Genomic DNA, 61,500 nt, shown 5'->3' with positions numbered 1-61,500 from the left:
CGTGCGGTGAGATTCGAACGCTGGTCGTTCGGGAAGAAATTCCAACGACCGACCAAATTTCTGAAGATGTAAATGCATTAATCTCCTTAATTGTTTTTATTTAAACTATATTGCGACTGAAAATCAATAATTTTTAATTACACAAAAAATATAACTAATTAATTTAAAATTAAAAAAATATTTAATATAAAATAAAAATTAACTAACTAATTAATTTTAAAATAAAAATTTAATTAAATAATTAATATAATTTTTAATAATTTTTTGTTAAATCATTAAAAATACTTTAAAATTTATTCATTTTTATTAAATTTTTTAAAGCCGCCGGAAAATTGAAAAAGCCGCCGGAAATTTCTGTGGGGATAAACCGCCGGTAAATCACCGGAAAGCCACCGGAAATGTGACCGCCGGCAAGCCGCCGGAAAATTCCACCGGAAATCAGTGATTTTCCTGTAGTGTTCCATCATACATCTCCAGATAACGGTCTTTCCATCATCCCTCAACAACTAAATGGTCATTCTGACCTCCGTCGCCAGACAACAGTCTTTCTGACTACTATTGCCAATCGTTTGCAGTCTTTTCAACCTCTGTCACCGACTATGATCCTTCCGACATTTTTTCTCCAGACTACGGTCTTTCTAACCTCCATCGCCCGCCGATTACGATCCTTCTGACCTCTATCGATAGACAACGGTCCTTACGATCTCTATCATCAGACTACTATCTTTTTGACATCTGTCACCTGCTGACTACTATCTTTTAAACCTCCGTCGCCAACTGAATACAGTTTTTCTGACCTCTGTCACCTAACAATGGTCTTTTCGATCTCTGTCGCGCTCCGACTACTATTTTTCCTACCTCCGTTTCCCGTCGACTATGGTCCTGCCGACCAAACAAATATGTCAATACTTATTGTTCAAATTCTTACCATATAGTGCACTTTATTTGATGTATATTTGCTACATCAAGTCAATACTCATTCATATTGGATCATGTCCTGTGTTTTCTCCCCCTTTTTAGGGTTTTCACGTAAAAATTCTAGTGTTTGTTATGAACATTACACTATCTCTTTATATCTGATTGTGTGCTGAATCTTCGTACAAAGCTAAGTTGCTAAACTTTGTATTTCTCTATCACCACGAATATTCCAGGATGTAATACACACACACACATGTTAGGGGATTCGAGCATGGATCAACAAGGAGAAAGTTATTCCATAAACCAACGAGCTGCAACTCGATCCGTAGTATTGAAAAACATAACTAGAAATGTCATGAAAAATTATTGGATGTGCAATGTATACATGTTGATGTAATCCATCAATGAGATGGAGTCTATAGTTATATACTATTATATATTATTTGGTTGTTCCGATCCCATCTATACATATGTAGCTATCCATATCTAATATTTTCTCTATCATCATTAATCATTCTAAGCATTTCCAAACTACCCATAGAAGAATTATTAAATTTTATGTTCTTTAGTTTCTTAGTTTCATATTTATCAATTATTTAGGTTAATTTGTAATTGAATTGGGTCAAATCAAGTAGTATGCTATCTAAATCAACAAGCTTTGATTTTGTTTATATATATTTAATAATCCAAGTAAATGTTATTAATTGAAAACACTCGTTCACTTATAGCCCTACTTTGAACCATCAATTCACTCCAAAAATTTCCATATATCTCCACAGTCATCAAATAATAATACATTTTATTCATGAAAACCACCTATTAATATGTGATTAAAGAGAAAATATTATATAAAATCATATATTTGGATTCATTAAACAGTCTTTTTGATGATTGAAATGTCTAACCTCCCTATCATAATAACTATATATGGCTTATTATAATATACTTTTATAATTTGAACATGAGCCTTATATCAAGAAAGACTAATGTATTACAACTTATCAGTATCTATTAATGCTCCCGCCTTTAATTAAGTTTCGTTTGAGATGATTTTTTTTTACTATTTTTAAAATAACTTTTTAGTGTAAAAAAATAAAAAAGTAGCATCCAAAAGCTATCTCAAATGAAGTCTTCGACTTCGTCGGCTTCGTTTGGGAACTTCGTTTAAGATAACTTTAATCTTATTAATTTTTAAAGTAGTTTTTTAGCATCAAAATTTTTCTAAGAAATTATTTTAAGAAATAGTAAGAAAGTCGTCCCAAACAGAATCTTAGTGAACTGCTTCATTGCAGTATATAAGTTTGATCTCAAAATTTTCTATATTAAGAGTATTACTTCTCTTAAATTAATCTTATGTACGTAGCTTCTTAATTTCAAATTTAAACAGCAGTGGACAGTAACCTAACGGTCCTCTTCTACCTAATATCTTTTAACTCTTTGCATCTTTGGTACCTTCTTTTAGGGAAAATTTTTGTTTAAGTCGTTAGGTGCAACAGTTCTTCAAAGATGTTTATTCATTTAAATATTTTTTTTTTTAATGATGAAAACAATTTCTTTGAATAACTTCTTAACGGATGCAGATCTGAAGGGAGGAGTACTTTTCTTTGTATCCAGCAGCTGCCTGAAATAGTGAAATTGATGGGCTACATAAGTTCTTCATTGATTGACTTCACTTGTTTGATTTGGTTGTATGAAAAAAAAAATTATAAGAATAATTTAATAGTCATTAAATTTATTTTAAAATTAGTGAAATATCAAATTAAATAATTTAAATTTAGGTTTCATTTTGGACAGCTTTCTAAAATAATTTTTTAATATAAAAATTTTTAATTTAAAAAAATTTTGTATTAAAAAGCTGCTTTAAAGAAGAACAAAAAACTGTCTCAAAGGAAGCCTTAGCTTTTTAATAATCTCAAAATAGATTTAGGCTTCATGTGGACAATTTTATTACTACTTCCTAAAGCAATTTTTAGTACAAAATTTTTTGTAATAAAAAACTACTGTCAAAAGCATTAAAAAAGTTGTCCTATACAAAGACTTAAGCTTCGTTTGGGACGGCTTTCTTACTACTTCGTAAAGCGGCTTTTTAGTACAAATTTTTAATTTTTTGTACTAAAAAGTCACTTTAAGAAGCAGAAAGAAAGCCGTCCCAAACGAGGCTTTAGACTTCGTTTGGGACAATTTCTTTGCTGGTTTCTAAAATGACTTTCTAGTACAAAAAATTCTTAAAAATCAGTCAAACAACAAAAAAGCTGTCACAAATGAAGCCTTAATGGATATAAAATTTATCATGATCCAAAAAATTTCCTAAAATTTAATGTAGAATATAATAATTTTATTCTCTTAAGAATGAAGTATTTTTTTCCGTAAAACTTGAATGCTTCCTTGAACAATTATAACTTATTGGTCAATCTTTTGAAGTTTCCTGCATAAGTAGTTGTGTCACAGTTCATTATTTATCATACAGTAACATGTTGGTGAACCACTCAACACTATTCATTGAACTAAAACTATTGCACGGAAACGAAAAATAAGTCTGAAATTTTTAATATAAATAAATGGCAAAATTATAAGATAAAATAATAATAAATAATTTTTAATAAATAATATAAGACGATATAATTTCTTCTTAGGAAAAAATATAATAATTTTAATCTTTAATATTTATTTATTTTTTGTTTGACGTTATATTTTTTTCATAAATTTATATTTTATATCATCAAGTCATCAACTGATAGTGGACATAAATAACACGTGAAACATGCATTGGACGTAAGAGAGTATTTTAGATATATTTTTATTTCTTAAAGTATACGTAATTTGCGTTGGACCGATAATATAATTAATATATAGTTTAGCCTACGAGTCGTGATAACAAAGTAACACCATTGGCATTGAAGCCATTATAAACATTTGAGAATTTTTATAGATGAGATTATTATTATTATTATTATTTTTAGCAAGACAAATTTATATTGAACCCAAAAAGAAGTACAAGAAGCAATGTAGCTAAAGACAAAATAAAAGAAAATATAAAAAGAACTAATCTGAATGGCTCAGTAATTGGCCGAGGCTCCCAGCTTCCCCGAAGTCAAGCACAGACCCTCCAATTTGGTGAAGATAGACACGAAGAAATCAAACCAACCGATCAAGCAGAAACAACCGAGCAAGAGACCAACACCAAAGGTTGCCATGAGCCAAGACGACGAGGAAATGAGCCCCATCCACATCATCGCCAGCACATTCACGGCCAACAAAAAATTCGATGCACCACCCAAAAAATCCAACTAGAGAGAGAAGAAAGCAACAAACACTGGAAACTACCTGCCCCATCTGCACCTCCCACGAGAACTGACTAAGGCAATCGGGCGATCTCAAACCAATTTAAAATCATGTCCATGATCAGAACCTCCACAATACTCCGAAGAGGAATCTGATTCAAATTCAGACGAACACTGAAGCTAATCAAGATGAATCCTCACATCCACCCCAGAATTATCGCCCACATGGTACATCAAAGCTTGTGGTTTGTTATATATGAGATTAATGTTTGGTTTTTGATGACTTTTTTTAATTATTTTTAAATTAGTTTTTTATATAAAAAATAAGATTTTTTTTATTAGAAAATTGGTTTAAGAAGTAGTTATAAAATTGTCCCAAACGAAATTTAAATTTACATTATTGCATCAAATGTCAAGAGAGAAGAGAACGGTTGTTGGAAGCTAGTGCGGGAGTTTTAACATATAAATTTAATAGTTTAGGGTTTATTAAAAGAAGACATACTTGAAAATTTAAATAAGAAATTACTTAAAAGATAAATCCTTTATCTCAATATATAAATTCTAATGAAATGAATATTATAAGAAAAAATAGATTGTGATGGCATTCATGTTTGACAACTCTGATGATTTCTTTGTATGACTATTATAATGTTCTTTCTACTTTAATGTTGATGATCGATAAGTTATTCTTATAAATAATAACTTAAATGGCCTATACTTTATTTCTTTTCATGCAAGCTCGAAAGTGTGGGCTAATATTAGAAGAATTAAAGAATTTTGAATCATTTTATGAGATGTAATTAGGGGTGTCAATATTTGACACGACACGAAAACCCGACCCGGACCCGACCCAAAAAATCCGGGTTGAACCCGACCCGTTTGAAAAACGGGTCAGGTTCGGGTTCACAGATTCAACCCGTTTGACAAAACGGGTCGGGTTCGGGTTGACCCGACGGGTTGCCGGGTCAACCCGCCAACCCGTTTAATTTAAAAAAATTTCGAAATCCCGCCCGCCCCGCTGCCCAGCCCCGCTGCCCGCCCCGCTGCCCGCCCCGAATAATGGATAAATAAGTGGTTGAGGAATTTATCTTTATATATATATATATATATATATTATCTTTATATATATAGATTAAGACAATATTAAATTTTTTTTCTCTAAATAATTAATTGTACTTTAAAAATTAAATATTTATATTATTATAAAATTTTACCTAAATATTATTGTTAATGCAATCTTATAAAACTCTTATGTAAAAATATCATGATATAAATATATCATAATAAAATTTTAAAATTTTAAATTTAATACTATATATAATATTATAAATCATATTAGATATTAGACCCTATTTGGGACAACCACAACTTCTTATAAAATTAATTGTGAAATTATTATGAAAAAAATAACTTAAATATTCTGATTGTAAAAAACAATTTTCAACTATAAAAATTTTTGAATAGCAATGAAAAAATTATAGCAAAAAAAAATGATTATTATCTAGAATATGAAGCAAAGAAAAAGATATCTCAAACAGACATTTAATCTTAATATAAATTAAAAAATTTTAATATCCATTCTATATATTTTATATTAGATTATTCTGATACAATTTTTAAAAGACAATTGCAAACCATCAAAGTAAATTTTTGAATAATAATAGAAAAAAGGGAAAGATTTTTAGATGAAGGTAACATAAAAAGTTTATTATACAATTAATCAGTATTGTTCAATATTTTTCATTACATTAATATTCATGCATAATAATACCTAGCAAAATGCTACTCAAATACAAAATAAAAAATTTCTCATGGCAGAGAATTTGAAGGGAAAGATAAATAAATACATCGTAATTTGTACAATTTTTTTTCTTTTTCCTATATGTTTAGATTATGAACAATCTCTTTATTTATAATTATTTAATTTGCTTATGAACTCTCTCTCCTTTTCTATAAATGAGAATAAAAAAATAAAAAAAAAGAATTTAAAAGAGAGAGAGAGAGAGAGAGAGAGAGAGAGAGAGAGAGGATCCAAAACCACAGAGAAAAGTGCATTTTTTCTTCAGCAGAATTCAGTAAGTAGGAGATTTCCTTCAAGAACTTGAATTACAAAAACAAAATTATAAACTGTTTGTAATGAAATAATAGTGATTATTGCATGCTGGTGTCCAACAATAGAGAAGTTACAAAAAATGGCCACCTGATGTTCTAATAAATGCACAAGAGCTAAACAGCCTCCTCTGCCCAGCCACCCCTATGCTCTAACAGAAAAATAGATAAAAAATAAAGCCTCCAATAAACAGGAATAATATATGAAAAAAATTAGCTCAGGGTATTCTAATCAAAATTTATTCACAATGAGTTTCAAAATATTTATATTTTTTTTGAGATGACCGATGGAGAAATTATTAGGTGCTGAGTCCGGACGTACAGATACGTCCGGATTCCAATAAAATGTTGACACGTGGAGTGTACTCGTGGATATTCAATTGGATTTATTTTTTACTTTATATATTTAATGTGTCAGCGGAACTTTAAGCCAAGCACAGGTAAAGCGCAGTCAAAAAGCAATAAAAAACGCAATAAAAGAGCTGTCAAAGCACAACTAAAGTGCAACTAAAGCGCAGATAAAACACAAAAAAAAGTACAACCAAAGTGCACCCCACGTGTCAAATTTAAGTGGATGTCCGGACGTACCTCTACGTACGGACTCAGCACCTAATAATTTCCCTTACTGGTGAGGGTAATACATCGATCAATCAATTTTAGTATTGCACTCATCTTAAAATAAATCTAAATATTTGAAAACTCACCTTAACTAGATTCTGACCAAGATATCCTCCCATATATTTTTTTCCCAAATATACACAAGAGCCACTCATTAGATTCTCATTCCGTTCACATAAATCCTTTAGGCTAATAAACCATCTTCCAAAGAGTTTCTCACCTTTAAAGCTTGAACAAAAGACCAGAATTCCACAGAACATTCTCTCCTTCACCACAGCGGTGATGAACTTCTTTCATTCTCTCAACTGATCTGCAAATGCCACTGCAGCTCCAGTCAAATGAGGCAACACAAATGTTACCCGCCTGGGCCTTCCACTCACAGTCTAAAGGATAGCAATCAATCTATTAGCTTTAGCCACCATACATCAGAAGCTGAAGTATACAGTTTTTGTATGAGAACTTAATCCAAAGTATTCAACGTACCTGGTGGGGTTCCACAACATAGCTTGCGATCATCAATATGTTTCACATTCAATCCAATGAACCAAGCTCCCAATGAGACATCCTCATTTGCATACTTGTGCAGTACATGCCTGTGATAATAAGATCCACAATAGTATTTCGTTAACATATAAAACATGAATGACCACATGGACGGATCCAACTTAAGGCCACCCTGAAAAAATAAAAAAATTCTTTATTATATGATTCTTTAGGTAATTTGTCCCCCTCCATATATTTTTTTAATCTTTATTATAAGGGTTTTTATGCAATTGCCCCCTTAAAAGCTTTAAAATAATATGGTCTTTAAGCAATTGCTCCAACATAATTAAACACATTGTGTAGAGATGTTATTGCTAGCGAACGATGAACTAAATATAAAGAGAAATAGTAAAGAGAATGCAGGTCGAATCCCGCTAGGGGGCGCTGCCTTTTTAAACCCCCGACATATCTGCGAAGCATACAACAATGAACAAATAGGGGTCGACGGGCAGCGCCCTCAGAACAAATATTGGTTGTAAGGATATTTATGGAAAAAAAAAAAAACTCTACAATTTAACTTATAAGTTTGCCCCCTTGAAAATTAAGGCCGGATCCACCCCTGCATGAACAACACACATGAACTGAAATATTGTTGATTTGCAGGGAGCTTTTTCAAGTTGCATGTACTGATTGCTTACTGATTAATCGATATGTAAGTAGCCAGGTCTCTTGAAATTGCATATAGTTGGCCAGTAGCATGACGAAAATACTTATTTCCATAGGTTCCGAACTTCCAATACTCAGGTTCATGATATCTAACGCCCCTGCTTCATAACCAATCGTGAATCTTAACTGAAGAAAAATGCAACTGTGAGAGCCAAGATATCAATTTGATGCTCACTTCTGGACTATAACAGGACCGGACTTCATGCATCCAATGTATACCCCAGGCTTTGACCTGTGTCTGGCAAGGGTAGTTCCAAGGGTTGCTGCAATAACAAGTTGTGATTCATTGTATTGATGGGTGAAGAAGATTGCAATAAAAATAATAATAATAATAATAATAATAAAAAGGTAAAGAAGATTGCAAGTTCTCGTATGTGGAGATTATCAAAAAGCGATGAATTTTTATGCGCCGAGTATATCATAGTATATATCATCGTCAATTTTAGTTGATCCCAACTATTTGTAGTCTTAGGTGAGGTGTTAAATTTAAAATGTGCAAGTCTTTTTGCACCACATCAAGCCAGAATAGCATTATCATTATAGCCATCAGATATGCATATCCAACCAATTTAAGTAGGGGTGTCAAAATCTGACCCGATATGGACCCGACCTGAAAAAAATTCAGGTTCGAGTTTTCGACCCGAACGGTTTGGGGTTCGAGTTTTCAACCCCATCCTTTCAAGACTTCATCATCCTTTCAAAATATGACCCAACCCGAAACCCGAACCACATACCCATTTTGACACCCCTAAATTTAAGCCTATTTATTACCTTATTTTTGTAGATGTCCTCACAACTTGAACTATCATTATGGATTAAAAATGAGATGCACATAAACGAAGAAGACTTTGTTGTGTTTAGTTAGTTAATTTTTTGCAATGCTTGTGTTTAGTTTATGTTCATTAATGTTTGATATTTCCTTATTTGTGTTTTGCAAGAACAAAACATATATATGAAAGAGGGGATTTTCATTATTTCAAATAAAAAAGATAGGAAAGAATGAAATTCAAGATCTCACCATACAAAGAAAACACTATTTTAACACCATATACAACTACTACGTACATCATGATTTAATTTTAGCAAAATTGTAACCTTAAAATGTATACAAATTTAATATTTAATAAGATATCTTAACGAGATTTTAACAAGATAAATAAAAAGGAATAAAGCTTTCTAAATATTGTGTTCATGTTAGACAACTTAGGCAGAGTCAAAATTTGTGACTGTATGGCATAGCACATTGTCCTATATAATAGTTAGTTCTCATCTTCTAGTTATTATATTGATCTGATATTATTTGTCACACCTTAAACTCTCATCCTTTGAGATATTATTCACATTGGCCCAACAAGCCTAGCAATTTCATTCTATTGGTGGAATTTTCTAAAAAGACATCCATCCCATGAGTGCTCTAGCGAAAGCTCACTTTACTTTAGTGTTCCTACATAAATTTCAATCATCATACTAAAAAATACCTTATTATTAAGTGTTTCTCTTCATTGTACTTAAGATATATTATAAAGTTAAAATTCCCATTCTAAAGCACTCATTGAGAAATAGCACCAAGAGGTAAAAGCGGTGAGGCCTATTAAGTTAAAGTTAAAAAATATCTCAATGAATAAATGTTTAATTTCTGATAATGTGAATCCTACCAACTCTCTACTTCATACATTCTAATTATACTACACATCCATCAAAGCATTTTCATGTCTACCACACATAATTTGATTGCTAGTAATATTACTGCCAACTTAAACCCATGCAGTACTATTGTGTAGTTTCTAAAATCTATGTTTAAATATCCAAGATATTATCCCCACACAATTGGAATAAGTATAATGATGATGACAATCTCAAATGATATTCTCTTAACAAAGTATTTCTGTGGCATTTATCCAGTTTAGCTATTCAAATTTAACTTTTAAAAGTATGACGATTTTGTGTAATAGAATTTTAATTTTGTGCCCATCAAAATTTTTTATCTCAAAATAGCAAAAACCAAGTTAGTTGATCATAACCATCTTCTATAATTACCACCAAAAAATGCAAAAAAGATACAGATGTCATGTTATTCATTGAATGAACGCTGTTGTGACATCTAGAAACATGTTTATCATTCAAACAACTTATAATAATAGGTATGGCTTATTGTACATAATACATGTCCAAAATAACCTCAACATATCTCTCATGCTTATATTCTCTTTTGGTGTAAGTTCAATTGATTCTCATGCTACTAGAATATATGCACTCATAATTTAAAAAAAGAGCTATATGAAGATCAATTTATTTCTCTTTATACTTATCTACTAATTAATTTAATTAAAAAAAATCTTCATAAGAGATATTGGTATTAATCTTCTGCTAAACTAACATGATTTATCTTATCCACTGATTCTATTATTTTCTCTCAAGATTTTCTTATAGGACTCCATAAATTTTGATTCCAAAATAGTTACCACTATCTTAAATAGCTCGAAGTTCTTAAAGAGTATAATTAAAATGTTTCTTATCTAATCATTTAGTATCCTCTTAGTATTTAGGATTTTATTTAAAAGCTTGGTCAATCATCCTATTAATTTTTCTTAATTCTCTAAATCTCAATGAGGATCTCAAATGCACCTAAAGCTTTGCCTTTTTGCATATTCATCAAGCAAACTCAGCTCATTATTTTGATCAATCTATAGATGACGTTGGCAAAGAAGAAGGGCCCAAAATCATGATTTTTTTTTTTAACTTAAAATTTGGATTACTTAGCAAACAATACAAACATGATTTATAATCTATTCTGTTTGCCAGTTAGCAACTAAAAATGCAAGTTACCACAAACAGGCAGAATCAAACTCAAAGAGACTTGAAAAAAAAAAACTACTAAGAATACAACTACACAGCTTGCAAGATTTTCACATTCAATGGATCGAGTCTTTAATCAAACAGAAAGAATTAGCAAATCACAACATTCATGGCAGATTAGGATTTATATAATTAATAATGTCAGTATTTACCTATATTTACGTGTATATCATCATCAACCTTCACATAGAATTCAGCGTCCCACAGATTGACAGCAGTGGCAAAATATGACTTTGTCTTTCCCGACAACTCCAGATATCCTTCATTATGATCCTGCGGACCACTATGAAGTGTAATCAACACGACTAGAATTAATGTGACAGAAAACTTATCGACCGTTATATTTCTAGCCAATGAAAACCACCCAAATTGACAATCAAGAAGCAATTTGTATGAAAGATGAAATGATAAGTATCTACCAATCTTAGGAAATCCTCATGTTTCCTTTCTTCAGCTTCAATAGCTTTGTTCAGAATACCACCAGATGTTGCACTGTTTTAGTTACAAGAATAACAGTCAGACATCAGAGAATTGAAAAGGACTACATCTTTACTAAGGTGTCATCTAGTCCAATTATATATGTGCTTATATATAGACAAGGAAAGAGAATAATAAATAAAAATATAATAAATGGCAATATCCTCAATAATGAAAAAATATTAAAATAATAAATAATGAAGATTCTTACTACAAATAATATAGGTCATTTGATAATTTATACACTCAACTACAAACTCAAGATCACATAGAAGACATCTACTTGACTTTGGAAATAATAGTGACTATAGAAAAGTAGAAATATAAAAAACTATTCTGAATTTTATTGCTTCATTCTCTATACATATTTGAGATGTTATGGGCTCCTCCAAGGATATTAGATATGAAAAAAGGTAAATACCATTTACACAAAATAAATAAATAATCAAAAGGAGTGCTAACGCCTAGGCGAAGAGAGAGCACATGAATTGCAGTACAAGGGTTAAGAGGGAGAGAAGATCCAATGGGTAAGCTCCTCAAGCTGTACGTTTCTTTGAGGTGCAATGTTTTGTTGGCAGCCAGCCAGTTAGCACAGAGACAGAGACTTGATTTAGCCTCCTGTTGTTCTTGCTAGAGTGTACACAGTTTTGCGGACCATTTCTGAGGCCAGCTCTTTGGAGGTATGAGATTCATTTTTGTCATGATAGTACATGTACGCCTGGGTTCACTTACACGTTCAGGGTGTTTTTTCCTGTCTAGAGACTCCAACATACTTCTTACAGAGAGGGTACCTCATAGTTCTTCAGCTTTTCCAGGCGTCTTCCACTTTTGAGTTAGAGAGAATCCGCCTCTTTTTCTTCGCCCCACAGCTAGTTACAGATTGATTTTCCCTAATACACCAGCCAAATGTTGTCGGTTTACCACCTCACCAGAGAGGTACTGTTGTTGTGGATGGGGTCGATCACAGAGGGATGCGTACTTTATTATAGAAGAATTTTTTAGTTGCTAAGTACTTTATCAGCATGCGTCCGGGCTGGTTGTGCTACAGGGCAGGCACTGTAGTGACTTTGAAGGGCTACCAGCCCAACAGGGTAGTTAGGCAGTTTGGATTCTCTCAGGCCACAGCTTACGACGGACGACCACCGGTCCTTGGGGTCCCAAACACACAACGCAGGGATACAATTCCACTAGAGACTCGCCTCTACATTGCAGCTCTTACTTGGTTACACTTACTGAGGCTCGGGACAATATCCAATTTTGTTTTGGCTCAGCCGTCTACTCAAACGAGCGTTAGTTACACATGGATGTCTTGGGTACGATAGTCTTTTGGTCCTGCCTTGGAGCACGGTGCGAGAAGGTACGAGCACCGAGTACGGGATTTCGGGTTATCGAGGGGACAGAGGTCCCATCGGGTCTTTTCAGAGGCTGCTGGTGATAAAGGTATATTTCCACCATTCTCCTCTTTTCTTTCTTGTCAGCATTTAATTTTGATAAATATTTAATTATTTTATGCATGTCTTCTTTTTTTTTTTATTATATGCAGGGACACGCACTGAGGCTTGTACCACTACTGGGGCCATTGTTCCTTCTCCTGCTCGAGTTCCGGATGTGGCACCTGCGCCACCTCAGGCTAAGTCTTTCCAGTCAACTCATCGGCAGGCCGGTTCCCAGCTTGCTACTTCTTCCAGGAGGTCCTTAGATGCACGCCCTTCTCCCAGGGACCTTGGGGAGAGTGCACAGGAGCCGAGGATGTCAGACTTCACGGGATACAGTACACCCGGACCCTTCTACGACTTCTCTTTTCCGGTGGACCCCTACGGGTCATTCTGTCCAGGCAAGTCTTCTAGTATCAATGCCACTTTACTTTCAGAGTTATTTGGAGGGCCTTTGTACACACTGTCAACTTTAAAACTGGTGCCTATGGAGTCCTCCCTCTTTTTTGAGAGCCACCCGACTGACTTTACGGGCCCTTCTTCTGTCCCTGCTAGTTACCCGGCCGACTTTGTGGGCCCTTCTACAGGTACATGTTTGTTATAAGTCAATTTATTTTAAATACATTATTATAATATTTCTCTCCATATTAATTGCTTATAATCCTTTGTGTAATGTCTGAGTGATGCAACTACACTTCGGAGATTCATTGTCACGTTCATGTACCTCTGACCCTCAGGACCACTGAGAGGTTCACCTACTTGGTACAGCTTCTGAGGGATTTAGCCTCCAGCATTGACCCAAGGTCTTGGCTCGAGTTTACTTCTTCTACCGACCAACTCCTTTGTGTACTTGCCAAATTTAGGGTAAGCACCACTGAGCTACTTTTTGGGAGGCAGTGTACCGCGATGCAGAGTCTTGTATCTGGCAACTGAGATGTCTCTTGATTACTCGGGCTACGGTTACACTTCTACAGTTAGAGGAGATAGTTGTTAGTCGCAAGGCGAGGGCTGACGACATCCACGACCGGCTGGACCATAGTGCAAAGGCTTTGAGGAGACACCGTTAGAGTTCTTCCGACATGGCTTAAGAGATAGATGGGCTGACAGGACGTGTGTAGGATCTCTGGAGGGACATCAGGAAGGTGGTGACTCAAGAGCTTAACGTACGAGAGAGACATGATAGACGAGACCGTCTCACTAGGAGGGAGGAGCAGCATCACCAGTCTTTACAGCAAAATCTACCTCCATCACTCCCTGCTGTAAAGGCCGGTGACATTGCTCCTCTTTCCTAGTGAGACCGCCTCGTCTATCATGTCTCTCCCGTATGTGAAGCATTCGGGACACCACCTACCTTATGTCCCTTCAGAGATCCTACACACGTGCTGTCAGTCCATCTATCTCCTGAGCTATGTCAGAAGAACTCTAACGGTGTCTCCTCAAAACCTTTGCACTATGATCCAGTCAATCGTGGACGTCGTCAGCCCTCGCCCTACGACTGGCAACTATCTCCTCTAACTGTAGAAGTGTAATCACGGCCCGAGTAATCGAGAGAGATCTCAGTCGCTAGATGCAACTCTGCCTCGCAGTACACTACCTCCAAAAAAAGTAGCTCAGTGGTGCTCACCTCAAATTTGACAAGTACACCAAGGAGATGGTAGGCAGAAGAAGTAAACTCGAGCCAAAACCCTGGAGACCTTAGGTTAACGTTGGAGACTAAATCCCTCAGGAGTTGTACCAAGTAGCTGCACTTCTCAGTGGTTCTGAGGGTCGGAGGTAGAGGAACGTGGCAGTGAATCTCCGAAGTATAGTCGCATCTCTCAGGCACTGCACAAAAGATTATAAGCAATTAATATGGAGATAAATATTATAATAATTCATTTAAATAAATTGACTTATAACAAACACGTACCTGTGCAAGGGCCCGCATAGTCGGTCAGGCAACTGGCATGAACGGAAGAAGGGCCCGCAAAGTCAGTTTGGTGGCTCTCAAAAAAGAGGGAGGACACCGTAGGCACTAGGTCTAAAGTTTGACAGTGTGTACAAAGGCCCTCCAAAGAACTCTTAAAATAAAGTGGCATTGGTACCAGAAGACTCGCCTGAACACAATGACCCGTAGGGGTCCATCGGAAAAGAGAAGTCGTAGAAGGGTCCTGATATACTGTACCCTGTGAAGTCTGACCTCCTTGACTCTTGTGCACTCTCCCCAAGGTCCCTGGGAGAAGGGAGAGCGTCTACGGACCTCCTAGAAGAAGTAGCACGCTAGAAACTGGCCTGCCGACAAGAGGACCCGGAAGACTCTGCCTGAGGTGGCGTAGGTGCCACATCCGAAACTCGAGCAGGAGAAGGAACAACGGCCCTAATAGTATTACAAGCCTTAGTGTTTGTCCCTACACGCAACAACAAAAAAAAGAAGACATGCATCAAACAATTAAATATTTATCAAATTTAAATGCTGATAAAAAAAAAAGAGAAGGGTGAAAAAGTATCTTTATCACCAGTAGCCTCTGAAAAAACCCGACGGGGCCTTTATCCCCTCGGTAACCCAAGCTCCCGTACTCGGCGCTCGTACCTCCTCGCACCATGCTCCAAGGCAAGACCAAAAGACTGTCATACTCAAGACAGCTGTGTGTAACTAATGCTCGTATGAGTAGACGGCTAAGTCAAAATAAAATTAGATCTTGTCCAGAGGCTCAGCAAGTGTAACCAAGAGCTGCAACGTAGAGGCGGGTCTCTAGTGGAACTGTGTTCATGCGTCGTGTGTTTGAGACCCCAGGGACAGGTGGTCGTCCGTCGTAAGTTGTGGCCTAAGAGAGTCTAAACTGCCTAGCCACCCTTTTGGGCCGGTAGCCCACCAAAGTCACTACAGTGCCTGCCCTGTAGCACAACCAACCTGAACGCATGTTGATAAAATACTCAGCAAATGAAAAATTTCTCTATAATAAAGTATGACTCCCTCTGTAGTCGACCCCATCTACAACAACAGTACCACTCTAGTGAGGTGGTAAACCGATAACATCTGGCTGGTGAACTAAGTAAAATCGATCTGTAACTAATTATGGGGCGAAGAAAAAGAGGAGGATCCTCTCTGACACAAAAGTGGAAGATGCTTAAGAAAATTGAAAAACTGTGGGGTACCCTCTCTGTAAGAAGTAAGCTGAAGTCTCTAGACAAGAAAAAGCAACCCGGACGTGTAAATAAACCAAGGCGTACAGGTACTACCATGGCAAAATTGAATCTCGTACCTCCAAAGAGCTGGCCTCAGAAATGGTCTGAAATACTCTGTACACTCTAGCAAGAACTGCAGAAGCTAGAGCAAGTCTCTGTCCCTATGCTAACTAGCTGACTGCCAATAAAACACTGCACCTCAAAGAGCCTGTCTGTAGTGGGAGTACGAAGGTGCCGAGCCAGAAAGCCAAGAAACCCATCAAAAGTAGACCCTCGTCGATCCCCGCCAAACCTAGGGAAGTGTAACCAGCTGAAGAAAAAGGCTCGGCGATCCAAGTGTCGAGTCCCGTGCCCACTCTAAAGGCGAAGACTGTAGCTGATGTTGGCTAAGCAAGCTAGATTGTTCAACTGGCTCAACTCTCTACGGCATGCACTAAAATGTCGTAGGTGCCCCAGCCAACCTGTGCCACAGAACTATCCAACGGGTGGTACTCCCCGTACTGTAACCTGAAACTGGAGACCCACCTGTCTGGATCCTCAAAAGCAACAAAGTCCTCAGAGAGCTCTAGAAGTAAGGGGGAACAGGCAAAGAAACTGTGGAAGAGGTCTCGCCTCTGCAGCATGTCCTGGTGCTGCTCCAGTTTGTCCCGAACATCAACACTCCCCTAGGGGTCATGCCTATCAATGGCCTCCCAAATGGCATCCTCGCTAGGCTCGTCTGGTGGTAGGTCGTCTGGTCTCTGCCAACGAAACATTCCCTGCACAGGAAAAACAAACAAAATATTTTAGAAAGCGGTCACAAAAGTCATAAATGCGCAAAAAAAAAACTACCACGAGACCATCAACTAAGTCACAACAAATGTGGTACGCTCTAGATGCGTACCACATTTATTGGGGGGCATTTGTTGACCCCTAGTACTATCCCAAAAATCATAAATTTGATAAAGATGATTCAGTTCGAATGTGAATTGCATTAAATTTTATTCAGCCTACTAGTTTTTAAGAAAAAATTATGGGGATATTGAAGGAAGGTGCAGTCAGTTTTCAAGCACGAATATTTAAGAGTTAAGGATGGTATTAAGTCATCTTCTATAATTCCTATGACTCTTCGACATTTGCCTGTTCAAACTACAAAGCTTGATACCTAAGAAGGATTGGGGAGTTTAAACATGCATATTCTCTTCTCTCGTCCGATAAGTGTTCTAATCAGGATCTTTGAGGTACACTTGCTAAAGCATCTCAAACATCGAGAAGTTCATGATTATCACACATTTAATAATAGTTTGAAAATGATGATCGAGGAAGCTAGGATTAATCAAGCTTGTATTTTATCTACACGTGAGATCGGGAACCTAAAGCCTCTTCCAGAAGAATGGTTATAGAATTAGGGAGCCGAAGAACATGAATAATCTTTGCAAATAAGGAATCGATTGCCTTGAAAATATTAAAAATGTCGAGGAGGCCTGCAATGCCAAATTATGTGTCGAGGGGTGGAATTTCATTAATACGGGATTCTGCTAAGTGCGTGCTCGACAATCTTCAACCACACAATAATTTAAAGCTATTGCAGATATTTTTATTCATGGGTGTCAAGTCTGCAATATCGATGAAAGATATAAATCTGATCTCAAATCTAGAGAGCATTCGACTGGAAGAGTGATTGGAGTAGCAAACTCTCCCACCTTTTGGGCAAATTCCCTTCCTCAAAGTCTCCAAAACTTTTTTAGATGCCGAAAGTGAGAGGGCTCGAAAGTAAATTAAAGGGGAAATAATAAATGGTGCGCCTTTCCATTGCTAGAGACGTTACATATATTCAAATTAGAAACATTAGATGATTGGTTAGAGGCAAGAATAATTATTGGAGACGGATGCTTGTTTACTCGCTCAATTGAATTGGACCTATCTCACTACTCGAAGTCGAAAGAATCGTCATCTTTACCCCTTAAGCTTAAGAAGTTGGACATAGATAAAATCAAGTGGAGGAATTTTAATCTTTGCAATAATTCAGATTTTATTCCCCTCGAGATGCTAACGGCCTTTGATTGTCTAAACATTTCTTAGCTTCATCTAGCTGACAAAATGGAAAGACTTGTGGCACTAAGATACTCAATAATTATGAATTACCCCAATCCAATCTCTCTCGAAAGAGATCGAGAAATGGAGATCATTAACGATGGCCATCTGGTGATCAATAGTCCCATTATAAATAATCCATTAATATTATTAATGGGTATAGAATATATATATATATATATCAACTCTTTGGAAAGATTGATTATCATGGAGCATGGTGACAAAGTTTGATATCACTATCATTATTATTATTATTATTATTATTATTATTATTTAAAAAAAAATCCAAGTCAAATGAAGCTTCAAATCAAATTAAATGCTAACCTCGTTCAAGTTGAAAGCAGTGCCAGAAATCACTTAAATCCCAACTACACTGCCGAATCCTTTGTAAATCAACTGCTGGCCTCAATCCGCACCAATCTCTTCATTAAAATGAGAGGAGTTTTTTTTTTTGGCTGGCTGTCTCCAGAAACGGGCAAATTATTGGGTCAGGTGACCGAACGCAGAGATGGGTCCGGATATTAATAAAATATTATTTTAAAATTAGCGCAACTAAAGCGCAACCAAAGCGCAACTAAAGCGCAAGTCAAAAAGCGCAACTAAAGCGCAGCCAAAGCGCAACTAAAGCGCAACCAAAGCGCAACTAAAGCGCAAGCTAACGCGGCAAATTTTTATTGGATGTCCGAACTTATTTTTCGCCTCCGGTCACCTGACCCAATAATTTGCCCCAGAAACGAGAACCTCATACAACTCCTTCGATCTTCTGAGCTCCGATTTTCGCAAACCTCATGCCCCCAACAACTCAGCTAGCTACCTAACTGAAAGCTCCACACATGCTGAATTTCTGTCTGAATCCACGACCAAAACTCCTCTACTCGCAAAAGAGAAATCTATTTCTTCTCTACGTTGTCAGCTTAGTTAGAGCCCCTACCGTCTCTTCCTTATATGCTGAACCAGGTCTAACTGCTTGCAAACCGTCCAACTTAGGCCTGCTGTGCAGGTTCTTTCTCTAGTTTAGGCGAAGCTTTCCCATACCAGGCCAGCCGCAAACTCCCCAACCTTTCCAATTTTCCTGGCGGAATAACCTGCAACTGCCTCTAACACACACATCCACCACTTCAATCTTTTATGTTCGTGCCACAGCTTCTACCTCTTCTATTCTGATATGCCTTCTCTTCTCTACATTTAAACACTTTCAAATCGACCTCCAACAAACTCTTTATTTTAGTTCTCTGTCGCAAGCTTCCAAAGCTACAGTCAAAAGCTCCCGTGAGCTACAGTTCCATCAACAGTATTCTTGCACGTGATCTTTTTTTGTTGGGACATTTAGGCCATTTAAGGCAAACTCACACACACAACGCATACACATGGACTCGAACCTTGGACCTCTTAGTTGGAAGCCTAAGCTTTCAACCAATAGGCCAAGAAGAGTTGTGTCTTGCACGTGATCTTCAATTGCCCATTTTCTTCTTCTGAATTCCCGTCACCTCCACACTAAAGGCCAAACGAAGGGTACAGTACAATTACTCCACTTTAATCTAATATTATAGTTAACTGCTTATATTAACATAATATTGAGGTGGATGTCCTTAACAACATATAGTAGCATTGTCATGCAGTTAAGCTATTTATTTAATCGAATTAAATGTCATTTACTGTTGTAGGTTTAAGTTCTCCAATTCTATTTATTGTTATATATGTATGTTTATTGTTAGATTTATTTGTTAATATATTATCCATATATATATACTTGTAAAAAAAAGAGAGTTTAAAAAAAAAAAAAGAGAAAATGAGAGAAGTAAAAAAAAGGAAAAAAAAGAGTAATAATAATAATAATAATAATAATAAAAGAGAAAGAGAGGTTTTTGTTCATCTCATCGTCGTCGCCAACCATCGCAAATGTATGAATATCTAACTTAGATTCTCATTTCGGCGTTCGCGGCGCACCGGCAAACTGCCCATACATGCTTTTCTTAGCGTGGTGGGAAGGAAATCCGGTGCGGCGCCTACGACGAGGCGGGCAATCATCTAATATCTCTTTCGGCGTTCGTGGCACACTGGAAAACCGTCTATACACGCTTTTTTCTAGCGTGAAAAGATGGAAACTCGGTGTGACGCCTACGACTAGAATGAGATATTCATAAGCCGGTGCGACGCCTACGGCGAGAATGAGATATTCATAAGTACCCGCTTGCAGGAAAATGACTGTGTTTCTTTTGAAACAGGTGCACGAGACCCATACACGCCTTTCTCTGGTGTGGTGGGGGTTAAAGATTTCATGGCCGCAGTATCCTCGTCTGAGGGCACCTACCGTACACGCTTTTCTTTAGCATGGAGGGAGACCCAGTTTTTTGTAGTTTTCCCTTAAACAGGGGAGACGCCGAGAGGTTGCCGAAATTTCGAGTGAACACAAAACTATATTTGGACTTGTATTTGGACACAATGATTTATAAAAATACTCGAACCTAACCAAATTGAAATTGAATATGAACTTGAACCTACATTTGATTTGAAAATCAAATGATATGAACAAAGATTTGAACATTTGAACAAAGTGCAAGAAGACTTGAGTTGGATTGACACAGGGGACTATGATTGAATTTGGACTCGGACTGAACAAGGACTCAAATCTAATTTGAACTTGAACTATAGGGAACCAGACACAGAATTGGAAAATGCACAATATAAATTAAAATACAAATCCATTGGACTTCTAAGTGATAAATGCATAAATGATTTTGATTATCCAAATGAACATTTGTGGAGCCAAAGACTTGTAAAATATCATTTACTTAATGACATCATTGGAATATTTCAAAGTTATTATTTCAATTTGAATGTGATTCTAACTAAAGAATATCATTCATTCAAATCTCATGTAAGTAATCAAGGATCCATGCATACATTCATTCCTAATTTTTGACATGACTTTTTGAACAATGACTATTAACTCGTAAGAGTCATTTCAATTGAGATGAAAATGTTAATGAATTGGGATATCAAGTTCATTACAAATCATATGTAAGAGCAAATAACTTACAAGTATAACTTGTTTGCAAGAGATGGGAAGATTATGAAGGATATGTTTGATCACAAAGCCATGGCACGAGCTCTTTGGGACATGATAATGAACTCGCGACATTGGATTTAACTCATCCTCAGTCAATGATCAATATGAGCATGTGCAGTTTGATCATAAGTGAAGATAAACAAACGTTACAAACTATGTGAAGGCAACAGTAATGTATTATGATGTATGTATCTATTGTCCAAACAAGCACATTACTCTCCTACATGTGAAGAGGGAGAATGGGCTGCAGATGCAAGTTCTTATGAGCTATTGCAAAAGCTTATCATATGTACAACACGTTGTCTACAAGTAAATACAGAACAAATGCAGCAAATGTTGCAATACCTTGTGAATAACAAATCAACACACTCAAGCAAGAAAATTAAAGCTGATGATAATTTTCCATGGCATCCACGTAGAAAGATGTAGTAATCCCTACTACATTCACTAACAAAACGCCGTAAAGGAGAACGGGAAACCCAAGGCAACACTTAGCTCATTTTAGAGCCAGCTGTTGCAACGCCGGAGGTAGTGACGCCCTTCTCCTTCTTTCTCTCCTGCCTGGTGGGGTCATTCCAAGAAGTCGACATTCTTTTCCATTCAATCTTTCCTCCAGCCCAGCTACACATTTACCTATAAACCTTACTCTGATACTGCTAATTGCTACAGTAACAGTCAAATGAGCATTTTCTGTAATGAATATTATAAAGAATTATTTATACAATTGTATGGCAGACTCCTGAATGAATGATTGTTTACTTTATTGCAAATGATATATTTAATAATATTGACAATGAATTGATTGTACAACGATTTCAAAAAAGGAAGACTCGACAGGAAAAATTATAGATAATATGTAAGTTTTTTGCTTTATCATATATTTTATCTTTTTATGATGAAACTAACAATTTCTAAAAAAAAATAAAATAGGCAATGTCCAGTCAAGCCTAGATGAAAAAGATTGAGTGTTTTTTTATTTTACTTTAATGATTTATGCCCCCCCCCCCCCCCCCCCCACCCCCCCCCCCCCCTCAAAAAATTTTGGCTCCGCCCCTAGAATTGCGTGGCTTTAAAATTTTCAAGAACTTCTTGATGACATCACAAGACATTCGGCTGGTGAAAAGAAATGAAGTCATTGAAATCTCTTCACTGAAAGCATGGGAAGGCCTGCACGTGACCCCCTCCAAAAAAAAAATTGGTGCAACCCGTGTCAGCTTTCATATTATTTATTCCAGGCTTTTCCCATTTCAAGTCTTCAATCCATCTTCTATCCGGACCATGCAATGCTTCAGCCGTAGAGAAAGAAAAACTAATGAGGTAAAATATTGAAAGAGAGGCAGGAATGACTTTTCATTATGGACGGAATGATGAAAAGAGAATTTGACGAAGAGTTGTAGGGCTATTTAATTAATTATTATTTAATATATTTAACTATTTAAATATGATTTTATTAAAAAATTTATTGTTAACTAACTATTCATTATCTAATAATAATTATTAAATATTAAATTAAAATCCAATTATTTAATTATTTTGCACTATTAATGATCTAATTAATTACATGTGAAGGGCACATTTTTCTTTTCCTCGCACTTTTTGCGCAATGGAAATGCTGCGGCCGCACACTCATGACTTAGTACGAGAGATCTCCTCTAAAGGATTTGGCTAAAGTTAAATGGTTCGTTTTTCCCTTTACTCATCTCTCACAACTAACGAGTTATGACCTCGAGCATGTCTTTCATTTTCCCTTTCGCTCCTCTCTCACCCCCAAACGAAAAATTGTCTGTGACAGATGTTTATATCTTCTAAGCTCTAAGGGTCATGTTATTTGCATTCTTAATTTTGATCTTATAGCTCCTCTTGGCTCCGATAATTATAAGGAAAATATAACTATTTTAATTTAGACCCCCCTAAACAAAATTTCTGCTCCGCCACTGACTGAAAATGTGACCACTTTCAGCCTTTTAACAAATTTTTTTTTCTTTTGATAGAAACTTCATTTTGTCCCTAAGGAAAATAGAATCTTTCCTTCTCTTCCTGGTAAATTTCTTACCACTTTTTAATTTTTCTTTCCGTGCAGCAACAAGATACTTTGGTGATATAATTTATTTCAATGAGATTAGGGATAAACAGTATCAATTTCTGCAACTTCTCCTATTTCCTAGCAATTCTCATTGTTCATCCTTCCTGGTTTATTGTACTATAGTATCATTAACTCACAAAGTGATAACTCAAGCAATCTATGATTACATATTAACTCAATTACACGCTACCATGCAATTCCAATTCAAAAAAATCCCAGCAAAGTTTAAAGCAAGCAATGTACGTTGGCATGGAGAAAGTTTAAGAAATATGTCTATGCACACGCTATTCCTTTTACGTTTATCTATCATGATTTCAACGTATATATAGAAAAGTGTAAAATGTGGATGCCCGTATAAGGGTATTTTGTAAGTCTTCATCCAAGCTCATTTTATGAAAGCATAAGGATAGAGATTGAAGAGCTTATATAATGCAGATGGAAAAGAAATAAGATTGAAATGATTTGTTGTACCAAACAAACAGATATAACCAATAAGAAGAAAATGAGTTGCTAAATAGATTTCTTGGATAGTTCTAGAATAATTTTACTGAAAATTTCGCATATATTGAAACTATATGACGCTGCATACCTATGGCCTATAACAAAGCGGATGATAATGCCCTTTTCTTCAAGTTTCTTTCTTTTATCACCTTCAATAGTAATATTGTGAAAGGTAAATGTCAACGGCTATTTTTTTTTTTCATAACAAAAAAAATTCTGCAAGAGAATACCATGAAATTCCGGTAAGAGATCATACCCTGAGGCATCCAAGTAGCACGAATTGAATCTCTTCGTTTGCGGCTGTTAAAAGCAGTATTAATTCCTACAACCATTAAATATTTATGTTTACCACCAGTGGCTGCAGCCTTTAGGTCATCTGATAATGGAACTTCATCAAGAATAGACTCCCTTTTTGCCCTTGCTGCTGCTAATTCAATTTCTAAGCTTAATATGGTTTTATCTAATGTGCTGCAGAAATAAAAAACCATGAGATTTTGGTTCCACCTTATTGCAGAAAATTTCAAGTAAAGATTAGAAGATTATTCCATTTGACTTACTGTATAGCATAATTCATTTTTGAAGCGTTGCCTAGCATTTCCTTAAGATCCCTATTTTTGTTGATCTGAAGCTACTCATGAAAAATATCAATTAGATACTATTGTCTAATCGTCAACACACTTTCTTTAGTTTACTAAAAGTGTCATGCCGTCTAGGGGTGTCAATATTTGACACGACCCGAAAACCTGACTCAAACCCGACCCGAAAATTTCGGGTAAGAGTCCGGAAAATCAACCCGTTTGCGAAAACGGGTCAGGTTCGGGTTGACTCGAATAGTGCCAGGTTAATTTCGGGTTTGACACGAACCCGACCCGGACCCGAAATTGACACCCCTAATGCAGTCTAAACACAGTTGTTATGCCCAAGCATAAGAAGCTTTAAATGAATGTATCACAACTCACAGATATTGCACTATCTTCTGCAAATTTGAAGCATGCTATGTTCTAATTGCAGGTAATCCTTGAATTAGTTAAAACAGAGAGTATGAGTTAACTCACACTATTTGAATGGCAACCTCCAGCTAACTTTGCCTTATCATCTTCAATTCTAGTTGGAGTGATTGTATCTTGTGCTTCAGGCAATGACCAGAATCTGCAAGCAGTTTTAATGATAAGCACCAGAAGAAGAATATAGATATATAAATATACACCCCTTTAAGAAATAAGTTGAAAAACATTAATATAATGATGCATTAAGGAGGCAAGTGCCATTTTAAGCTGATAATCATGAAGGAACAATTAAGCAGGTGTATAGAGTGCTAAGATGTCAATATTTGAACTTAATGTTAAAAATGTTGGAGGATCTATACGAGAAATGTTTGGTTATTAATGGCGGCAAGTGCTATTGGAGCTAATAATTTTAAAGGCACAATTAATCAAGTATATACAAGGCTAAGATGTCAAAATATGAATTTAAGGTTCAAAATGTTGGAGGACCTGTAGGAGGAATATGTTGATTTGGAAATCTTTCCAAATCTAGAATAGCCTTGATTTAGAAGGCTTTGACGTCTCATTATGTAATTGATTAGGAGTTGATTATTTCTCTAATTAAGTTGATTTGATTGGAGATTTAATTGATGCATTAATTAGGGGATTTGATTATTGCATAAATTTGGAGATTTAATTAGCATGATTGAGAGATCTAATTGGTGTCATTAGATTTTACCATATTATAACATTAATTAAAGTTTCCTTTATAATTTTGTTTCAAATCTTTAAATAGGACTTGAGGGCTATTGTATTGTATGTGAGAGAGAGCTTGAGAGCTTATTGTAATCCCTATTGTTCTCTAATATAGTGAAATCATCATCTAGACCTGTCAATATTGGACCCGACCCGAAAACCCGATCCGAAACCGACCCGAAAATTTCGGACTTGGGTTGACCCGAACCCGAAGCGGGTCGGGTTCGGGTCTGGAAAACCGACCCGTTTGCAAAATCGGGTCGGGTTCGGGTTGACCCGGAAACCCGAGAATAACCCGAATTGACCCGAAATAACACATAAACCCGAACCCGAGTGCCCCAGCTGCCCCAAGACCGCCTGCCCGGCTGCCCGTCCACGTCGCGTCGCTTCACTCCTTCACGTCCCGAGGCCTGCTTTCTTCGCGTCCCGAGGCGGCGAGGCCTGCGTGACTTGCGTCATTTCCGAACTCCCGCGTTAGCCATCACCGCATCGAGCGGCTCGAACTCCCGCGTCGGCGTTAATTGGAGCCTGCCGGCGTCGATTCGAGCCATCTCCCGCCGTTCCGAACTCCCGCGTCGGCGTCAATTGGAGCTTGCCAGCGTCAGGTTGACGAGGTCACCCGCTCACCGCATCACCTCATATGCCGATTTCTACCCCGTTAGGCCATCACCGCATCGAGCCGCGAACTCCCGCGTGTGACCCGCTGCACGCGCGGCGAGGGTGATTTGGCGAAATTTTTGAATGCAGGCGCGGGACGGCGGGATTTGGCTGAAATAGTTGGGGTCGGGTTGACCCGAACCCGAAGCGGGTCGGGTTCGGGTCCAGAAAATCAACCCGTTTGAAAAAACGGGTCGGGTCAACCCGAACCCGAATCATACCGGGTCAATTTCGGGTTGACCCGAACCCGACCCGTAACCCGAAATTGATAGGTCTATCATCATCCCCTCCCCGTTGGACGGAACCACGTAAATCACCGTGTTCATTGTGTTGTTTTTTGTGTGATTTATGGTTTCATTTTTCACTGTGTTTATTGCACAACAATTGGTATAAGAGCCGAATTTCGATGGGATTTCCAACGACGGTTTGAAGAACGAAAGCAAATCTCTGAGACGTGATCTTATCATATCGAACAAGCAAAGGCTGCTGATTTTTGTTATGAATTGTTGCTGAACCGGATTGGTGCAATTTTGGTGTCGTAAGGCAGTTGCAATTTGGTAGAGGCTTTAAAATCTAGTGGAGTGATGAATACATCCACCTTGACGATGGAGAAGACGTCGATTCATCAGTTGGTTACACATCCCATAAAAATTAATGTGACGAAATTTAACGATAAAGGAAACTTTGGTATGTGACGATGTGATGTGATGGATGTGATGTGCTCTTTGAATCTAAAGGAAGTTCTAGAGAGCAATGAACGTCCTATAGAGATTTCAGAGAGAGAATGACTGAAGATGAGTTGGAGTGTGCTTGTGGCTTGATCATAAATTATTTATCTCAAGAGATCAAGTATGAGGTGATATGGAGACTTTCGCAGTTAAATTGTGGAAGATTTTAGAAAATAAGAACCTGTCGAAGAGCGTGGAGAATCGTCTCCATATGAAATGCCGGCTCTACAGGTTTCAAATGAAACACGGGGTTACAATTAATGAACATCTAAATGACTTCACAAATATGTTGGCGTATCTTTTGAATTTGGATGAAGATGTTGGAGATGAAGACAAGGCGCTCCTTCTGTTGAATTCGCTCTCGGATGAGTATGAAAACTTCACAATGTCACTCATTCATAGGAAGGAGGTTTTGAACTATGGTGAGGTGACTATTGTGCCGCTGAATCATGAGTTTTGGTGTCGGGATAAGGAATCTGCAAAGATAAATTCAGCTGAGGCTCTCACACTTCAACGAAGAATATCTAAAAAGTAGAAGAATAAAAAGAGCGACAGCAGCAAGCAGGGCAAGTATCATGGGTGCAGTTTTGATAAGAATCATTGTGATTTCTATTTAGATACTGGTATTTGAAGAAATATTACCCAAAGTTGAAGGAGAATTGAAATAGAGTTTCCACTGAGGCTAAGGCAAATCTTAGCATGGAAGAGCGTGACGAAGATTCAGATGTAGCACTATCTATAGTTTCTCAGAGTTTGTATTCAGATGGTTCATGCTGGATTCCGGATACTAGTGCTACCTATCACATGTCCCACAAAAGAGTGGTTATGTACCTACAAGGGTCTTGATAGTGGTGTTGTGGCTATGGACAATGATCAGGCATGTCATATAGTTGGTGTAGAGAGTATCATCATTAAAATGAATGATGGTACTATGAGAGAGCTGACTGATATGAGAAACATTCCAGATATTAAGAAGAATTTTCTTTCTGTTGGGACTTTAGAGACCAATAGCTATAAGGTATTCATTGAAGCAGAAGTTTTGAACATATATCATGAAGCATTGTTTTTTCTGAAAGGAGTTTGTCACCACAATCTTTACTATCTTAAGGGAAAAATAGCGATTGGAATAGCTGTTGTTGCTGATGATTCTTTTGATGCTACTACATTGTGGTATATGCAGCTAGCTCATGCTAGAGAGGCTTCTCTTATGGATATGGTGAAGCAAGGATTTATCAAAGAAGCAAGCACATGCAAGCTCAATCTCTATGAACATTGTGTATCTGGCAAGAAGATAAGTTTATCCTTTGGTACTACCATCAACAGTACAAAGGGTATTTTGGAGTATGTTCACATAGATGTTTAAGGCATGACAAAGACAGCAACATTTGGTGGGCAACGATACTTTGTCTCTTTTATTGATGATTACTCCATAAATATTTGGGTGTACACCATGAGTGGTAAGAGCAAGGTACTGGAAATTTTCAGAATCTGGAAGAAGTGGATTGAGACTTAGACTGACAAAATAATCCGCTGTATCATATCAAATAATGAGGGCGAATACACTTCAGATGGGTTCTTGCAAGAGTGTCAGAGATTTATGATAGAGCATCACTTCACTGTTAGAGAGACATCACAACAGAACGGGGTGGCAGAAAGGTTGAATCAAACTTTGGTGGATAAAGTTCGGTGTATGTTATCCAATGTTGAGTTGGTTAGAGCCTATTGGGCTGAGGCGATAAACTATACCTATCACTTGGTGAACCATCTATCTTTTGCAGTTATTGAGAAAAAGACCCCAAAGGAGATGTGGTTAGGGCATCCTGCTAGATTATGAGCATTTGAGAGTATTTGGGTGTCGAGCTTACTATTATGTTCACAATGATAAACTGAAACCATGTGCAAAGAAAATGATCTTTATTGGCTTCAGACGTGGAGTCAATAGCTTCAAATTCTATGATCCAATAAAGAAAAAGATTGGCATTAGCAGGGATGTTACATTTGACAAGGTGAGCATGCTAAAACCTCAGGACTCTAAAAAGGTAGAGAATTCTATTGGGATCATAGTACACTACATAAGTTGGAGTTTAATACAACTCCATTTATTCCACAAAAGCCAATCATTTCTACCCAAATACCTGAATCAGCTGCAGATCAGGAGATAGAAGATGATGTTGAGAATGAGATTCCTGTTCGAGAATCTATTGCGAGGAACAGGACCAGATGCCATAATGTCCCAAAACTAGCTTAGTTGAGGGATCATTTTAAATTTTCACTTTCAGTCATAGAGGTTAAAGTTCCTAGTCACTATAAAAAAGCAGTATACAGTCTTGGTAATGATCTTTGAAAGAAGGCTATGGATGAAGAGATGAAGTCTCTTTAGAAAAATGCTACTTTAAGGTTGGTGAAGCTTTCTACATGAAGAAAAGTCATTGGTTGCAAGTGGGTGTGTGCAAAGAAAAAAAGATCTCATACAGAGCATATGTGCAGTATCATGTTAGGTTGGTGGCAAAAGGCTCTTCATAATGGGAAGGGGTTGCTTTTGATGAGGTGTTCTCCTCAGTAGTTAAGCATCCCTCGACCTGCATTCGCTTGGCACATGTAGCACAATATGGTCTAATTTCTGAATTCTTTCACAGAGAATTTGTAACATCAGTTTTTGCTCCAGGTTCGTCCGGACGAAGTGGATTGTCCGGGACGATCGGTACAGGTTGTTCAGGGAAAACAGTTTTGGCTGCATGGTTCGTCGGGACGAAAGTTGGTTCGTCTGGACGAAAATTCTCCTGTGAGATCCTGTCTGTGTCAGGGAAAATCTGAAATGAGCTCTGAAATCTGTTTCTGAATACAAGTTTCGGAACCGATGATAAGTTCTGTTCTGGTGCTATAAGCACATCTGTTCTGGTGCCTTGAGCACAAAGGGAGGCATAAGGGGCCAGAATCCGAGAGATTCTGTCAGTGTCTGGGAAGGGAGGCATAAGGGGCCAGAATCCGTTGAGATTCTGTCAGTGTCAGGGAATCTGTTCTGTCTTTTGATCTGTTCTGAAATGATATGATTTTTGATTTCCGTATGATATAAGTTGATCTGATTTGTATGATTATGATTCTGATCCGATTCTGACACGCTTCTGTTCTGTTTTGATCTGTTCTGATACGATCCGATGCTGATTTTCCGTACGATTCTGTCTGTTCTGATATGAATGCTGATCTGATATGATTTAATCTGATTTCCGATTTTGGTACGTTCTGTCAGTTCTGATGTGATGTATTTCTGTTTTATTCTGATTTGATTTGATTTGTACGATTCTGTTCCGATTTCTGTTTAGATTTCTGTCTGATGTGTTTGATGTGGACTCTGAGGATTTTGATTGGAGGTTTGTTGTCTTGCTGAGCTGTTGTAGCTCATCCTTGTTTTCTGCGTGGTTTTCAGGTTCTGGGAAGGGGAAGGAAGTCCAGGAATAGAAGTTCAGAGTCTGATTCCGTATAGGTATTTTTGCACTTTTGATTTTTGTACAGTCATGGCTTTTCTGTTCTGTCTTTCTTTCTGTCTGAAAGCCATGAGCTGTATTTGTATATGATTTTTTTGAGGAAGAAAAAGATAGATGATCTGTTCCGCTGATTTGATGTTTATAGTAGCTCTGTGTGCGTCTGTTTTTGTCTGTATGTTTGGAAGAAAGTTCTGAAACAAATTCCAAAGCCAGATCCTGGAATCAGTTCAGTCAGTCTGAATGTTCAGGCCTCACGACCCGATGCGAGCGGGACCCGTCCCGGTCGGGTTGGGTCATGACAGAATTGCAGGAGAAGATCTATATATTACAACCGTCTAGATATGAATCCTCAAAAGACTTGGTTTGCACATTGGACAAGTCTTTAGTTGGAGTAGTGAGAAGGTTCACCTACTGTAGAAGTTTGGTGAATATTAGAGCTCACAATTGATTGCCTACTTATTTTGAAGAACTATTGATGTAGAACTAAATATGATTTAAATGATTGCAATAAGAAGTTGCACGCTTTTGAGTAAGAGCAATAAGAATAAAAACTTTAGCCGCTTAACGATAATAGAAAATAAAAGAGGGGGGATTCCGCTTAGGCCAAATCACATGCTAATAGTTAAGATCACCAAAACAATTAGAATTTCAACATAAGCAAATTTAGGAGATTTTCAATAACATCCCTAGATTAACAATGAAAGTAGATGCATAGAAAGTCATAACTCATTCCCTACATTTACAAAGTTTTGGCAGATAGTTTTACACTATTCCTTATGCTTGATTCACAACCTACAAGAGAAGAAGGTTAGGGGGGAAATTGAAGAGGAGGAAAAGTTCACCCTTGTCGAGGCACGGTGGTGATTTTCCACTGAACGGTGGAAAGCTGCTCTTCGATGGCGTCGGATAGGGTGAAGATGATACGCTCCAAGTACTCATCGGCGGAATTGTTTACTTCTGGATTGACGTCGAAGACAGTCGACCAGAGGATCTCGGCGACCGGAGGATGTCGACGAAGCCTTGTTCGTGTAGACGAAGCCAGATACAAGTTCAGGATAGGCCATGCATCGATTTCGTAGTGTTGAAGTGTTGTAGAAGACGTCCTCTGCTATCTTTAAGGATTCCCCTTGAGAGAAAGAAGTTTCTCTCAAGAATCCAAGCGGAAGAAAGGGTGAGAGGGTGGCCAGCCAAAGAAGGAGCTTGGGGAAAAAGTATGTTCAGATTTTAGAGGAGGGAGGATGGAGGGAAATTAAGAAATTATTTTTCTAGTTAATCCTTTATATTGGAAAGGATTTAAGGGTGATTTGGAAAGAGGGAGGGGGCGGGTAAGAAAGAAGGATAGGCTTTGAATTCTTTCCAAAGAGAGGATAGTATTCAAGTGGGGCAAGGAGGGGACCGACAGCATAGGGAGAGGGATTGGGGAAATAAGCAAGGATTTTATTACTTAAATGAGATTCTCAAATTAAGGAATAGGATTTAATTCCAATCTAATTAAAATTTAATTTGGATTTGATTTTAGAAACTTTCCTAAAATAGGATTCTATTTTAGGAAATGTTTCAAAATTCAAATTTGATTTTAATAATTGAAATTGAAAAGCTTTCCCAAAAAAGGTTAAGTAAGAAAGGAAAGTAATGATGAGGAATTTGAAAATTTGGAGGCAAGGAGGAAGGGAGAGGCCGGCGGTTAGGCTAGGGTTTGGGTGGGGTTTGGGTAGCTTGGGGATAGGGGATGGAATGTAAGCAAGTAGGACGGGTGGGATGGGAGCTTGACCAAGAGGGGAGATGGGGTTAGGATGGCTAGGGGTGGAGGGACTTGGATGGGCCGTGGGGTGGAAGGGAAGGGAGGGAGAAAGAGGAGGAAGAACTAAGAAGAAAATAACTACGAACCCAGACTCTTCCAAGGTTGGTGGGTGATCCACTTCCCTCTCCTAGGGATCTCTCTCCAAAGACTCTCAAACTCTCACAAGAACTCAATTTGTAGGAATTTGATGATAATTCACTCATCAACTTCAAAGAAACATAAGAGGGCTATATATAGCCTCATACAATGAAAGGAAAAATAAAAGACGACATAGCCCCTACGGCTTACATGACAAAACCTTTAAGTAAGGGTACAATGGGAAATGCTACTAAAACAAATACATAAAGCAAATAAATAAAATAAATACATATGAAGACTCAAAAATATATCGGCCCAATCGTGGCCATAGATCGACATCCACGTCTCTGATATACTTTCCATGATCTGATGCCCTCATCAACTATGCTCAACTTTATCGCTTGGGAGGGGGGTACCTAGGCAACCATTTGGGTGTTGTCATTCTGATATTGGAGCCTAGTTTGTTATCTTTTTATTTTCAAGTGAAAGATAAGGTGGAGATTGTTGATTTGGAAATCTTTCCAAATCTAGATTAATCTTGATTTAGAAGGCTTTGATGGGTCATTATGTAATTGATTAGTGAGTTGTATTACCCTAATTAAGTTGATTTGATTGGAGATTTGATTGATGCATTAATTAGGGGATCTGATTATGCATAAATTGGGAGAATTAATTAGCATGATTGAGATATCTAATTGGCGTGATTAGCTTTTGTCATATCATAGCATTAATTAAAGTTTCCTTTATAATTTTGTTTCAAATCCTTAAGTAGGACTTGAGGGCTATTGTATTTTATGCAAGAGAGAACTTGAGAGCTTATTGTAATCCCTATTGTTTTCCAATATAGTAAAATCATCATCCCCTCCCCGTGAACGTAGGCATCTTTGCCAAACCACGTAAATCGTCGTGTTTTTTTTATGTTGTTTTTGTTGTGTGATTTATGGTTTGATTTTCCACCATTTTTATTGCACAACAGAATATTTGGTTATTAATGGTGGGTAGTGCTATTTTAAGCTAGTAATCTTGAAGGCACAATCAAGCAATTCTACATAAAGCTAAGATGAACAAAAAGGTTCAAAATGTTGAGGATCTGTAGGAGGAATATTTGATTCCGGATATTTTGGGAAATTTTTTGCCTAAGATGGCATTCCTAAGATTCAAGACAATTATTTCAGTTTTGCAAGAATTCTTTGTCAAACAAAGATAGTTTCCTATAATTGTCAAATTGGTGCCTTGCAAAACATTAAAAAGTACGTATTGCAATTCAGCAGAATTGTTAGGTAGTTCAAGAACTGTACATCATGAACAAACTTTTGCTCGGGATCTTGTTTTTCTCAAATAAAATTAAAAATAAACAATAAGAAGAAGAATAGGACATTACTGTAGACTTCTTAAGGAAATAACTTCAGTATTCATCAAATCAGCAAACACGATATGATCCTCAGAAAAACTTTCAAATCCCCATAGTTGTCTGCCTGTCAATATTCTGTATTTATCTAAACAGTTTATGAACTTGTTGTTGCTACCAACGAATTTATCTACAAATTTATTGCATCAATAAGAACCTGGCAACACAAAAGCAGGGACTCCTTTAATCTGCCAAAACAACTTGATTTCAAATCTATTTTGACTCAAGATTACATTTTCGGTTCATTTGGTTGCTGAGGTTAAAGATCTAATTTTGAAAAACAGTGAAGTTTGCTAAATTCATAATTTGTTTAGATTCAAACTCCACAAAGATTGTTGAAACTCTCTGATTTCATTTACATCAAAAATCACATTAGCAAAAACACAATAAACATTGAAATCCGGTAAATTAATTGCTCTTCAACAGAAGCAGCTGCACTAAAGAACAGAAAATACCTATTTGTGAAGAAAAGCCCAGCGCAGAAGCTTAAGATGCAAAGCATGAGCGTCCACTTAGTGGAAACCACACCTTTGCCCTTCCCATTCATAGCCACTCTCCTCTCCTCTCCTCGTCAATCCCTCACTCATAGAACCACTAAACTATTCTCATATCAAATACGAACCCCAAGCTCCTCATAAAACTTCAATCGCCTCTTCTCTCTCTCTCTACCTGTGAGCATCAGCACTGCAATAAGAAAAGGCCACATGACCATTCTCACCCTTTCTCTCTCTACTACCTCCCACTCTCTCTCTTCAAGAAGGCTATGACTTTATTACAGAAATTGTAGATTGATGTACGCATCACAACTACTTCTAAATGGGCATGGAAGCCACATTCACGCGGCCATGGCTTTAGCAATTGCGTGATGCCCCTCGCCCTCTATGTCTACAGTAAAAACCAAAGAAGGTGAGAGTGACTTGGTTGGTTAACAAAATTTAATTTTCTTGGATGTTGGGTCCAGTCATTCCATGCCAATATTTCCATTTTCCAGCATACAATTGAGAATTTGAGATAAGAATGAATTATTTTGTGCGGTCATCTCAATGCAAACAGAGGTGCATCAGAACGCATCACATCATTTTTTGTTGTGTATGGATGCTGCATAGCAATGTATACTGGGTGACGTAGCGCATTTTGGTTTACTTCCGGACAGTCCGGTTACCGCATAGAATAATTTCTCTTTAGATAAGAGAGAATTTTTAAATAAATTTAACAATTATGTATTTAAACTTTTAAAATTTTAAACATTTTAAGTATTTTATATTAATATTTTATAAATATGATGATTCACATACTTATGAGTCGAGTTGGAGTTAATTTTTTAGCTCACTCAGCTCAACTTATGAGTTATTTATCAAGTCAGAATTCAAATCAACTCAGCGGTTGATTTCTATATTTGTAATAATCGATTTCTCTGTGTTTTTTAAAGGATTTCAGCAATGACAATACTCATGTTGTCATTAACCAACCTTTTGATCCATTTAAGAGTAACTTGGTGTATTTGTATATTCACATATTTATACTCATGTGAGTAACTCGTAGGTGGTCAAGCAGGTCCATTTTTTATGGGAGCATCCAAGAGGAACATTCGCCTAAAACAAACCTCGTATTGGCGCTTTTATTTGGTTCGGTTGACCGGATGCAAGAAACATCCGGTCCTAGACAAAAAAACGCCTGTACCGAGGTGTACCGAGTTTTTTTGAAAAAACTCGGTACACCTCGGTACAGGCGTTGTTTTGCCTAGACCGGATGTTCCTCTGTATCCGGTCGGAGGACGTAATAACGGCTCCTCGTATTGAGGAGTAGTTGCGGAATTGGACTATAGAAAATTAGTTTTTCAACTTGGCGGAGCATGCAGTACATGAGAGCTTGTTTACGGAGGATTGGATAAAGGATGTCTTTCCCTAATGAGATCGGCCAAAAGATTCGTCCAAGTAAGACTTCACCTTAAGAAATGTTTGCCCAATCAAAACTTAGCTTTCTTAGCAAGACTTCAATCTACTAGCGGTCATGCTCATTTAAGAGACTTGTCACCTATTCTTTATGACTCGCTCGAGACACTTTTTTTTTTAAAACTCACATAAGGAACTCGCTATGAGGCATCTTGAGCCACATCAGAGGTATAAAGCCGTGTATACATCTCGAACTAATTCATATGTCTATGTAAATCTATACTTATCATATCATACATTACGGTTTTCTTATTGTTTCTTAAAACAGCTTTTTAGTATAAAATTTTAAATTTTTGTACTAGAAAACTAATTTAAGAAGCAATAAGAAAGTCAACTCAAACAAAACTTAAGTTTGTCAATATAGTTAAGTGTCATCTACGAACAAATTTAAATTTAATAATATTTGCTTTCACTTCTTTTTTTTTTAAGAGAGTGAATATCTTTCAAGATTTTAAGTTCTGGTACCATGTTTTGTGATAATCATCATGTTTATTATTGGCAATAAACCTGATATGCAAGAGCTATAGCTTGTCCGAGATCAGTGCTTTTTATTCGCTTGCTAGCGTATGATGTAAGATTCATATGCTTCATAATTGTTTTCATCTTAATGAAGTCTAGGAATTGAGCTTACCTAGAGCTGAACTTGAACTTCTCAGCTCCAATGGAGACCCAACTAACAAAAAGCATCCACCAAAGCGCTGTGCGGATATGGACACCGTCAGGTGGCGAATCACAGCGCGTCACATAACTCCTTTGTTGTGTACCGCAAATGTGTACCATTTGATGTGACACACTTTGATTCATCTCCGAATAATCCGATGTCCGCACAAAATAATTTCTTAAAAAGTTCAATGTTATTGTTATTATTTTTTATAAAACATAAATATTTTAGTTTTGTTCTTTATTTTTTAAAAGATAGAAACGTAAAATTTATTATTTTAATTATGTTTGAATTATGATAAAAGATAAAAATATAAAATTGAATATATCAATAATTCCTTTGCAAAACTGATTTTATTATCAACTCATTCCTTACAATTAATATTTAGGGGGCTAATTTCTGGGGTATTATTACCTTGTCTTGTATTTAAGAAATTTTAATTTTAAATTTTTAGTTTCGCATAAAGTAGTTACGATTGTTCAAAAAAAAAAACAGTTATAATATTTAAATTATAACTAAATTTTGTATTTTCCTACTAAAAATCAGAAGATTTATATACGTACACCTAAAAATTTCTATTTATTTATATAACATCCTAATATCGAAATCAATTTAAAATTTATATTACATTTTAGATAAATTAATGTTAATAATATTTTTATAGTACATAAATATTTAGATTTTACTTTTGCATAAGTTAATATAAATATTTAAATATTATATTTTTAATTATAAAAAAAATTACTATAAGCTAAAAATCCCCCAATATTAAAATAAAATTTAATAACTAACTAAATTATATCTTAAAATTCTAACAATGAGGCTTATGAACTTAATTATCTTACGTTCTAATATTAACGCTAACATAATCTGCTTGGTTGGACGAGTTGCTTCAAAAAATGCTTTTTATCCTCAAAACGTAGATCAAACTCATATGATGAGTAAAAGATATTTAAATTATAATTCCATATAAAAATCGAAAGTATTTTTAAACGCCAAAACAGTTAAAAACACTATAAAACTAAGAGAGGCATACCCACCAACTAACAGGAATTTTGGTATGATAAGAACCTAAATTAGGATCAACACGGATTCAAAACAGGTCAAGTTCAGGTTCAACAATTCGATTCTTTTTAAAAATCGGGGTTGACTTTGAGTTGGCCCTTTGACCCAAAATTAACCTGTTTTTGACCTGAATTCCAACCAAAGATCAGTTATCGCCATTATTCGCCTTGATCTTAAAAGCTTTTCACTCAAAAAACCAAATGAATTCACCAAAGCTACTTGCGAAGCCTAAAGCATAGTCGTTGGAGAATTCTTGAGGATTCATTAATTCTAAGTGAAGTCACTATTACGCCGGCCCAGGAGGGGCTGGCTGGACCGGTCCAACCTGGATCGGTCCGGGTCTACTCGCGACGGAACCGAACGAAGCAGGCAGAACCGAGCGGAGGGAGCAAAGCCGACGGGGGCCAGGCAAGAATTTTGGGAGGGAAATTTTGAATGCGAGGGAATGTTTAGACATTTTGTAAAACTCCTTTATGGTTAATTAGGAGGTTAGGAGGAAAAGGGGGATTATCTTGATTTTGAATTTCTTGGGAGAACTAAGTTTGTTCTTGGGCTCTTGGCTTTGCCGGAGATCGTGGAGAGTGCTTCCTTCCTCTCGAATGAAGGAAGATTATATCTTGCAAGTGCTTTTATCTACTATTGAAATAAAAGTGTTTGCTTTGTTTTCCTACGAATTTCCATTGAGTTTTTTCTCCGTTTTCCACTGTTTGGGCTGTGTTCTTGCTACGGACAACAGTTTCTTTGCTTAGGTACTTGATTTGGGTTAGGTTTACTTGTGCAAACGAGTATTTCCTATCAGCCACCAGCAACTTTACTTGAATTCATCATATACTTGGAATTTATCAGGTATTCTTCATGTAACTAGGAAAGATACAAGCAAGCTATCCTATATTCCTATATAATTTTAGGATAAGCACTTGTTAAACCTTTGATATAGAACTTGTATAACTTAAAATGTAGCAAATCTTGTCGCACTATGCGTTAACACAAATCTATAAATAGGGGATCAAAGGAAGATCCTGACACATTAATCTTTTACTGGTTGTCAATCTAGTAAAATCCTAAAGTTTCAAACTTTAAGCTCCCTTTCTCTCTCATCTTTTCTCTTATTATTATTTATCTATTTTTTGTTAACAAATAAATCTGAATCTAACATCCTTTCAGATAAACAAATTTTGATCTAATATCCTTTGGTAGAATAAGTGTGGATAAATGCATAAGACCATAAGTCAAGCAACATAACGAAAGACGATGGGAGGGAAGAGATCAATTCCAATGTAGAATTAAGACCTCTTCCACTGGCAGATATTTGAACAAGATGGAGGAAAAATTAACATGAATTACTTGAGAAGTTTTGGAGGGAGAAAGCTGACACATACTCAAATGTTCGATGGCGAAGAAACAAAAGCTTGGACCAAGAAAGCTGCAACAAAAAATCATCACAAACTGGGTAAGAGCTATTCAAGTAACACTCTGCTTTCACAAAGAATGGTAGAATTAAAAGAAGGCCAAGAGGTTGGTGATTGTGTTGATATTAAAATTTTTATAGAATTACATCTAACAAAAAAGATTTACACTTAAACCCACTTGCAACTATAACAACAAAAACAAAAACAACATCAAACCTTTCGCCCACTATGTGAGATCAACTATATGAATCTTTTTTTTTTCCATTATGTCCCATTAACAATCAAATTCTCATTTAAATCTAATAAAGAAAGGTCACTTCTAGTATTTTCTAACAATGTCTTTTAGGTCTACCTTTATCTTTTTCATAAGCCAAGTCTAAGAAATTTACTTTCTTAGCCGGGTCATCGGAAGGCTATTGTTTTATATAACCAAACCATCTAAGACGACTCTCTACAATCTTATCTTCCACTGGAGTTACTCGAACCTTTTCACGTATATGCTCATTTCGTATCTTATCTCTAAGAGTAAAGCCACTCATCCACATGAGCATCCTCATCTCTGCAAAATTTAACTTAATATTATGCTTCTCTTTTAATGGCCAACATTCTGTGCCATAAATTATAAAAGTTTTATCCCATTAAATTTGGAGAATACTCTTTTCTCTTTTGAGAACTTAATTCAACCATTGCAAGTTATTCACATATCTAAGAGAATATTCAATCCTACAATGCCTCATAGCTATCTCATCAACCAAAAAATTTATGCTAGTATGATGACAAATGGAAGTGATTACATGGACCCTTTTTTCTATAGATATTGCATTAAGTATGTTCACACCTTTAAAGCCTAGACAACTCACTTCATTTTGTTTTGCATTCATTTCAAATATCAATACTAATAATACTGCAAAGTAGTCTAAAGAATAAGCAAAAGCCATCTTGTTGGCATCGTTCATATCATCATAACCACTACAATTGATGTAACTAGAATCTTCATCAAGGTGCAAAATCTTACATGAAATGCAAATATTAGATTGGAAAGAGACCAATCATCAAACAATATACATAGATTTCAAGTAGAGGAAATAGGTCAGCAACCAAGATGCTTTAAAACAAAACAACAACAAGCTTTATCCCACTATGTGAGTCGGCTACATGAATCTTTTTTTCTCCATTGTGTCCTTTTAAGGATCAAATTCTCATCTAAAAAACCCATTTCAAATATTTCTAACCAAGTCTTTTTAGGCCTACCTCTACCTTTCTTAATATAAGTGAAATCCAATACATCTAATTTCCTAACCGATTCATCAGATTAAAACAAGTTGAAAGCTTCGCAGATTTCACACATTAACACAAGGTAAACACAAGTCCATTAAACAGGAATTCCATTCATAAACTTATAAGCAATGCATATGTTTAAAAAGCTAAAAAAATGTTCATTCAATGACAGTCTATAACATCATTCAAAAAATAACATAATAACTTTTGGCACACCCTCAAGAAACCATACAATATCAATGTGTGGAATAAAAGCTTCATCTTCTCAAGAACATTTTGCAGATCTTCATTGAACATGTGCATCAAGAAACATAACTTCCTTAACTTGTTAAATTTAAGCTTGTTTTTCTCAATAACTTTTGGTACCTCTTAAATGAACTTGATTGACTTGAATGAACAGCACTTGGCTGGTTTGGTTGGATTGAATAGTTAACATTTGGTCAAGTTGAGCGAACTTAATTTAGTTGGCTTGGTTGGCTCAGATAATTTGCACATATTTGGCTTGGTTGGCTAGAGGGAATTGCACTTAGTTGGCTTCAATGGACAACACTGGCATAGTTTGGTTAGATTAAATGGTGAACACTTGGTACCTAATAATCCATAAAGGCAGGCATGAGGTGAACAAATCCCATTAAAAGTCATATTTATATCTTGCTATTATACTTACCAAATCATTCTTCTAAAATGAAAAATCATACTACTCATTCACCACAAAATACTCCTTCAATGATTCTCAAGTCTCCTTTATCAAGTCAAATGCAATCCATCCCTACAATCGAATGGTAACCCATCAATCCATCTCTAATGTTAAAATCAATGATACACATCTGGATCATGTGATGAGTGAGGCGTTTGCAACTCTTCTGATTACTCCAAATGAGACTCATCAGTGTCTATCGCTTATCTTTAGATCTTTATAAAAATCTACCCTGTTTTTTTTTTCACTTTTGAGAATTCTTAGCCTGTGGCTTTTGATGGTGGATCGTCCCGAGTATCTATTGCTTATATTATTTCAACGCCAAAATTTCCAAGACAAAATTAACTTTTGTTTCCTATTTTGACAGTATTTGAAATATAATTCAACATAACCATCTACAGAAAAAGCATTTTAATAAGTCTTTGAAGAATCCTTAATCTAAATCTTCAGATTTAAAATCCACCGCATCCTCGTCATAGCTTAAGATTTTGTGTTGAAGCATTGGATTTATGGTATATTCTCAATAGAGAAAAAAGAAATGCAATTCATTGTACCATTTCTAGTTGGAAAACAGGACAAAATGCACAGCGTCGAGGAGCCATTGAATACTGAAAACAGATAGTTGAAAATCTCTATAAATTGAGAAAAAATCAAGGAGACAACGCAGACATGCATCAGTCGATAAATTTTGAATCCCCACAGTTAAAATCGGTTCAAAGTGAAGAAAATAAAAAATAACATCATCTGCACGTCTTTCGTTATCATCCGAAACAGGAGAGAAACAAAAATATGAAAAAGAAAATACAGGAGGGGGCCTGTAGAAATGGCATGTGGTCGAGTCAACAATCGAATCGCCAACCAGAAATCTAAAGGGCGACTGAAACGATATCTCGACTTATTACTTTACCTCCGCTTCGGATCCAGAGAGTTACATCGTATCCCTCTTTGCTCGCAAAGAAACGGAGGAGAAAGATTGAATACCAAAAATTGCGAAAATTAACAATACAACAAGAAGATAAAAAAGAAGAAGAAGAAGAAAATCGACGAGCGAACACAGTGAAGCGGGCATCGAGAAGAAGAATACATCGGCCGTCGCTGGATTTAGGGCTTAAGGCAGTGTACACTGTACGTCGTTTATAGAGGAGGCTACTTGCACGTGATGCGCACGTGCATGCTGTCTTGTCGTTCCTCTAATTAAGAAGATTACTTGTGCTTAGTGTTAATTAGCCAAGGAAAAAAAATGTTGATCAGGAAGTTCTCAAGCAATGAATCTACTTTTAAATTAATTTTGAAATAATAAAAGAGGATATGTATAACACTCAAAATTCTCATTCATATATTTAATATTTAAAAATAACTATTTACATTAAATAATTCTTTATTAACAATGTTATTCAAAATTACTTTGATCTCGTGAGGCACGAGAAATTTGTGATAGGATCTCATTAGCATAAAAAGTGTAAATAAAGTTCCGTATGTACTATGTATTAAGAAGCAATTAAAAAATCGTCCAAACGAAGTCTTACTTACACTTTCGATGCATTTTGTACTGAAACTCTGTTTTAAGAAGTAATAAAAAAGTCGTCTCAAATGAAGCCTAATACCAATGACATATGAAGGAGAAGTCATGATATGAGCTTCCTGGTGAGGGCATTGATTGGATGCGATGCCTAAAATGAAATAAGATTTCATGAGATATGTTAGGAAAGCACAGATGATGGAATCTCGCCATAGGAACTCGTTGTCAAAGCTATTATTAGCGAGACGAGATGTGTGAAGAAGTTAGGATAACTAGATAAGAGCTTGTTCGCAAAGGCACCAAAGGAATCATGGAGGACAACGAGACCGGTGGCACTTGAAGGGTGATATGACCAAGTGTGTTAATAGAAAGAGTCGGTCTAAATGCTCTTCTTATGTTTTTTGAAGTTTTAAATATTTTTGAGCAAATAATTTTTAGGCGATAATTATATACATTATAAAATTTTGAGTGCTATATATTAAATCCTTCATGAATAAAATATAAATTATGAGTGATTGGACATCTATTTCTAAATAGTATACTTATTTTAATATTGATTTAAAATTTATTAAATTTATCACAAAACTATGAAATCTATCTAATCTAATTATTTTGGAAAAAAAACTTGACATGGTATTCTAATTAAATTTGTAATTATTATGAATCTTAAACTTATTGAATTTATTTTGAGATAAATATAATATTAATTTAAATTAATTATTCATATAATACATGCATCTCAAAATAAATTCAAAGCTTTGATATTCATTGACCAAATTTTAATTAGAATATTATGACCCAAAAATTTCAATTATTAATGAACCATCTCTTATGACCAATAAAAAAACAATCAAATAAATGCCAATCTAATTAGAGCTCATTTAATTGTAAATAAAAACTACAATTTAAAATTAGTGAAATGGATCAGCCAATCTTTCTTCCTACTAATACTTTTTTTAATTATGCTTATTTATGAATTCTTTTTAAAATATTGGTTTTAATTTAGGAGAATTTACATGCATGACAGTAAATAAAATTCAACTTTCATATTTAACATTTAAACTTGGTCATTTTCTGTAAAAACACTTAAAACTTTAAATATTAACAAAAATATCAATAAATCACATTTAAATTCACTACCTAATAAAAAAATTCTTTAATCCTTAAAGGGGTATTTATAAGAATTTGATGAGGGTATGTTGATCCTTCAGTGAACTTGATGATATAGTATATGATAAGTTGATGCATACTATCAAATAGATTATTATGGACCCACCATAAGATTAAGATTAAGAATTTGAAAATCAAAGGCTATGATAGCCCCATCACAAGATTAAGATTATGAGTAATGATGAAATCAAGGACAAATAGCATCATCAATAGTCATTTATAATAAATTGCCTTGGTACTAAAAGTACTAAAATTTTAATGAAAACTAAAGATTAAAAATCATAATTTTGCATTTTAAAATTTAAATCTTCAACATTTAACTTTCTCTCTCTCCATATTATTAAATTTTAATTTACTCTTCCCTCATATTAAATTAATTTTGCCTTATATGAAGCCATTAGAGTCTACCACTATTTATTGGGAGCAGTGTTAGAGTGGTTCCACTCCACTTCCTTACTTGCTCTTTGTAGCTTTATTTTATTTTATTTCCTTTTTCTTAGTATTTCACTCATTTTTATGACTTTTAAAATTTGAATATTAGAATTTGATGCAATAATTTAAATATTATTTGAATGAATGAAATGGGAAGTATTTATATTTCAAGATTGCATAGTAAAATCTCTAGGGTTGAGAGCTTGTGACCTGCCCTTCCTCTTTTGGGTTCTTTATGCATATGGTGGAAGATCTTGATCTAGATATCATTCTTTTACTTGCTTATCTCTCTCCAATTCTTTCTTAATATATTCATTTTCCTATCATCATCTTAAAGTATTTCTCCACAACTTAATGTCATAAGAAAATTTCTAAACCTCTATTAAAGCATACAACAATATTTACAATTCTTGTCCTACTTTTGGTTGCCCCTCCTCCATCACCCCTAAAATACTTTGGATATCCACCATATGTTTCAAATCTATCATCCACAAACTCCCTGAATATTTTATGGCCTTTTTACTCTTTCAATGTACTATTAAGCTCCTTCACTAACTTGATGTTTTCATACGAGTCAAATTTGTTCAAATTAGGTCACCTTGACCTAGTCATTGATTTTCCCCATCATTGAGAATATGAACCTCTTAAAATTTCATTACACACTCCAAATCACATCTAAATTCACTACCCTAACATTCTCAAGTTTCTCCATTCCTTGAATCTCCTCTTCCATAAGAAATCTTAAGTCCAAATACTTGAGATTCTTAGGAATAGCCATGACATAACAACTTGCCTATTCTCTTCCTTTTAACCACCAACTAAAATAAAATTATTTCAACCACTCAATAGTATCCATCGCAACCTTATCTCCCCAATAAAATAGGTGAAAGCCTTGGATCACCCATTTAAAAGCTAGGTCATAGTTGTGATGATACAAGGCTAGGCCATAAGTCATCTTAAAAAATAATTTTTTAGATTACTAATTAGATGATAATAAGTATTTTTGATCTATTGAAAATTAAAATGGAGAATTGATGAGACATGTCATTATTAGCAATCATGTTTAAAGCTTTACTATTGACGTCTAGGATATTTTGGATTGGATAATTTGGCGAACCTCATTTAATTAAAAAGCAATGCCTTATATGACAAAAAAAATTATGTTGGATTATTAGCTTATTAGCATTATGATGAATTCAAACAACAACAAATGTTTCGTTTGAGACATCTTTCGTAGTGTTTTTTAAAACGGCTTTCTAGTACAAAAATTTCAAATTCAAGAAATTTTTGTACAAAAGATATGTTTTAGAAAGCAAGAAGAAAGCCGTCCCAAATTAAGCCAAAACCAAAACCACCAATATCTTGTACTTTCTTTGTTCCATAATTATGATTTTATTAAAAACCTTGATGCATACAACTAAACGATCGAAATGTAATGCAGTTTTTAAATTTGTATCAGTTGACCTTTGGTCAGGAGCACAACTATGGGCAAATTCCAAAAGCAACTTGAAATCATTCACAAGTACATGAGGTTGGCTTAGAGCAAGATCTAGTCCTTAAAAGGAACTTTTATTAGGTTCGGTGTAAGGACGTAGATGAACGTTCGGTCGGAGACAAAATCCCGCCAAAAAACTCAATATTTGCTCGGTATTACAAGGTATTATTTGATAATAACGAGGAATACCGCTCTGTGAAGATCAATACCGAGTTATACCGAGCTATACCGAGTTGTACCAATTTTTTTCTAGGAAAAACTCGGTAAAACTTTTGTATAACTCGGTATTGCTCGGTATAGCTCGGTATAACTCGGTATTGGGTCTTCATGTGATGGTATTCCTCGTTATTGTTTGGTATTGCTTGGCATTTCTCGTTTTTTGGCGTGATTTGGCCTCCGACCGGACGTTCCTCTACGTCCGGTCGGAGGACGTAATAATTGTTCCCTTAAAAGAGGACTAAAAAAATTATATTAATTAGTAAACCAATTGAACTAGAGTTTAACTCAAGTTGAACTAACGAGTTCAAACAATCTTAAAGAGAGTGGCTTTGGACTCGCACTCAACCCATTATATCACAAGTTAAGTCATTTTTTCAATTTTGTTATGATATATTATATATTATGAGATCTCAAGAAAATATTGCTCTATATTTTACTAGCAGTTATGAGATGCGAAAAGTAATGGGGGATATATATCTTCTATAAAATGAGTGGAGATCATATGGAGCAATGATATTTACTCATATTTATGCGTCCTTGATGCATTATAGAGGCCATAATTTGGACTCTTGAAAAAAATAAAGTATGATAAAAGAAGGGGAAAAATTTTCTAAACATGAGGCAATCAAATACTTAAATTTTTACTTTGGGCTTGTTTGGTTGGCTAAAAAAATAATGTAGTGTAAAAGGAATACTTTGGAATCATTTGGATGAGTGTAAATCAAATGCAGCTGAATTTTTTTTTTTTAAGTAAAATGAATTTAGTGTAAAGTACAAAAATAGTGTTGGGCGGCCATGGTGGTAGTGGCCGGTGGATGGTGGTTGGCAATATATGGGTGACGACGATGATGGTCGGTAGTTGGTGGCGGCTGGTAGTGGTGTAGCATGCATGCGGTGATGGCGGGTGGAGGTGGTGGTGGCAGCGGTCGGTAGTGGATGGCAGGCAGCAAGTGGTTGCGGTAATCAAATAAGCTTGCTTAAGACATAACCAGTTCTTGCTCCAAACTAGGTGAGTTTAGTTTACCTAAAAAAATTAACTAAAATGATTAAAACTATATTTACTTTACTTTACTTTGCATTTCTTTTTCATCCAACAAAGCATCAATATTTTCAAAATCCCTACATATGTAATACTTTACACCCATTTTATTTCCAACCAAACAGCGCTTTAATTTTCTCTCAGCTTTTTTATTATCACTCCTTTATATTATTTAATATCATGGAAGGTTGATCCTTAGATCATTACTATTTTGATGTTGAAATTTATCTTGCCTCCTTAGTGCCTTACTGCCTTACTAATTTACCTTCGAATAATACATATTTTGTTATCAGTTCCCTCATAAGCGTCGTCCCTCAACCGATGGATCTCGCTAAGTGCTTTCTTCCTCTAGCTTTGCTCACATAAGCTTAAATATAGTACTACACATCGATATATAAGCTAACGGCTTACAGAAAATCACCCATCAACACCAAGTTGACAAAACTCTCTATCAACTGTCGTCAAATTTAATAAATTAATATATGCTGATGAACCGACCAAAGCATCATTTCTTCATCGCAAATCAAGAGATAATATTTGTCGTTTGTACACAAAGAATGAAAGTGCCTCCCCATCCTTTTTAGGGTGGTTACATTGACTCTTTGGAATAGCAAAAATATTATTGTATTCACCTATATAATTATATTTAGCCTAGAACTTCATAAGGGAAGATGTCATTGTTAATATATTGAATTCATGTAAAGAAAAAAGTGCTCATTCTCTCCTCTTTGGAGCAAGGATATTTCTTTTGGAGGCAAAAATCTTTGATTTTTAATTAGGGTTGACCTTTTTTATCTAGATTTGGAGCTAGCATTGGTGGTTTTAAAAAATATTTTGTTGGAGTTATTATTAATGTAAGAAAATAAATTTTCAAATAAATAAAATTTATAATTGAAAGCACCTGATGTTCATAGTTCCGTTACATGTCGCTTATACTTTTTCTCTTTAAGATTATATATTTTGAAATTGTTGTATAATAATTTCATTATCAATATCATTGAATATATCTTGATATATGTAACATTAAGCTTCATGAAGAAGGAAATGCTTGTTGCCCCATTGGTTAGAGTTTTCACAGGACATCGAATAACGAGGAGCCGAAGGTGAATTAAACTTTTTTCGTTGGAAAAAAGATGCAACATGCAACAACAAAAATAATAAATATATTTGAATTAGGGTTAGTCAAACACTTAAATAAAAGCGTAACACAATATTAACTATCATATTTTCTCCAAAATTTATAACATTTTAAATAACATGTAATTAATAACAAAAAAAACTTAAATAAATATTATACGCTCCTTTTAAAATTTGTTCGTAACACTATAAATAGTCCTCATGAGAATTGAGTTATTCAAGAGAGAGAATTAATGGAGCATAATTAAAATATGAGAAAAAAATGTTCAAATTATAAATTATATGTCTTTCCTAGCTACTCTAAATTACTTGTGCTTTCATTTCTAAAAAAAGTTTTGAAGGGCCAGTGGAGGCCTTGAAGGCAGTCTGACATCGAGCAACAGATCAATAACCTGCAAAAAGCTTAGAGAAGAAGAGGAACAGTAAAAAGATGTTTCTCATATTCTCGTGTATATCAAATTACAGCTACAGTGAGCTTCATATAGAAGATGACTGAGAAACGGTTAATAGCGAATTGCTGAGATCAAAGCCGGTGCAGAGTATGCACGACTGAGATTAACTGTGTCTGAAAAAGTGTTGTTGTAGCAGAGCCAAAGGTGGAAACATACGCCGTCTGATCATAAGTGCTGAAGCTTATCTAATATTCGCTTAAATCAGTTATCACCTCCCCTCAAGTGAACAATCTTCTGCTGAATTGTTAACTTGCCGCATAACAGCTGAAAACGGGTAGCAGATAATGGTTTGGTAAAAAGATCAGCTGGCTGATCAATGGAGGAGAGATGATGAACAGTAATTTGACGTTGCTTGATACAATCTCGAATAAAATGAAAATCCACCTCAATGTGTTTGGTACGAGCATGAAACACTGGATTATTAGCTAAAGCCAGTGCGGAAATGTTATCACAGAATATGGAAGTGGGAGCTGAAACTGGTATAACAAAATCAAGAAGAAGACGACGTAACCAAATTATATCAGTTGCTGCAGTTGCAAGAGCCCGATACTCAGCCTCAGTAGACGAACGAGCAACTGTCGTTTGTTTCTTCACACACCAGGAAATAAGGTTGCAACCAAGAAATGCACAATAGCATGTAACAGATCGATGATTAATATGATCAGCAGCCCAGTCTGCATCGGAGTAAGCATGAAGCTCCATGGAAGAAGGCAGAATCGGAAGCCCAACTTGGATAGTACCACGTAAATAATGAAATACTCGTTTAAGCAACTGATAATGCAGCAAATACGGTTTGTGCATATGTTGGCACAAAAGAATAACAGCAAAAGAGATATCAGGACGTGTAATTGTGAGATACTGCAAAGAACCAACTAATTGTTTATATAATTCTGGTTTTGGAAATAGCTCGGCACAGGCAGAGATAGGAGGAAGTTTAGTTGGTAGAGGAGTCAAAACCGGCTTAGAGTCCTTCATTCATGATCCTTCAAGCAGCTGAGCAGCATATAATTGTTGGGAGAGATGAAATCCGTCCTTAAGTGGTTGAACCTGAATTCCTAGAAAATTGGAAACAGGTCCAAGATTGCGAACTTGGAAGCGAGACTATAATGCCTGTAGGAGAGAATCAATCGCGAAAGGTTGATTACCCGTGAGGAGAATGTCATCTACATAAACCAGAATGTAGATTTGAAGAGTATCTTTATGAAGCCGGAGAAGGGACGGATCAGCAGAGCTGACCGAGAAACCAAAATCAATGAGAAAAGAGGTAAACATGGCAAACCATTGTTGCGGCACTTGTTTTAAACCATACAGCGCCTTTTTCAAAAGGCACGCATGATTGTGATGCTGAGAATCAATAAAGCATGGAGGCTGCATCATATACACGGTTTCATCAAGTTTGCCATGTAAGAAGGCATTAGATACATCAAGCTACAAAATAGGCCAATGATGAGTGACAGCCACAGTAAAGAGGACTCTAATTGTTGGAAATTTGGCAACAGGACTAAATATATCAAAATAGTCTATGCCATACTCTTGATCAAAGCCACGAGCAACCAAGCTAGCTTTATAACGAGCCACTGAACCATCAGAGTTAAATTTTTTCCGATAAATCCATTTAATGGTTAGGACATTAATAAGCTGAGGATTGGAAGGAACTAAAGCCAGGTACCTTGATTCTGAAGAGCCTCAAACTCAGATGACATGGCGCGGCACCACTCAGGGTATTTGACAGCTTGAGAAAAGCAAGTTGGCTGTACAGGAATAATAGTGTGATGCATATCAAAAATTGGTTTCGGTTTACGAGTGCCAACACAAGAGCGAGTAATCATTGGATGAGGCTGAGGTGGAGGTGCTGGATCAGTTAGAAGCGGTGTAGCAGACGATAGAGGAGGAGTAGGTGATATAGGAATGGGAAAATTTGGTGCTGATTCTGATGGCAGTGGAGTTGGAAGTATTGGAGAAGTAGTCGGAGAGGATACAGAAGCAGGAACAAGAAGGGAAGGTGGAAGAGACTGCTGTGGTGGAGACAGAGATTGTTGTTGTAACGACTAAAAAGGATAAATAGTTTCAAAAAAAGTAACATACCGAGACAAATATATGCGACCTGTAAGTTAAATGAATTCAAAAAAAGTAACATGCTGAGATAAATCTGACACTGAATAGATCGAGGACCGGGGGCGCCTTCCACCACGAAATGAATTAGAAGAGCTGCGGCCACCAGGATTTGGTGCAGGAGAAGATCTGCCACGATTGCTCTGAACAAACGAGGCCCGACCACGAGATCTACCGCGAACAGCTTGAAGAGCAAAGGTATTGTCATGAGAAGAAGAAGCAGAAGTATCAATCGGATTATCCTTGTGAAGACTAAGTTCTTCACTACACAGAAGCGAATAAAAATTATCCATACCAATAGGTCCTAACTGTGTTCTTATAGAAGTCTTAAAAGCATTGTATGCAGGAGGCAACCCATTAAGAGTGTACATCAGGATATCTTCAAAGTCAATAGTGGTTCCTCCAGCTGCTATAGCATCCACTCTCTGCTTGATCTCTGATAGGTATTGAACCATAGTTTTGTCTCCCTTTTGAAGATGATGTAATTCACTCTTTAACTGGAGTTGCCTTGAGCGATTTGTAGACTATAATCGCTTTTCAATGACTGTCCAAACCTCGTGACAGGAATCTAGATTCAGAACATATGGTAGCAAAGGTTGTGAAATCGTGGAATAAAGTGCAGCAGACAGATTCTGATCTATCAACATCCATGTTTGATAGTCAGGATTAAGACTAGTTGTTCCGATCCATTAGATTGAAGGAGATGCTTCTGTGGCTTGACAGTTGAGCCATCCAAATAGCCATCAAAGCCATTCGCCGCAAACAGCTTCTGGATTTGAGATTTCCAGATAGGATGATTCTCTGGAGTGAGTTGGGTGCTGATGATCGATTTCACATTCATCATCAAGAACTTGAGCTGTGTCGGAATTTCTGCAGTATTCATTTTGACCGGAGCTGAGGGAGAAGGAGAGAGTGAGGACGCGGTAGCGAAAGACTCCATTGCTGCTAAAGGAAGAGATCAATGGAACAGCTATGATACCATGAAGGCAGTCTGATATCGAGCAACAGATCAATAACCTGCAAAAAGCTTAGAGAAGAAGAAGAACAGTAAAAAGATGTTTCTCATATTCTCGTGTATATTAAATTACAGCTACAGTGAGCTTCATATAGAAGATGACTGAGAAACGGTTAATAGCGAATGGCTGAGATCAAAGCCGGTGCAGAGTATGCACAACTGAGATTAATTGTGTCTGAAAAAGTGTTGTTGTAGCAGAGCCAAAGGTGGAAACATACGCCGTCTGATCATAAGTGCTGGAGCTTATCTAATATTTGCTTAAATCAGTTATCAGGCCTATGCCCCACGGGCCCCCATTGTGTATTCGCTCATGCCCTCATTTGTCAATTATGGCTTAGACTCCACTTGAGGGAGTGTCACATCCCATGCCAGCCCAACGTTAAACAGTCGACGTAGAGCACAACAATAATGATCATCCATAACTTAAATTATTCTACTAAATTTGTTATTATACAAGAGCAACTGCAGAACATGATAAGAAGGAAATCATAACTTAGAACATCAATTATAAGAAAAATTAATCAACTTTTATATCCAATAACTTTTTTTTACAGAGCATCTATCAAAACCCAAAACAAATAGCTAACAATAATCTACTAACCTCAAAATTCTTCTTACATTGACAAAAAGATATAAACAAAATATAAATAGAACTTGAATCTTCTCATTCCCCTGTCCTGCAACAGTTAGAATAGTTATCTGGTGAGCGACATTGTCTAGAAAGATAAAAATCTTTAATACAATAGTCACGTTTAAAAAATACAATTTTCACGTGCATCAACAAGTGAATGTAAGTGTTGAGTATATATATAACATCAAGTTTCCCGAAGAAGTAAATGCTTGTTGCACAATTGGTTGGAGTTTTTATAGGACGTCGAATAATGATGAGTCGAAGATGAATCAAACTCCTCTTGTTGGGAAAAACATGCAACAATAACAACAGTAATAAAGATATTTGAATTAGGATTAGTCAAACACTTAAATAAAGTATAACACCATATTAATGATCATATTTTCTCCAAAATTTATAACATTTTAAATAACATATAATTAATAACAAAAAAACACAAATAAATATTATACGCTCAATTTAAAATTTGTTCATAACACTATAAATCGTTCTCAAGAGAATTGAGTTGTTCAAGAGAGAGAATTAATGGAGCATAATTAAAATAAGAGAAGAAATTGTTCAAATTATAAATTATCTGTCTTTTATAGCTACTCTAAATTATTTGTCCTTTCATTTCTAAAAAAATTTAAAGGGCCAGTGGAGGCTTATGCCCCCAAGGCCCCCACTGTGTATTTGCCCACGCTCTCATTCGTTAGTTTTGGCTCAGGCTCCACTTGAGGGAGTGTCACGCCCCATGCCAGCCCAACATTAAACAGACGACATAGAGCACAACAATAAAATGGAAGAAGTTGACTAAAAAGATCAGCTTCCTCGATGCGTCTGCTAGGGTTCCTTCGTGAAACCTAGCCGCCGCCTCTCTCTCGTCTGTGGCTTGCATTTTTCATGGCGAATAAGCGGTTCGATCCGGGTTTTCTTGAGGGTAAGAACTCTAAATCCTTCAAAGATGTGCTTTCTGGTTCAGTTGCCTCGACTGGCTTTCCGGATTGTCGCGTCTCTACCATTCGAGCTATGCCGGCTTTGTGGTTTTCGGAAGATGAATTTTTGCATCTTGCTAAACCTTTTGAGTATGCTTTGGTGGGGAAGTTTCCCCTGAAACGCCCGGTTTTGGATTCCATTCGTAGATTTTTTTTCAACCTAAAGCTATCTAGTGATTTTTTGGTCACTTTGTTGGATCAATCGAATGTTTTGATAAAGCTTTCTAATGATTTAGATTATGGGAGGATTTTTGCACACCGATCTTATTTTGTCTCTGGCTGTTTCATGAAAATAATCAAATGGTTGCCTCTCCTAGACCTGTCGGAGGAGTCGCCGATCGTCCTTGTGTGGGTTTCGTTTCCGTGATTGCGTCCTCACCTGTTTTCTCCCAAAATTTTGTTTGGATTGGGTTTGGTTTTTGGGCGTCCGATTCAAACTGATAACGTACGGCTGTGGGATCGCGTCCCTCAGTCGCTCGTATCCTGGTAGAAATTGATATCTCTAAATCTCACCCAGATTCGGTTTGGTTGGGTCTGGAGAAATTTGGATATGTTCAAAAAGTGGTTTTTGAAGGTTTTCTAAATTTTTGCCAGCACTGTAAGGTTGTGGGTCACAAAAAAATTGAATGTCCTAAGATGTTTCCTCATCTCCCACCTGTGATTTCTTCTCTCCCTCCGGTGGTCGTTGCCGATTCTGTTCCTTTAGGGAAGCCTGTTGATTCTACTCCTGTCCCGAATCCTCTCGGTGTCTCTAATATGGGTTTTGGTGAGGTTAGCCCTGGTTCTTTGAAAGGTGTTAGTGAAGGTAATTTACCTGTGATTGTTCCGTCTAATGAAGCTGTGGCTCCTCCTTTTGTGCTGGATGAGCCTACCGGGGATGATATTGTTCCTGTTAATGATGATGGGGCCGGGTCTTCTCCTTTGTGCTCTCCGGTTGATAACACTTGTAGTGTAGGGAGTTGTGCAATGTTGTGAATGGGTCTATAGAATCGGTTGTTGTCCCTGATTTACCGGACAGGAATGCTGTTAATAATACTGAGTGTGTGCTAGTGGAGAATTTAAATGGGATTTCTGTGTGCTCCAAAAATTTTGTTAATGTTCCAGTTCACATGGTGGAAATGATCAATATGGTTAACCATTTGAATGATATGAGGGATCAAGTGGATTGGTTACAGGGTTCTTCTGATGGTGAATTTGATTTCGAGCACTCGGATTGTGGTTTCATTTTGCCGGATTTTTGCGGGGGTCTGACCCTGGAAATGATTTCTCTCTGGTTCGGGTTAGACCAGGTCGTTCGATTGTTTCTCGTGGGAGGGGCCGTGGAAGGGGCCGGCGTAGACGTTGAATATTTGTTCGTATTTTGGTATCTTTTCTTTGATCTTCGCGTTATGTTTCTTTTTGTGTTGCCGCTGTGGGAATTTTTTGGGACAATGATGGGCAGGGGCTCGCATCCTCACCGCTTTGCTGGTGGCAACCTTTGGTGCTTTTCGTAATGTTATTCGATCTCTGGGCGCTTCTTTCACCTTATTGGATTGTCCGTGCGAGACGGATGGGTTGCTGGGAGCCTCTGCCAAATACTGAGTCCATTGTTCAATGTATTTTGCCTTGTTCTTTTCTGGTTTGCCATCTGGAGGCTGTAATCGTTGACTCTTTTTAATAAAATTGTTCTTTTGTTAAAAAAAATGAAAAAAAATAGTGCACAACAATAATGATCATCTATAACTTAAATTACTCTACTGAATTTATTATTATACAAGAGCAACTGCAGAACATGATAAGAAGGAAATCATAACTTAGAACATCAATTATAAGAAAAATTAATCAACTTTTATATCCAATAACTTTTTTTTACAGAGCATCTATCAAAACCCACAACAAATATCTAACAATAATCTACTAACCTCAAAATTCTTCTTACATGTACAAAAAGATATAAACAAAATATAAATAGAACTTGAATCTTCTTATTCCCCTGTCCTGCAATAGTCAGAATAGTTATCTGGTGAACGACATTGCCTAGAAAGATAAAAATCTCTAATACAATAGTCATGTATAGAAAATGCGATTTTCACTTGCATCAACAAGTGAATGTAAGAACATAATTAATTATCATTACAGAGGAATTATGCATAATAGATCACAACATAACATGTGAAAATACTGCTAAAAATAAACGTTTATGCATAGTTCTATATTAATTTCATGACATCAAGAACGCATGGTGTTTGGGGCCGCTTTCTTACCTATATAGTACTCTGCATAAATGTTTATGTTTTTACTCAAAAATTAATTTTTGTGCTAGAAAGCTACTTTAAGAAGCGATAAGAAAGCCGTCCCAAACGAAGCTTAAGTTTCAACAAATACTAAAGAACAAGTACATTTTTATTAGAGTTCCTTATTTTTATGAGTTATTATTCATATATGTCATTTCTGACTCGGGATCTATTTGAGACAGCTGCATTTTGTAATAAAATTGATTGTGAAGTTGCATTAAGAAGAAAAATAAATTGGCTACTTTGATCGAAAAAGTAAATTTTCATCATAAACTTTTCTAAAAACAAGCAAGAAAGCAAAATGAAATTATTATTGTTTTCTGCAAAACAAAGCAGCAAAAAAAAAGTCCCTAACATACACTTAATATTTCCTACAGTAATAAAACAAAGTAAGCTTTCCTTTTTAATTATCTTAATATACATTTAATAAAATTTAAAGTTATTGTTTTAAAAATATTTGAAATGCACAAACAAAATTTGATCAAGATTAATTGACTTATTGATTCATTACGAAAAATTGATTCATGATAAAACAATTGTTCAAATCATAATCAGACATTAATTCTCACAATTAAAAACTTATTGAAAATAATTTTAAAAAAAATTATAAAATAGCTTTTAAAAAATATCAAATAGTTGAATTGAATTTTGAAATAAATTTTGTTCAATGGTCAAAAAAGGTTCAAATTTATTAAATAATATAATATAGTATAGCATAATATAAACCACATCTACTATAAAATAATATATTATAAGACATAAAACAATTGATAAATTTTAATAAAAAACTTAAATTAAATTAAAAAGAGTTAAAATAATTTATAGCATTAATATACTAAGTATAATCACAACATTTATACAACAAACGAAATCATTATTATCAAAAACTATAAGAAGCTTAAATTTTCAAGTTGTACAAGTTTTTTTCGTTAAAAAAAAAAGGCTAAAACTTTAGAAGATGTATATTCTTCAAACCATCTCGAAAGGGTTAAGCCTAAAAAAAAATTATCAATTAAGAAACTAAGAACATTATAATCTAAATGAAGGGCATATCTTCTAGCAAGACTTTGAGCATGCCTCAAGTATGTACAAATGATTTAGATTTTATTTGGGATAATTTTTTTATGCTTTCTAAAATAATTGTTTAGCACAAAATTTTCTTGTTTTATATTTTTTTGTATTAAAAATTTATTTTAGAAAGCAATAAAAAATTTGTCCCAAACGAAATCTTAGTCTCTATTGAGGGGCAACTTCTCTTAAATCTAAATTATTCTCATACAATAATGAGCAGTCTTGATTTTTCATGGAACAAATTTATTGTTTTTTATTTAAGAAATTAGAATTTTTACGTGAAAATTTCATAAAAGAGAAAATTTTCATAAACTTGATTAATATTCTCACAAAATTTATTATGTGTGTTAGTTCTTTGTACAAAATAAAAATACTAAATAAAAATTATATTGCCATAATTTTTTTTATATGGCCATAATTTTTGTTTAGCACATAGCAATTTACATTTCATTTTACTCCCCAGTTATATATGTTATCGAGCATATCTCTGCATACATGATAAGATAACTGAAATAAATTAATCACGAAAGAAAAACAGAGTGTAAGATAATAAACTGGAGAGTATCTTTAAACTCTGATGCAGCGCATGCGAGCTCCGAAGGAACGCGGGACATCTTGCACACCTCTAACGGTTTTCTAACAGCCATGATGCTTTACTCCTTTTAGTTACCACTTATCACTAGTTTTTTTTAGTACTGCCTTTTCATTTACAGTAATTTTAATTTAGCATCCCATACGGTAGAAAAAGTCGGATACGGGGCGTAGAGAGGGGGTTGTTCATTTTGATACTTTCTCTACATAAGTTAGAAATACAGTCTCCTGAATATACAGGTTACTGTTCATCTCCAGCGTGGATTGTTCTTGTGCTTGCTCTATTTTCTTCTTGCAGGTGCCGATATTTTGGCGTGAATTGCTTATTGCAACAGGTTGGTATCAGAGCCTTGCTGGGGAAAGTTATGGCAGATCGCGGCAAAGAACCCATCACCGAAGGAGCGCGGAGTCTTGACGCGCTCTGGGCAAACCAGGAAAATGTGAATCACCGGATAGATGATCTATCGGCCGATGTACAGAAACTTACCGTGGAGATTCGCCGTGAGTTCAATCTCATTCGGGCGAGGCTACCGCAGCACCTACCACCACAGGCAGAACCACAGGAAGTCGGATTAATGCGGCGACGAGGTTTGGCTGGGGGCGAGCAATTCTGTCACACTCCAACGAATGTGCAGGACTTTTCCGATTCTGAGGATGATTTTCAATTTCAGCAGGACTCGGGTATGCTAGAATCGGAATATGCTGAAGAGCACTATCCGCCGCGAGTAAATATGCAGAGGAATCGGCGACATTTTCATCCCCAAATTCAACCCGGCGAGTTCAAGGCTAAGCTTGATATTCCGTATTTCGATGGCCGTATGCATATCGAAGACTATTTAGATTGGGAGAAGGCTGTGGAAAATTTTTTTGAGTATATGGAAGTTTCGCCGGATAAACAAGTGAGATATGTAGCATGTCGTTTGAAAGGCGGCGCAAGTGCTTGGTGGGCACAAATTTTGCAGATGAGGCAAAGGGAAGGTAAGGGTAAAGTAAGGAGCTGGAATCGCATGAAGCAGCTCATGCGAGCTCAATTCCTGCCGACGGACTACGAGCAGATCCTATACATGAGGTATCAGCATTGTACCCGAGGATCGAGGTCCGTGAGTGACTACACCGAAGAGTTCAATAGGCTGTCGGCTAGGAATAATCTTAATGAATCCGCTAATCAATTGGTAGCCCGGTACATTGGGGGGCTAAAAGATAGCATTCAAGATCATTTGGAACTGAATTCTGTATGGTCTATGGCTCAGGCAGTGAATCTTGCTATGAAAGTTGAAATGCAACAGAGCCGGCAATTCAAGGCTTCTCATAACCGGCGCTATTGGCAGGAGCTTGTCACAGCCGGCAAACGCAGCAATCAAACAGTTAAATCCACTCAAGCTGCTGGACCTTCGGCTCAGTCGCCAACACCCAATTCCAATTCATCAGACTCTCGGGATCCACATAAGACGAAGTTTGCGGTCAAAGAAAATCCCTACGCCAAACCTTCGACACTCAAGTGCTTCCGTTGCTTCCAACCGGGACACAAATCGAATGAGTGTCCACAGAGGCAGCAAGTCAATCTGGCTGAATGTGAAGAGGGAGGAGAACCAGCAACTGAAGAATTAAACCCAGATTGCGATTCGGAGGATATCCCTGCGGATGAAGGTGAGGCACTTGTTTGTATATTGGAGAAGTTGTTATTGGCTCCCCGACAGCAAGCAAATTCCCAACGTCACTCCATTTTCAAAACTCGTTGTACTATTGGTGGCAAGGTATGTGATCTTTTGATCGACAATGGGTGTACGAAAAACGTGATTTCTAAAGCCGTGGTGCAAAGCTTAAAACTGAGTACTCTTAAGAACCCGCACCCTTATAAAATCAGTTGGGTCAAAAAGGGTATGGAAATTGTGGTGTCTGAATCATGCCGGGTGACTTTTTCAATCGGCAAGCATTACATATATGAAGTCCTGTGTGACGTCCTGGACATGGACATCTATCATTTGATCTTGGGAAGACCCTGGCAGTTTGATGTCGGGGCCATATATGACTGCCGAGCTAATGCCTACTCATTTGAATGGAAAGGACGCCGTCTACGATTGCTGCCACATACCTCGGACACCCCCTCTCAGCTACTCAGTCCCTCTCGACAGCCTATTGTACAGATTCTATCGGGAGCCGGGTTACTCCACTGTTGGAAGGAGCCTGCACCTCTATATGCTTTACTGATAACTGAACAGACTGTTGAACGTCTTCCAGCCCCAATGCATGGTGAAATTCAAAAGTTGTTACAATAATATGGTGATATTGTTCCTGATTAGCTGCCCGATGAATTGCCACCACTTAGGAGCATACAACACCAGATCGACCTTGTGCCCAGAGCCACCTTATCGAATATGCCTCATTATAGGCTTAATCCTAAGGAGCAACTCATTCTTCAAGATATAATTGATGACTTGTTGAGGCGACAATTCATACAAACCAGCATGAGCCCATGTGCGGTACCGGCGCTATTAGTGCCCAAGAAAGATGGAACGTGGCGTATGTGTGTCGACAGTCGATCCATCAATAAAATCACAGTGAAATACCTGTTTCCCGTACCCCGAATTGAGGAACTGCTGGACCGACTCTCGGGCTCCTCTGTTTTCACCAAACTCGATTTGTGAAGTGGGTACCATCAGATTCGCATACGCCCCGGGGATGAATGGAAGACTGCGTTCAAGATGCCACATGGTTTGTACGAGTGGAAGCTTATCTCGTTCGGCCTTTGTAATGCACCCTCCACCTTCATGCGGATGATGAATGAGATTTTGAAACCGCACTTGGGAAAATTCTGCATTGTTTATTTTGATGATATTCTCGTCTACAGTGATTGTTGGGAAACCCACTTACAACATTTGCAGAGTCTCTTTGAAATACTTAAGCAGCAGCGATTATTTCTTAATCTTCCTAAATGTGAGCTGGTTGTTCCTCAGGTACATTTTCTTGGGTTTGTTATTTCAATAGATGGAGTTCATATGGATCCACAGAAAGTTGCTGTTGTGCGTGACTGGCCGCCACCCACGTCCTTCTTTGAGATAAGGAGCTTCCATGGTATGGCGAATTTTTATCGAAAATTCATCAAAGGCTTTAGCATTATGATGGCACCCGTGACAGACTGCTTGAAGTCCAAGTCGTTCCATTGGGGCGAGGCCCAACAGTGAAGTTTTGAAGCTATTAAACATGCACTGATATTAGCCCCTGTCCTTGCACTTCCAAATTTCGATAAAGTATTTACAGTTGAGACGGACGCTTCAGCTATTGGGATTGGAGCTGTGCTCTCGCAAGAAGGAAGGCCAATAGCATTTTTCAGCGAAAAACTGAGTGAAGCACGGCAGAAATGGTCTGCCTATGAGCAGGAGCTTTATGCCATCATCCGTTCTTTAAAACAGTGGAAAATATATTTATTACACCAGGACTTTGTGCTGTGCAGCGACAACAAAGCCTTACAGTTTCTCAATAGCCAGAAATCTGTGAATCGAATGCATGCTATGTCACGACCCGACCCGATCTGGGACGGATCCCGCTCGCACCGGGTCGCGACACGGAACGAACAGACTGACTGACCAGGATCTGGTTATGGAATTTGGTTCGGAATTGAATCTTCCAAATAATTTAACTCAAACAGACACACAAACACAGAGCTACTATGAATCATCAAACACAGCGGAACAAAACATCTATTTTTTCTTTTCCTCAAAACAATCATTTACAAATACAGTACATGGCTTTTAACCAGAAAGAAAGACAGAACAGAAAAGCCATGATTGTACAAAAATCAAAAGTACAAAATAATACCTATACTGATCAGACTCTGAAATCTAATCCTGGACTTCTTTCCCTTTCCCAGAACCTGAAAACCACCAGAAAACAAGAGTGAGCTCAACGGCTCAACAAAGCAACAAACCTCCAATCAAAATTCTCAGAATCTCAAAACCAAACACATCAGACAAATCCGTACAGAAATCAGAACAGAATCAGACAGATCAGAACGAAACAGATCAGACATATCAAATCAGAAACGGAATCGTACAGAAATCAGAAATTCAGATCATATCGAAACAGAACATAATCGTATCAGAATTATATCAGAATCATATCACACAGATCAGAATCAGTTTCATATCGTACGGAAGTCAGAATCAGATTTGCTTACAGAACAGATACGGAAATCAGAATCATATCAAATCAGATATCATATATTTAATTAATAGCTAAACTAAACTAAACAGAATCACTACGGATTCTGACCCTTATGTCTCCCTTGTGCTCACGGCACCAGAAATTCTCTGAGTAATTAATAGCTAAATGTACTAAATGTGCTCACGGCACCAGAACAACAGAATTCATCGGATCCGGAACAGAACAGATATTTCTCCAACTTGAGCTCATCTAAATTTTTCCCATACACTAACTGAATCTCATAGGATCCAGGCCCCTTATAACTCCCTTTTTATAGCATATACAGATAGCATATCAATTCAGAAGAAATCCGGACAAATCAGAAATCAGACAAAAATCGGACAGCACAACGGCAGTATACGGAATTTACACAATTTTTCCTGAAAATCACAATTTACCAAATTTGCACAGAATATAGATAA

At 36.4% G+C, this 61,500-nt stretch overlaps 1 protein-coding gene and 1 non-coding gene across 5 annotated transcripts; both read right to left on the bottom strand.

Moving 5' to 3' along the window:
* Positions 1 to 6,270: 6,270 nt before the first annotated feature.
* On the bottom strand, positions 6,271 to 34,557 carry LOC110099297 (probable beta-1,3-galactosyltransferase 2). Of its 4 annotated transcripts, XM_020826399.2 has the most exons (13): positions 34,142 to 34,557; positions 24,849 to 24,942; positions 24,351 to 24,421; positions 24,050 to 24,261; positions 23,882 to 23,942; positions 11,411 to 11,483; positions 11,144 to 11,264; positions 8,311 to 8,398; positions 8,108 to 8,233; positions 7,410 to 7,519; positions 7,147 to 7,309; positions 7,013 to 7,057; positions 6,271 to 6,460 (listed from the first exon to the last, which is right to left on the bottom strand). In XM_020826399.2, the coding sequence occupies exons 1-11, from the start codon at positions 34,231 to 34,233 to the stop codon at positions 7,149 to 7,151; spliced, it is 1,209 nt and encodes a 402-aa protein (XP_020682058.1). In that variant the 5' UTR covers positions 34,234 to 34,557; the 3' UTR covers positions 6,271 to 6,460; positions 7,013 to 7,057; positions 7,147 to 7,148. The 4 variants fall into 4 exon arrangements, with proteins under 4 accessions (XP_020682058.1, XP_020682057.1, XP_020682056.1 ...); XM_020826398.2 differs by having other exon boundaries at positions 6,271 to 7,057; XM_020826397.2 differs by having other exon boundaries at positions 6,271 to 7,309.
* Positions 34,558 to 41,576: 7,019 nt separating this feature from the next.
* Positions 41,577 to 41,697, bottom strand: LOC114581119. The gene has a single exon (XR_003702937.1). It is a non-coding gene; the product is annotated as a small nucleolar RNA snoR111 (small nucleolar RNA).
* Positions 41,698 to 61,500: the final 19,803 nt, after the last annotated feature.

The sequence above is a fragment of the Dendrobium catenatum genome, unplaced genomic scaffold (genome assembly GCF_001605985.2).
Source record: "Dendrobium catenatum unplaced genomic scaffold, ASM160598v2 fragScaff_scaffold_1539, whole genome shotgun sequence".
Taxonomy (NCBI): Eukaryota; Viridiplantae; Streptophyta; class Magnoliopsida; order Asparagales; family Orchidaceae; genus Dendrobium; species Dendrobium catenatum.
This window is presented reverse-complemented; position numbering and strand designations above follow the sequence as displayed.

Coding starts and splice junctions, on each gene's coding strand:
- LOC110099297 (XM_020826397.2), bottom strand. CDS start 34,233: ATGAATGGGAAGGGCAAAGGTGTGGTTTCCACTAAGTGGACGCTCATG. Junction 24,943..34,141: donor GGGCTTTTCTTCACAAATAG/GTATTTTCTGTT, acceptor AACTGCTTGCAG/ATTCTGGTCATTGCCTGAAG. Junction 24,422..24,848: donor GAGGTTGCCATTCAAATAGT/GTGAGTTAACTC, acceptor TTTCATGAGTAG/CTTCAGATCAACAAAAATAG.